The sequence below is a fragment of the Chlamydotis macqueenii genome, chromosome 2 (genome assembly GCF_036417535.1).
Source record: "Chlamydotis macqueenii isolate bChlMac1 chromosome 2, bChlMac1.mat, whole genome shotgun sequence".
In the NCBI taxonomy this organism is placed as follows: domain Eukaryota; kingdom Metazoa; phylum Chordata; class Aves; order Otidiformes; family Otididae; genus Chlamydotis; species Chlamydotis macqueenii.
Genome location: NC_141557.1, coordinates 121206345 through 121278433, shown reverse-complemented (window position 1 = coordinate 121278433; position 72089 = coordinate 121206345). Strand labels below are relative to the sequence as shown.

The 72089-nt window shown below is 39.1% G+C and overlaps 1 protein-coding gene across 1 annotated transcript; it reads left to right on the top strand.

The window, feature by feature from the left end:
* Nucleotides 1–35103: 35103 nt before the first annotated feature.
* Nucleotides 35104–67785, top strand: ALKAL1 (ALK and LTK ligand 1). Its single transcript, XM_086740271.1, has 4 exons — nt 35104–35446; nt 61354–61407; nt 65248–65328; nt 67721–67785. Exons 1-4 carry the CDS (start codon nt 35104–35106, stop codon nt 67783–67785), a joined length of 543 nt encoding a protein of 180 aa, XP_086596397.1.
* The last annotated feature ends 4304 nt before the right edge of the window (nt 67786–72089 follow it).

Below are 72089 nucleotides of genomic sequence, written 5' to 3'. Positions count from 1 at the left end.
AAGAAAACACATTTCTAGTTCTTAGCTGACTAAGAACAGGTTCAGAATGTGTTTCAGAAAGTACCAATAATAACAGATCCATAATTCAACAGCAGATTAATAATTCAAGATAAATTAACTGAGGCAGAGTATTTCAAAGTTAACTTATTAATCTTGTTTAAAATGTCATAATTACATTGGCATATTATCAATCTTTAGTCCATTTTTTTCTATCATATATATTTTCCCCCTTTCATCTCTGTCCTAACGTTTCAGGTTGACAAGGCAAACAAATAACATGCTGAAGATGCTGGTTGTAACAGGCACCTGCACAGATAGTATCAAAGGGCCAGGGGATGTCAGTGGCTTAGCTGCTTACAGCATGGGTACTGTAATGCACAGGGGGTTTGCACACTTGGCCCACGACTGGGCTTAGCGCTCAGCTGCAGGTGAAGGATCTGGGTCTTAGGGCACCCCTGGTGAAATGGTCCCTGCACCCACTTCCCAGGCGCGCACTCTAATTGCAAGGCAATCCATGGGAAACAAGCGGATGTTTGGAAGGAAAAGAGGTTACAAACTGCATTTTTAAAGCCATAAAAACATGATTGTGTGTGCTGAGCATGCTCCTAGGCTGCTGTTGCGCAGCTGTTGAAGAGCAAGGTATGCAAGAACCAGGTTCTGCTTCCCAGAAGGGCTTAGAAAGATGGTGGCACCCAGTTGTTTCAATGCTTCATCTCAGAAAAAGCACGAAGAAGCCCAGTGGATCCATATGTTCTTTTTAAAGAGTTTGGGCTGTTTCCTAAGCTGTATAAGATGATGGAGGAGGAAAGTCACACCTCTCTCCTGCCTGCCCAGTGCTTTTTCTTGAGTAGGCTTAAGAAGTTCACTGAGGAATTAAGGAGTTTTAGCCTTTCTTACAGATTATCCAGTAGAAATTTATACCATGCAACAAAATGCCTTTTCTAGTCTATTGCATAATCTGTCAGCATACAGATGGGTACCAAGGGGAATTACCTTTTCTTCTGTGATAAGCTTCTATTTTAAAAGTGATTTACAATTCCCAGACAGAAAATCAGAGCAAAAGAGCTGTAAAATTTATTATTGTGATATTGTTATATCACTTTTCTCTATGGATCTCCGAGTATTTAGTAAGTAAAAGAGAGAAAATCCATCTTCTGTGGGTAGTACATCACCTACACAGTGATGGCAATCTTTCATTTCACTTTGGCTTGCATAAACAGGGAGATACCATTTCTATGGGAAGACCTCAATCCCTTTCCTCTTATAGTGACAGATACTTCATTTGGAGCTTTCTAGAGAGAGCACTGTTCTTTTAGTCTGGTTTTTGTTTGTTTGTTTTTTTTTTTTCACCATACAGAAGAACGGGGTCACTAAGGTATGACTTTTTGTTCAAATCTGGTACCCAAGTGTATTGTTTGTAGATGGACATGTACTGAAAGAGTTGTACTTGGGACTGACATCTAATACAGTTTGGACAGGGAAGGGAGGGGATTTTGAGACGCCTAGTTTTCAGATGAACCCTTTCAGTCTGCCTCTTTGTGAAGCTAGAGTCAGATTTGCTGAACTAAGACAAAGCAACACTAAGAAGAGTTTCAGATCTGTGAAAGTGCTTATACTTTTACAGTAAAATTCCCCCTTTTTCTAACTGCTGATGTCAGAATATTTCAAGTAAATACATCCTCCAAAAATAATGCCTCCAGCTGAATTTACTGCCTTGCTTTATCTTTGCTTTCAAGTTAAATAACACAAGATGAAAATCAAGAGTACTTTTCTTCCTGTTCCTTTCTCAGTCTGAATGTTTCAAAAGTCTTAAGGGAAACTCTCCAAGGACTCTAACAGGCAATTTCAGTAATGCAGCAATGTTATAGATTCTTGGCTTTTCTGCAAGGTGGACTGTGATTTAAGAGATAGATCTTTTTTTTTTTTTTTTTTTATTTGTCTTAGTCTTCTATTAAGGAGTTTCTGCCTTCCTGGAAAAATGCTTATTTCTATCATTGATTGATGTCTTCAGTGAATCACAGTTTGAAACTTGGTTCAAGGGTTAGGTAATTTTAGTGATATGATTTAATATTTCCAGACAATAACTTTTGCCTTTAGAATCTAAGATAACAATATATTTCAGAAGATGGTGCAGGCTTTGTTGTTGTACCAGCCATAACCAAAGCCAAGCCTGGAGCAATGGTCAGGACAATTCTCTTGCAGGAAAAAAAAACAATAAAAAGGCAGAAAGCTTCTCCTGGGCTCTTACTATGCCATTAGCCCTCAGAAGACCAGTACAGTCACTAGTCTTCCCCAAAGATGAGTGTTACTTAAGGGAAGTGAAAGTTTGAGGAAAATTTGATAACAGTCTTAAATTACATTAAAGATAAATGTGGAAGAATAAACATACTCATCCTGTTTTAAGTGGGACTAAGGATAATGGGTTTAAGTTATAGTAAGTGACAATAAACTATATGGGAAGAAAAATTTCTTATAGCATTGAAGCAGTTTGCTTATAGAGACGGGATGCTCTCCTGCCACTGTGGGCTCTTCAGAATAGACTGGGCGAGGATCTGTGAGAAGTGCTAGTGGTGTGTTCTGGAGAAGGGTGACAGACTAGATGCTATGTGATAGTCACTTCCAGTTCCACATTCCTATGAGAAGAGGGCGATTGAGAACTGAAAGTGGAAAGAGTAACACTGATCTCCTCTAAAAACAGACAGTGGAGAGTATGCTTCCCATGGTGCCAGTGCTGGACCATCAACCCATACAGAAGGCAAGTAGGAGAACAGCAATACGACCTGTAATGAAGAACGATGGGGAAGGCAGTGCCATTTCTCTGTTGTGCCTGTAAGCTCACTCTGCTTTCATCTTTGCTAATGGAAGAGGAAGCATTTACTAGCTGCAGGCTACCTCCAGAGGAGACGCTGACACCATTCCCTCTCATGCAGTGTGGTGCCTGCAGGCATCAGACTCTGAGAGCTCAGCAACTGCTTTGGGCTTTCAGCAGTTACTACTTAGGCTGAGCATACAAGAACTGCACTTAAATAAAGTCTCTCAGTGTGCTATTCAAACAATTCTACCTCATTTTGCAGATAAAGAAAATGGGTCACAGAGTGGTTGAGTGGCAGTTGAAGATCACATAAAAGTAGCCAGGTACTCAGAGCTCCCTGTCAACATTAGATAGGAGTTTGCTCAGTAGTTCTCAGCTGAATGAAACGTTGTCATTCCTACTGCTAAATGGATAGCACCTTATTCCCTGGAGATTCCCAAAGGAAAACTTTGAGACTTCTTCAAGTTTGAGCATACCTCATATGGGTCAATGAATTTCAGCCCAAATAATCTCAGAACAGTAAAAAGAGCTCTAGTAACGTTCCAAAAAGGGATGCTCAGTCTGGACCACAAGTCACGCAACGGTATACAGCTACAGGATCTTGCATGTGCCATCTTCTTTTTTACCCTCTTTTTTACCCTCAAACTAACAAATTCAGCATACCTTCAGTGATACGTAGCTTCTACTTAACAAAACCCACTGATCTGACCTCCTTATTCCATGTTCTGCGTCTCAGTCTGGTGGGTGACAAGCCAGAATGACACCAAAGGAAAACAGAAACACTGGAAATAAACACTTTAGTTGAAGCATTTTCAGTTTCATATCACCACGAATAAGTCTAGGGACCAGTAAATCACTCACAACCACAGGACCAAGGAAGAACATGACAACAGTGAAAGGCTGTAACCATCCCAGAGTGCAGCAACTAACAGAAACAGTAACCATTTCAAAGCCTTGAACAAAAAATTATGTAAAAATCATCAAATCATCAGCAAGTGAAAGAAAGTCTAACTACATAGCTAATATTCCAAGCTTGTATTACAAGTCTTTTCTAAATCACACAAACATAGAATCATAGAATAGTTTGGGTTGGAAGGGACCTTTAAAGGTCATCTAGTCCAATCCCCCTGCAAGGAGCAGGGACATCTCCAATCAGATCAGGTTGCTTAGAGCCCCATCCAACCTTAAAAGAATTTTATCTTGAGAATGTATTTACTCTATAAGGATCTGCAGTATAAGAGAGAGTATAGCCTTGGAGTAAGAATGTCATAAAGAATATTCTGTTGGTAGAAATTCAATAGAAAAGTTTTTATATAGTAACCACTTTTCATCATCAAATAGATATTGCTACACTTATTCATTTATCTGTGAGATATTAGAGTGGTGGCCACCTTCTTTAGTGACAGAGATAAAGAAGTTAAGTAGAACTTTCTTTACATATTCTTTGAAGGATAATTACAGCAGTAGCTATTTTTCTGGTTGTAATACCAGGTTAAAAATAAATCAGCAGTTTCCAAAACTGCATTCAGTTACAAGAGGTTCAAAATGCCTGTTGAGTTATGAGACTGAATTTTCTTTCTTTCTTTCTTTGTTATTATCTGTCTTACACACAGTCCCTCTGACTGACAGATGACATATTTCTACTCCTTGTCAGTCAATATGAGTGTTTTTTTCTGTGCTTGTTTTTGTCCGTGGCAGCTATTTTTCATTCAATACACCAGTTGTGCTTCTCATCTCTGGCCAAGGTGACTCTGGCCTAGAAAAGGAGGATGAACACAGGTAGTAATAATTGTGTGTGTGTGTACATATACATATATATATATGAGTTTTGTGCCTAGTGGGGAATGAAAAATTTAACAAATTACATTAGTGGCTTCATGGGACTGAGTTCAGCAATGGTACAAAGTAATCAAATCCAATGGAGTCATACAGATTTAATGCAAAGAAGGAAAGTATTTGATTCATTGGTTCGTCATGATAACAGGTGGAGAATTGTTTATTAATACTGTTCTGATTTTGATTTCATTAATGACACCATAAAAGTAAAGCTGAAAAGGTGCCCATACTTTTTTTCAAATACAAGTCTAAGTTTTATCTCCTGAGACAAACAGATTAAATAGGAATTCTGAAGACTCTGGAACTGTTTAAATAATTTCCAACTCCTTTTGCTCAAGTGGACATCTTTGTTGCCATTTCAATTATCAAATCAGTGTAAACCCATTTTCCAACCTCATAGAAACATGTTCACTTGTTGTGTCATGTCAAGGATCACATTGGCTAAAATGTTATAGGGGTTAATCTAGACAGAGACTCTGTCTAAACTTAATCATATTACTAAACAAAATGCTGATGTAATAGGATTCTTTTGAGATATATTTAAACCAGCAAAGGAACCACCATAAAATCAGAGAAAATATCTGATCTTATTTTAATGAGTACTGAGTACATGGGAGTGATGTTGCTGTAATTTTGAGAGAATACATTTGTGCATAAATATTTCACAACCAGGTTTCTACCCTTGTATAATCCATTGGTCCCTCAGTGCCTTGTTCCATATCCACCTTTGGGATTTACATTAACTGTGGTGCACTTCAACCAGTAAAACATGCAATTTAGGATGAATGTCACCTTTAAGCTAGAGCTGCATTAAAAGCTTTTGATGAAATTAAAAACCAAGAGGTTTACAGAAAAGTTTCACTCTGTGAATCCAGCCTGAATATGAAGTTTTAATTGCCATAAATCCCATTTTTCCCTTGGGTGTTACTGCAGACCCCTTCCTTTACAAGGTGGATTGAACCTTTATCTCTTTGGGTACTAGCTGCTTGTGATATCTCTGTGCTTCGCAGTCAGTGAAACAGGTAGTTAAATGGGTGTAAAGCCTTTCTTGGTCTTGAATTTTATCTGTCTCTACTGACTATGACAGATAACTGCTGAGAAGATCTGCCACAGGTCCCTTTAGAAAGAAATGTGGCAAAAGAAGTGAGTCAGAGGGAATGAGAGGGTTGTGAAGCTTATTTTCCCAGCATCTCTTTCCTGAAATGAAGATCATCTGACTTGACCATCTCTTGATCAAACTGAGACAGAGTTCAGAATAAAGCGGATCGGGGTTGTTGTGTTTCAAAGGGAATACACGTATTGCCTACTAGGGAGCTACTTTTTCTCTCAATGTCCTATTTAGGGCACTTGGCTTCCCAAATGAATGTTGGTATGTGAGCCATGTAAACCATTTTTTTTTTCCTTGCCATCAAGTTGTATATCTCTAAGGTCTATGTCTGTGCCATTACTGTTTTGTCCACCTTTTATCTCTTTGCAGTGGCTCATACTCTTAATTACTTCGTTAACTCTAGCTATAATAATTTCAAAATTTAGTTGAAGCTCGTGATGATTTATTTTTCTCAGCTGAGCATCTTGCCTTGCTAGTTTGCACTTCATTACATTTACGCTTTCTGAACTTTGTAGGTTAGAACTGTGCAGTGTTTTAATAGAAAGTACTTTGACTGTGTAGCCCCTATTTATATACCCATGTTTATTCTTCTAAGATTTAATTGCAGTTTACTGAGAGATTTTGTTCTATTTTAATACTTATGTTTCACAAAATAACTTCTTTTTCTAATCAGCATCATAGCAAGTTAGCCAGAAAACAGGAGAGAAAGGTATTATGTATCTGTCGTGATTCAATTAATCTGTTATCATTAAGATAACTATTCCAGAATGGAGTTACAAATAATGGATGAAATATTAAAGTGCATTTGTTGCTTTATGGCGTATTGACTTTGATTTTTTACTTTACCATAGTCTTGCCTTTGACATGAATAGATTTAAACCTAGCCTCAAGTCTTCTGCGGACTTTCTGCTAGTTATGTCAGTGAATGGGACACACCAGAGAGAAGGAATTTTTAAAAAGCTACCAGAGGAGCCAAACCACCTATAGTTACCAGGGTCAGCATCCACTGCAACTTTGTGAGACCTGGAAATGATCCTGACTGGTGACCAGACAAGTGGTGATAGCACTGGCTTCAGTTAGTATCACCTCTCCCTCCAACCCTTCCCAGTGAATTTGGTAGCAGGCTATAACTCTCATATACTAATGCAACCAACTCAAATGCAATCTCTGTTATAAAACAGAGACGAAAATCAATGGACAGAGGAGGTCTGATCTTTGAAACCCATGGAATGATTTGCTTTTCTAAAGGGAGATATCAACTAAGTACTGAAATACATTTCTAACAGTGACAAACTACTCTGGGTTTATTTTCTTTTTTAAAGGTCTGCATATTATTCATGGGACCTCATTAGTTGGGAGACTGTTCCTAATGCATATATAATTCGTATAATTACTGAACTGCTATTGTGTTCTTTCTGTTGATCTCTCACTAAATCGAGAAAGGTATGGTGAGAGCAACAGATGGTTTGACACCTGGGCTCAACAAATAATCTTAGTTTACTATTATTTATTAGAATGGATTGAGTCTAAGTGCATTATGAAATATGCTTATTATAGATCACAGCATGGAATTAAATATCTAATAATGTTTTCTTACTTTTCCAAGAATTTAAAGTAAAAAAGTGTGTTTTCAGCCTCTTAATGACTTCTGCTCCTTTCAGACTTATGTTAGAGGACAGCAACGAATCTGGCTCTGTGACCTAGAAGTCACTGCAACTATAAAAATTCTTCTGAAGCCAGTTAGATATTTCAGAGGTACTCTAACAGATGGAAAAAAAAAAAAGAGAGATTCTTATGTTTCTGAAATGAAAAAGTCATTCAGATTTAAGGTAATCAGTAATGACTCTAGATTTATACAGAAGTGAATGAGAAACCAATGGAACTCATAAATAAACAGCAGTAAGGTTGTTCTGGCAACTCTTCTGGCACTGACTGGAGACTCAAGAAATCATCGAGGCAGTCTGTTGCTGGATTTCAGGAGTGAACTCATTTCTAAAAAGGTCAAAGCGAAATTGTTAACAGCTATCAAGGCTCACATGAAAAAAGATGTTCTGCTTGGGCAAAACTTCCTACTGCCTTGTCTTGGTGGCATTAAATCCTATGTCATAAATTACGTTGTTTATGGATGTCGTGCACTGAGTCAGCTGTGGAAGTCTTGGGCCACAGTTGAGTTAAGATTTTACACTGGAACAAAATCTAGTGACATACATGCCAAAAAAATGATCTATTATTCTGGACTCTAGACTGATACTTTAGACTCAAAGTAGAAAACAAATCTTATACCAAATCAAACACAGATTTATATATGAAGAGAAACAAGGCAATATACATACACTAATTTTTAAAAGCTTCCTAGCTGATTAGTTATGTAAGATAAAGCAGGATAGCAGAGAAAATTCAATTTGTTTTCTTCATCTCTTCTGTTTCACATTGTCTTTTCCATTGTCTTCTCCTTTTGTATAGTATTGAAAGGAGAATAATATTGCATGGGATGTTATTGGTATCAACTACCAAACAGGTGCATCAGAGGAGTGAGGTGTTACAAAGGATGTTGGCTGCAAGTTCTGTATTTTGGGTTTAGGTTTTGCTCAATTCAGCTGTCTATCTTGTGTTGGAGGCATCCTAAGGAGAAAGATACAACAGTTTTCAATTTTCCTGTTGTCTTACATGGGCTTTTTGTACCATGGTAATTAGTAGTTCTGCAGAGCATACCCAGGCTAGACTAGCTTACATGGGAAATAATATTAGATTATGTCTGTTTCTACTTAAAAACAGAGTTAGGGAGGTCCCATTTGAAGTTATTCAGTTCTGTATGACATTTTCTACCTTCACATGTAACTGTCACAGCTTGAATTTCATGATTTGGAATGTATGAGCGAAAGAATACAATGGGGTTGGTCTTAGTTTCTCTGACCTGGGGAGATCCTATGAGTAACTTCTAACATTTGGTGTATTTTATCATGTGCAATTTATGTGAGTGTAAATTTAATGCAAGGCAATTCTGCTATATTCACTGTTGTAACCAGATCTGGAGTCAGCCAAAGTCTGCCTGCACGTTTCCTAACATTGATAAAGCTAAACATTTTGAAGATAACCTAGAATGACATCACCTTTAAACAGACAAATATCAGTTAGGTTAAGACCAAAGTAAAAGGACTTTTAAACACATCTTTCTGTCTTTGCTTTCTATCCTTGAGAGAGGTGACTTATCTCCAGTCAAACTACTTTCAGTGATTTTCTGTACCACAAAGCTCTGTTCAGTCAACAAGCTCTGAGTACTAGTTAGAGCTGGGTATCCCTTACTGTGTCTGTCCCAGCTGGCCCTCTACAGGGCTATACAACTACCGTTGGCCATATAGAAGGCATTATCTCCTCTGCATAAAAATACAAAAGTTTTTTCCATAATTAATGATCAAAATATCATCTACACTTAAAACTTCAGGAAGATCAGATTTAAACTGAGGATAACCTTAATGCCAATATCATTGTTGGGAGCTCTGCAGAGACTGATAAAAATGTGACCTGCCCCACCTGGTGCTGTATCAGTTCTTCTACAATCTCTCTTTAGTGGGAGCATTTCGGGGAATTCTACCTCATCTTCTTTGCATGCTTTCAGACAGCATTGTGAAACCAAAGAGTACAACAAATCATAGTTACCCAAACCTGCCCATGTAATGTGCTACTGGCCTATGGCGATTACTTTCAAAGAAAAAACAAAAAGAAATCCTTGTGTAGATTATTTCATTAGCTCACACCATTTCTAGTTCACATTGCTATATCAGTCTCTCTGATTCGTCTTCTAAATTGGTTCATTCGGTTCTAAGTCCAGCCTCCTCTCCAGCATCCTTCCTAGCCAATTAAGGATACTTGCCTTAACTTCCACTGCAGTGTTATCCCCATCCTTGTTCTCTGCTGCTGTTGGCAATATTCCTGGCTTTGTCTGTGGTCTCTATCTGGCTGCAATATCTTCCTTCTTCTTTGCATCTTGTGTTCAGACTGCATCCAACTTTTGCTATCTCTTCCCATGTAGAGTGTTTAGAATTCCTCTTGATATTTCTGTCCCAGCCTTTTCAAATCCTCTTAATGGCTCTGTTCTCTCCTTTACAATGATGAGCCAGGCAAGACAATTAACACTTCCAAGGTTTAGATTAAGGAATCAACGCAGAGTATGGAGTGGAGGCAGGACCAAGATACGTTAAAGCAAGAGGCGGGAATTCAACAGATCATAGAGCTGCCTCAGCTAGAGCAGTGCTAGAGAAAGCATGAGAATGAGGGGAAATGAATGTCACATTTAGGGGGAAGCATTAGCAGTTATCTTCTGTGGTCAGAGTTAAGTTTAAGTATCATGCTGTATGTAGGTCTTCCAATCCCCTTCTACTGTGGTATGATGAAAGTCTGCAATGGTGTGTTATTAATGGCGCTATAGGTTGCACAGACTGATTTTAAACCCCGGAGCATTTCAGAGAAAATGAAAAATCTCCAGCCACCATTTTATTAAATGTGTCAGGTAAATACCAACAGACTAAACACGTTTGTTTGTGTTTCCCTCTTCTCTTTTTAGGACAAATGGAAACCAAGTTTTATTGAACGGGAACCTAATTTTTAGGTATACCTGTTTTATATTTCAAGGTAAGGATGGAGGGAATCAAGTTCAAAAAGGTATTTGCTACCAGGTGTAACATACAAAAAAAAAATATATATAACTTTTGTTAGAGGAATAATATAAAGTTTTCACTGGTAAAAGTAGCAGTGTAAACAGATGTATTTAGTTGTATTTTACATGGGTTGATCCAAACCATCAATGTAAAGGTAGGCTGACTTTTTTTCTGAATATACTGTCCAAATATAGAAAAAAAAGGTGATGCTTCTGTGTTCTAAAAAGCTATTCACAACTGTTTGAATTGTATACACATTTGTGTATGTTTTAAGACACATTTATTTGTGTAATTAGTGACTTTTGATGGATGCTTTTTCTGAGGACTCCTTTAAACTCATATTAACTTTCATCATCCAAAACACACTGTGGCAAGGAAGAGCATAGCTCAAATATGTCATGCATGGTGTATGGTTGGCTTTGACCTTCTAGAAGCATTTGATGCTCACTGGTTTCTTGTAATAGAAGACAAAATGAACAATTCCACGTCTCCGTCTGTGGCATTCCTGAATTTGTAGTCCTCTGGTATAATGTCCCATAATTTTTTTCTTATTAAAGTTCTTTTTTGATCCTCATGGTAAGAGTCCCTCCATGTCTTTGACCAACCTGGTTGTTCACCTCTAAATATTTTTTTTAAGTTTTACTTTGTCCTTTCTGAAATGAGAAAACCAGAATACACACATGGTGTAAGTAAACTGAAGATTCATAGGTGGCAGAACAGTAATTCGTGCTCTATAGGTTTCTTATCTACTCCTTTCTACTAATTCCTAAAAATTGGTTTGGGTTTTCTCTGACTGCTTCTGTGCTCTGAATTGCAGTTTCATGAAGCTATTATTCACGGCTCCAACATCTTACTCCTGAGTGTTAATTGTCAGCTCAGAACTTTATTTTATAAGCTAGAATTATTTTTCCCTATGTGAATCATCATCCATTTATTTACATTGAACTTCATCTGCCATTCTTCATCCAGTCATGTAGCCCCTCTGCAGTTCTTCACAGTTAGCCCTCATCTTTGCCATTTTAGATAACTTAGTATAAATTAACCCAGATTTCCAGCTCACATACAACAGGAATAATAATGTTGCTTCTCTTTCCAAGAAGAAATGTGAATGTAGTGATAATGGAGGAAGAAGCAACGTTAAAGTTTCCTATACAATGCATATGCCTGTTGACAAACACTTACGATGTTCTGCATCTTCACAGCAGCCATTTGTAGGCCGCCTTGGGACTCTGACCTCACTCAGAAATATTTCACTGTAAGTGAGCATCTCCTATAGTGTCATCTTCACAGTCTTTGAAAGTGGTGATGTGGGACTTCATAGACCTTGGATCAGTTTCTGTTGCTCCTATGGGCATAAGTAAACAAGCCATTTCATCTTTTGGTTCCTCAGTGTCTCAACTGTAAAATAGAGATAGCAATGTTTCCACCTTTTTTTTTTTGCCTGTCTTGTCTATTTATATTGAGAAACCATTCACACAAGGTTTTGTTACCTGCAAAAGGATCTAGTACAAAAGAGCTCCTGCCTCACATAGGGAGTTCTTAATGCAACTAGAAAAAATAATAATCCTTACTGGAAAACACAGTTTTCTTGTATAGGTGTACATTCACTGAATTAGGGAAAGTGGGAACATACAAACCTTTTAACAAAAAAGAACCAGGCATATTCTGCTTTCTGTAACATCTCTGGCTTCTAGATGAGCACGTGAGTGCAAATGCTGAAATAGCATGAGCAAGTGTTTTGGTGATATTTCTGCTCTGAATGAAAAACCCACTCTATCAGCTGATGCATTATTGAGGCATGTAGAGAAAATTACCATCTACGTGTTTGTAATAATACAGTAGAAGCTTGGTGGGTGAGGAATGCCCGTTCATCCCTACCGTGATCTGTCTTAAAACCCCAGGATGTTCCCACCCTGAGACACTGTAACTGAAATTAGTAAATAGTTGTCCTCACATATTTATTGGTCAGTGTTAATCAGCAGCTGAGATCTGGAGAACCTAGTCCTTTGAGTAGAGGAGACTTTTGCGACTAGGGAAAATGTGCTGGATACAAATTCAGTCAGTGGTACTAGGAATTAAGTGGAAATTAAAATCTGACAGGGGTCTGAAGCCGTCACTATTTCCACTAGGAAGTTAGGAGCTTAGCTCAAGGCCGGAAAGAGGGTATTTCTTATGGTGCTCATATCCTGTAGTTAGGAAAACCTTCATGCAATCCGAATGGTGGTTGGCAAGAGAAGGGGGGGATGAAAGGAGAAAATGAGTTAGTGGCTTGGGAAGTTTTTAGGGAAGGAGAGGAGTGGGCTCAGCCTCTGTTCCTGTGAATTTTCAGCTATACAGTTTGGAGCAGCTGAAAAATTTCAAAATATTTTATAGCCTGGAGTTAGGGCATTCTCTTCAGAGCTGTGATCTGAATGGTTCTCAGGCAGAAAAGGAAGTTAGCCTTGATTTTCTCCATTCTAGGTAAATTTGTAACTGCTGTGCTAGTGATTTAAAATGTGCTGCCACTGTTGCTTCTCCTTTGAGGGGAGTGTGTGTATAAATACTGTTCTGAGAGTTGCCTCAGCAAGGGAAATCTTAATTTCTTAATCTTGCTGATGCTTTGGTACAGTGCTGATGCCTGGCTGAGCATCAAATATTTAGAAGACTCTACGGAAACAGAAGTCCCTTCAGACTATAGGTGGAACTATGATTTTAAGTGGAACCATGATTATAAGGTGGAACCATGACAGATAAGTGTAATATCTTGAGCATCTACAGTTTGGACATAGGTATTTAAAGCAGGAGTTAAATGCCTAAGTCCTTTAATGGATCTATGGTGATTAGTCAATTAAAAGACTCCCAAAGACTCGAGAAATGGCTGGGAAGGGTCCATTTTCATTTAAGACAGTGGAAAGTACATAACTGAGATGGCCATGGAAGTAGTTAAAACACAGTAAGTAGTTAACTCCTTTACCAAAACTATAAGATGGTTTGATATGGACTGAAATATGCTGGGGAAGGCACAGGGTCAGAGATAAGGTTTGACCTGAAGTCACCTTATGTCTTGGCAAGCTGTGCAAGTGTTGGAAGAGAAAATTTTGAATGTGTTGCATATTTCACCATTTGCATACTCAGACCCTTCAAGGAGCTGGCTGATCTTTGTGAGGAGTGGACATGAATGTTTGCATGTTCTGAGTCACTCAAAAAAATACATCCGTACTGCTGAGAGCTATGGAGGACTCAAGCATCTGGATCAGAAAAAGACTAAAAGTGACTTGGTGAAGATTTGCTTTTCTCTTCTGTTACTTTCATGCTGTTGATGGTACAGCAATCCTAGGTGATTTCTGGTTTGCTCACAGAAAGTGAAAGGAGAAATTCTGAATATATCTCATATACCAGCTGAGGAGATTCTTTGCATGACCAGTAACACAAAACCATTTATAAGACAATTTGCCATTCTCATCTCCCAAAGTTTATTGTCCATCAACTCTGCTTTTGAGTGTACCTTTCCAAAGAGAGCAGTGACTGCCTGCTGAGTCACCCTTGGTAGCTGCCCATTAAGCATGAGACGTGTGAGAAAGCAGAGAGGTAAGGCTGCAGAGAAGAGATGTCTACAAACCATGTAATATATACTAGCGAAGGAAGTACACCCATCCACATGCCTCCTGAGAAGGGATAAAGATCTGGGAAGCCTGGGAAGGCTTCAGTTCTGTAGGCAAACTTTTTCAGTAGGAAACCAGGACCTGGAACTGGTTTCAAAATAGGCATTAAAAGAGATTTCCTTAATCCAAGGACTACTTGATATCGGCACTTATGAAAGTATGGGAATGTTCTGATTAAAAGCACAATAATAATAACAGTAACTCCAGGATTTACAGAAGGATCTTCCTGAATACCTCCACATATCCTGACACCTGACTTTTGTTCTTCAATTTTTACTCTTGCAGGAAACTGAGTGATCACTGCCATCTATTGGCAACAAATAAGCTAACATTACTGTCTCACTAGGATAATGCACTAGAAATTACATAATTTACCTGAAATTGGACATACTGCACTGTTAAAGACAATGGTGTATCTTCTCAGCCTACTGAGTCTCATCATTATTTTTTTTTAATGACAATATTACACCATATGAAATGTGCACCCTTTACACTAACTTTTCTTTATATTACTTAGATGTTTTTGTCTGTTACAATACAGCTCTCCATTTGTGTGATTCATATGAGACTGCACTCATGTTTTCAACAAAAAAAAAACATCTGGCTGGGAGAGCTCCAGGGGATTAACAAATTGGTATTCCCAAGTATGAGATAACTTGGTTGCCTGAGGGATAAATTCCTTGCTCATGGCACAAATCTTGTGAGAAGTACCACCGTGAGATCTTCTCAATGAAAGCCACTGATTGCCACATTTTTGTTTATCATTAGCATATTGGCCTTGATAGAAAAGAACATGGAAAAGAATATGTGTGGCAGTAGTACCTATTTAAAAGTGTAAAGGAGAATTGCCCCTACCAGCACCTATGAAATTAATCAAAGGCAAAGCAAAATAAGTGGCTAACCTCTTATTAATGTCTAAAACATTTATCTCCAATGTCTGAATAGCCTTTAATAAGGGCACTAGGAGTACAGAAGTAACAATGTAACAATGAACTAAGCCATTTTCTTCAACATCTTTATTTTGATTGTTCAGTGTTTAGAAGATCTGCATATCTACACATAAATAATTCATAACTAACCTTAAGCACATTTTCAATGGCTCCGTGTCACTAATTTTATTAGACGTTGTAGCTATTTATGTTAAAAAGACGAAAGCATATAGTTGCCGTGAGTGATACCATAATTGCAGCTGTGCTATAACTAACACAAGAATAAAGTCTTTATACTTCAATTAGAATCATAGAATCATGGAAAAGTTAGGGTTGGAAGGGACCTTTAAAGGACATCTAGTCCAACCCCCCTGCAAAAAGCAGGGACACCTTCAACTAGATCGGGTTGTTCAGAGTCCCGTCCAACCCGGCCTTGAATATTTCCAGGGATGGGGAATCTACCACCTCTCTGGGCAACCTGTTCCAGTGCTTCACCACACTCAGTGTAAAAAATTTTTTCCTTATATCCAGTCTGAATCTACCTCCTTCTATTTTAAAACCATTACCCCTTGTCCTATCACAACAGGCCCTGCTAAAGAGTTTCATCCTATCTTTCCTATAAGTCCCCTTTAGGTACTGAAAGGCCGCTATAAGGTCTCCCCAGAGCCTCCTCTTCTCCAGGCTGAACAGCCCCAACTCTCTCAGCCTGTACTCATAGGAGAGGTTCTTCAGCCCTCTGATCATCTTCATGGTCCTCCTCTGGATTCTCTCCAACAGGTCCATGTCCTTCTTATGTGGGGCTCCAGAGCTGGACACGGCATTCCAAGTGGGGTCTCACCAGAGCAGAGTAGAGGGGCAGAATCACCTCCCTCAACCTGCTGGCCACACTTCTTTTGATGCAGCCCAGAATACAGTTGGCATTCTGGGCTGCAAGTGCACATTGCCAGCTCGTGTTGAGCTCCTCATCCACCAGTACCCCCAAGTCCTTCTCCTCAGGGCTGCTCTTGATCCATTCTCTGCCCAGCCTGTATTTGTGCCTGGGATTGCCCCGACCCATGTGCAGGACCTCGCACTTTGCCTTGTTGAGCTTCATGAGGTTTGCATGGGCCTACCTCTCCAGCCTGTCAAGGTCCCTATGGATGGTATCCCTTCCCTCCAGCGTATCTGTTCTGGTTTTATTTAGTGAGGGGGGGGCTACGGTGGTAGCTTCTGTAGGAAACTGCTAGAAGTTGTTCCCCCTTGCATAGTAGACTCGGCTGGGCCTAGGCTGAACCAGGCTGAGCCAATTGGTAGCAGAATGTTCCATGATAACGCCTCTGCGATAATGTGTTTAAGAAAGGGAAAACAGGAAAAAAAAAGAAGAGAAGATGTGAAGAAGCTGAGTGGGGGCAGAGAGGGGGAGGCACGAGCCTTGTGGATCTTGCAGGCCTCACCCTCTGGCCTCCTGCCGGGTGGCCATCTGGACCCGAGTCGGCCCAGCCCGGCTGCAAGAAGTGGAGAGGGGATGAGAAGTGAATGAGATGTAAAAAGATCCTGAGAGGTGTCTGCCAGCCTGTTGTGAAGAATTTTTTCTTGTGAGAGGAACAGCTGCAGACACCAAGGTCAGTGAAGAAGGAGGGGGAGGAGTAATGCTGCTCCTGGCCAGAATTCCCCTGCAGCCCGTGGTGCAGCCCATGATGAAGCAGGCTGTCTCCCTGCAGCCCATGGAGGTCCATGGAGGAGCAGAGATACACCTGCAGCCCATGGAGGCCCACAGAGGAGCAGAGATCCACCTGCAGCCCTTGGAGGACCCCACGCTGGGGCAGGTGGATGCCTGAAGGAGGCTGTGGCCTGTGGAGGGCCCACTGGGGAAGCAATTCTGGAGGGACTGCACCCCATGGAAGAAATGACCTATATTGGAGCAGTTTCACAAAGGACTGTGGTGCATGGATGGGACCCCACGAAAGAGCAGGAGAGGAATGCGAGGAGTTCTTCCCCTGATGATGAAGCAGCGGCATGAAACAACGTGTGATGAGCTGACTGTGACCCCCATTCCCTCTTCCCCCCTGTGCCACTCAGGGTGGGGGGAAGCTAGTAGAGATAATGTTAAGCCTGGGAAGAGGGAGGGGTGGAGGGAGGTTATCTTGTTCTCTAATTATCCTGCTGGTTTTAGTAATAAATGTATAATTTTCCCCAAGTCAAGTCTGTTTTGCCCATAATGGTAACTTTAAGGATTTCTTCCTGTCCTTATCTCAAACCTCAAGCCTTTTTTTTTCTTGTATTATCTCCCCCTATTCCCTTGAAGGGTGAGGGGAGTGAGAGAGAGACTGCATAGTCTGGTGCCGACTGGGGCTAAACTACAACAGTGTCGACCGCACCACACAGCTTGGTGTTGTCAGCAAGCTTGCTGAGGGTGCACTCTATCCCACTGTCCATGTCACCAACAAAGATGTTAAACAGAGCTGGTCCCAATACCACCTCTGAGGAACACCACTTGTCACTGGTCTCCACCTGGACGTTGAGCCATTGATCACCACTCTCTGAGTGCGGCCATCCAGCCAATTCCTTATCTACCGAGTGGTCCATGCATCAAACCCATATCTCTCTAGTGTAGAGACAAGGATGTTGTGTGGGACAGTGTCAAATTCTTCACACAAGTCCAAGTAGATGACATCAGTTGCTTGTCCCTTGTCCACCGATGCTGTAACCCTGTCATAGAAGGCCACCAAATTGGTCAGGCACGATTTGCCCTTAGTGAAGCCGTGCTGGCTGTCACCAATCACTTCCTTGCTTTCCATGTGCCTTAGCATGGTTTCCAGGAGAATCTGCTCCATGACCTTGGCAGGCACAGAGGTGAGACTGACTGGCCTGTAGTTCCCTGGGTCTTCTTTGTTACATTATTTGTTAAATTATTCATTATTTGGACACTAGCTTAAGGAATTAGGCATAACAAATTTGGAAGAAATATTTTTTCCATTTTTTTAAGTGAATGGCTTATAAACCTTCTTAAACACATTGAGAGAAGTTAGATCCTCTTAAAAATTAACTGATGTATAGTTTTAGAAGCCTCCAATTTAATCCATGATACTGGTGTTGTGAATTATAGATTGGGATTTTAATTACTTGAACTGACATCTTTTTTTTTTTCTGCAAATAATCACTGTGTAATCTATATTCACCAAGTAAGATGAAAACTGTATTCTATGTAAAAGCAGAATATTGATTCAAATAGCCTAGAATCTAATTTTTTAGTCATTAAAATTAACATTTCCCAGGTTCTTGGAGCAGTAAACAAAACTTTGGAAACTTGACATCCCCCCACCCCTCTCCCCACAAAAAAAAAAAAGTTGGACCAATCATGAGAAATAAAATGTGCTGATTTACAGTTCAAAAAACTAAATGGATTAAAAAAAAAAGTTTCTGGCAGTATTAAGCAACTATATGCCATAGGAACATATAGGAAATTGCTAGGGAATATTTATTTTATTCTTTGTTATATAGGCAAGTCTCTTCCAAAAAAACTAACAGGGTGCTTCCATGCATTTGAGGCATGTTTGACTCTTTTTTGTGTCCAGGTAGAGGCGTACTAAGCTCCTATCCTGGCCCTGGGAACAGCTGTCAGACTGGGGCCGCTTCTGAGAGCTATGGGCTTAGCAGGGCTTGCGCATCCACAGCGGCAAAATGAGTGCAAGAGATTATGTCATGTTCATAGTTGAGCAGAGCAAGAGATTTTGGCATCATCTTGCAACCGGCCTCAGCTGTCCCCTGAAACTGCTACGCACTTACATCAGGAAACTGCTCGGCACAGACCAAGGATTTCAGAGTTGTACACCGTAGAAGTACAAGGGAAGCAAAGCTGCCTGACAAGATTTATGAATGTTTGTTTGAATTTTGTAAGAGAATATTTTCATAAAGTTGTAATCCTTTTATCTCAAAAGGATTGCTGCTTATATTAGTGTTAACAAAATCAAGAGTGGAAGGCAACAGAGGCCTGGCAGCGTTAAGAAGATCAAAGCACACTGGCATTGATAGTTTTATTTATGCTGTAGGTTTATTGTATTAAATTATTTAGGTACTTTAGAAGAGAAGAAACATTTCACTATAAATACAAGAAATATTATATTGCTAACTTTAGTTTAAACATTTTTTTTTTTGGGAGAATGTCTTTCATTTGCTATTATCCAATAAATAAGATTTGAAAAATTATTTCTTTAAAAAAAAGGAAAATGTTATGTTTTCCTGTACTTCTTTAAGGCTTAGGGAAATTAGTGGTTTCCACTTCCAAGACAACCAAATCTTGCAATGAGGAGGCTTCCTGCTTCTTTTATACTTCACTTTTTTTCTTGTTATAATGTCTTATATACAAGGGGAGGAAACCAGTTTTTAAAAAGCATTGACTGTGGCTTTGTATTATTTCTCCTTCTGGTCACTCAGCTGTGCTTTCAAGATACCTGGGTGTCTCTGCCACCATCTTCCCTCTCTCCTCTACTCTGTACATCAACCAGACAAAACTGAGAAGTTTGGTCCAGCCAGCCAGGACTGCCTCCCTCAATACACTTTCAACCAGATGAAAGCAACATCCGCAGCAGATTCGTGTGGCTCCATGGGCCACCTCCATCAGCAGCTTCCAAGACAGAGAGTTTGCTCCTCTCTCTGAAGCGATGATGCCCATACTAGGCAGAGACCACAGTGTTTCTGCCTTTGCTATTGTTTTCCTTAATCTTTCCCTTAATTTGCCCTTTGGATTAAACAACCAGGATCAGAAAGTCCTCAGAAAGAGCTCAAAATCCTCTCAGCTCATGTTTTATCTTTTTTCTGAAGACGGCCAAACTGAGTATTTTTTTTCTTACAAAGAATAAGAGCAGGAGAAATGTAAGAACAAATATTGCTGACACAGAAGCCTTACTCAAAGTACATATATGTCTGTAAATATATTAGTTATATTTATTTCTTCTTACCTTCCTATTTTCTTCATACTTAACAAAGATTTTAAAAGCATTTAGTGATGACTGTTTAATGTAGAACTAAAAAAGCTACACTCTCTCAGTTTAAGCCCGTTCCTGGGCTCATATTTAATTGTAATAATGTGCAGTGACAATGTCATGGCATTTCCTTTAATCAGCCGGGCTCCCTGATATTAGGTTCCCTGATTTTGGCCTCTAGTTGCCTGCTTAGACACTTCATGGCAGAGGATAGCAACAATTCATCACAGCCAGCTGGAAAAAGGATTTAGTTTCTCACAAGAAATAGCATTTAAAAATAGGTGTACATATACATAGAAATACATATATATTAGCTTTTTTTTTACATATATATAGACACATGCACACGTGTACATCTTTCCTCCTGAATCAGGATGAAAATTCAGAAACTTGACACGTTTAATGGGAATGAGATTCCTCTAATGTCTCTCTTGATTTGCCAGCTGCCAAACTCCTTTCCTTCCCACCTCTCTGATTGCTTTCCTGGATGCTCAGCTGCCCAGCTGCCGCTCTGGCTTGTTGGCTGCCCGAGCAACCAGCTGCTCTGACAGGGAAGCGGAGAATCCCAGGGAGCCAGCAACCTGCCCACCGCACTGCCGGCCAATTGGCTAGTGCCTTGTCAAGGCAGGCTGCCTAGAAATGTGTATTGTTTCTGTTGAATTTTTTGATGGACTCCTGCAGAATCCATATGTCCTGTTTAATCAGTACTCTCTGATGGAGCAGTATTCCTTCAGGGACAAAAGCTAACGAGCTTCAGAGTTTCCATGATATGTAGAAGGGCTCTTCTCAAATATGTCCTTTAGCTACAACTGCATTAATGCAAGCTCAACATACTTTCAAGGCATGCAGATGTATCAGAACAGTATTCAAATAGGGCTCAGGAAAAATGAAAAGAGAACCATGGAGGTACCAGAAGCTGAGGACAGTGAAAGGCATTCAGGTATTACAAAAAGGGAGCAAGCAGGGCATTTCAGAAGGATAGGAATGGTCTAAGAGAATGGGGGGAATTTTTTGGGAATTCCTGACTAGCCAATATCTTCAAGTTTTAGATATTAGAAATCTATGAATGTATCATGTTTCAGAAATTCTTAGAGACAATTTATAAAAGCTCAGGACAGTTTTATGAATAGATATTAGCTAAAGAACATAATCTGTGGTTACACAACAGCAAAGCAAAGTTCATGATCTTTCATCTACCTCAGTAACAAGACAAATGTCAATATAATGCCCCATGCCAGTGAAAATGTTTTGCTTTAGGATTTTTTTTCAGCTAGCAAATAGCATAAAATCCAACAAACATACCAAACAAAATCTATTTAAGACAATTTGTGTTTGAGAAGAGTGTATGAAATGTAACAGACTTATATGTATATGTTGCAGGTATGTATTTTGTGACATTTTGACAATGGTCTTTCTCCATAAATTATTATATTTAAAGCAGTATTTCTTTTCTAAATGCCCCTCCCTCAGTTTGTAAAATTCTGAAGGTTTTTTTTCACTTCCCTTTTCTATTCTTCAACTCCAATTTAACTTCTCATGTGGAAAGACCCCTTAATTTTCTAAGAAAATAAGGGGAATATAATATTTAGACCAATACCTATATCCCTCAACTTCTTCCTCTCCGTATACCATAGACAAACTTTTTACATTTTCTAATTTCCTTTCCTACCCCAGCTCACTATCCCTTTCTTCTTCTCTACCTAGTCAATTCCACTTCCTTCATTTCTTCTTCATTTACTTCATTTTCTTCACATTATAGAAAATGCGTGGAGTACAACTTCCTTCCTTCAGCCTATTCAGGATTTTCTCTGTCTTTCCATTTCTTTCTCCTTGCCCTTCAGATTTCACTCTGACAAAATTCTTCCTTCCTTTTAACATTCAAGTTTTTTATTTCTTCTTAATTACCTCCTCCTACTCTGCCTTGACTCAGACTTTCTTTTCCTCCTCTCTTAACCCTTCCGTGCCTTGCATCTTTCCTCCTCCCTGCATCACTGCTTCTGCACTCACTCAACAGTCCTTTCAACGATTCTTCTACCTCCTCCACTCAGCTTGTTATCTTTCCTGCTTAAATTTTCTCCTTGACTCATTTAGTGTTGTTATTGTTAATAATAATAGTAGAAAAGGCGTTTTCCACAGAGAGCAAAAGAGAAAGTCTCTGCCAATGAAGTTGACAATATAAAAACAAGTTACAGAGACAAAGGTGAGGTGAACAGGACTGAAAAAGGCAATAGCACCTAATGGGACAATGAAGTCCGTGTTGTGTACTTCTCCATCATTTTGTTGTTGAAGTAATCTTCTACTGGAGGAAAATTGAGCTAGGGATTAAAGTACCGGTGAAGCTCATTTCAGATAGGTAGCTGCTTCGGATAACTGAGTGGGAGTGCTTTGACTGTGTCACTGGAGCCGTTTGTCAAAGACATTATATTCTTCTTTCTTTTCCAGCATTGTCTGCAGTATTTATTCTTCTGCCCTACAGAGCTCACATTGTGTCATACAGAAGAAAAAGGGGAGTTAGGTTTGTTTTTTTTTTTTAATCTGAGTTACTCTCCAAATATTTAGTAGGGCTTACATCCAAACAAGTTAAATCTGCTCAAATCAGATTTAGTAAAGGTCCATATGTTGCAGGCTGGCAGTGTGAGAGGCTATCCCTCTTAGTCTTCCTCCTCAAACAGCTAAGGGACTTTGTCTGGGCCAAGAAGATCTGCTTATCTTAGATCCACTAGCTTTAGTAACACATTTTTTTCACAGTGTTTTATAAACCCTCTGAAGAATCATGTCTAGTATCTGAAATCTATTTTATATTTTTTTAATTTAGAAGTGGAGGGAAGAAAGGCCTTGGGAAATACAGCCTTTGTCTAGCCTTCAGCCGGGTTTTGCATGTCTTGGTGCTGCCTAGCAGTTTAGTGTCACAGCTGCTGCAGGAGCCTTGTGCAGTTTGCTCAGCAACATATTCAAATTCTTGCAACGATAATCAAACGAGAATTGTGGAGGAGGGAAAACAGAAAATGAGGCAGGAGATGAAGCAGTAACTAACACAGTACTGGGCCGACCTCCTGCTGAGTCAATTCTCTCTTGACCTCCTAGGAGGGAGGCCAGAAGAGCAGAGCATCCCTTGTAAAGATTTTTAGTTCCTTTTGCTGCCCAGCAGCTTCACTTGGATAAGAAATTTGAAAACAAAGAAAAGACAGGGGCAACCAAGAGGTCTTGTAACATCCAGAAATATTTCTGTGGCTTCATAGCAAATTGCTCCAGGGGTTGGAGACCTGGGCTTTCTGGTGTGAGTGGGGCTGAACTTATCATAGAATGGTTTGGGTTGGAAGGGACATTTAAAGATCATCTAGTCCAACCCCCCTGCCAGGAGCAGGGACATCGCCAACCAGATCAGGTTGCTCAGAGCCTCATCCAGCCTGGCTTTGAATGTTTCTAGGGATGGGGCATCCACCACCTCTCCGGGCAACCTGTTCCAGCGTTCTACCACCCTCATTGACTACTGTTGTGACAGCTAACGCTCTCCTGTAGGGTCTCTCATATGTAGACATGTCTCCATGTAGAATTAAAACACTTTGCACACCTTGGCATGTCTCCTCCAGTGAAAGACTGCTTAGAAACAACTAGACTCAAGGAAAGCTTTGTGGATACCTCTCCTCAGTTCTAAATTCTAAGAGTTTTGGGGAGTCAAACTGCCTTTCTTATCTAGATGAAAATCTCAGTGCCTCTGCTTCAGCTTAGCAGGTTCTCCCGTAAGGGCAGTGTATCTCCACTACTGCCTACTGAGCTCCTTCAAAAAGTCAATTGTTCAGAGAGCAGAGGAGTCAACAGAGATAGATGTCCTGTAGATTTGAATGGTGTGGTTAGAATCTTTTATACCTGTGAGGCTTCAAGCTCCAAGTGAATGAGTGTATGATTGCTATGTCTGGTAGAAAAGAGTAATCCTATGCAGATGTCTTCCCCATAGCAGAAGTATTAATGAATTGCTCCCTCTGCCTTGGCTTTTATGTTCAGAGAAATACAAGGATATATTTATCTGTTATTACACATCTGTCAACATGGCTGAAATGGCCAGCATACTCAAATGCTGTTAGGAGGGGCAGAGGGTATCTCACTCATCTGCAGCCATATATTGGTTAACACTGTAAGTCAGCATTGCCTCTAGAAGATGCAGTCCTGCCTCTCCCTTGCTACCAGCTCCTCACCGGCATCTCCATGCTATCCACTTCTTCACATCTGCAAGAGGAGTTGTGTGCTATATAGTGGGCTGCATGGGGAAATGAGCCATGAGGAACTAATTTCAGCTTGAATCTGTATCTTGACCCAGCTCAGTGTGCAACCACCTGAACTCGTGTGCCAGCTCAAGGGCAGAAATTTAGTGGCTAGAGGCATGCAGCATATGGCATTGATCTTTTTGGCAGTCATTTCAAATTACATTGGTTTAAATTGCGCATGAAGCTACAGACAAATAACATAATTGGGTGAAAATTCACTGCCTCAAGAAAACAGAGGCAAAGAAAGATTTTAACAAGGTATAATAAATGTTCACATTTCTTTCCACTTATGAATAGTGGAGTAGGGTTGAGAGGCAAAACTGAGCAGTGGGTAAATCACTGCAGGTAGACTTTGTATACTGTTCTCTTTGTTCTTCAGGTCAGGCATATAACTGTCGCAGCAATTCTGGTAAAAACACTTCTCTAACTGGGTATCTATCATCCAAAAAGCAGTCACCAGCCTAAACCAATAAATACCCTTCCCCAGTCTACCTTCGGATGTTCCTTTAGACAGGGCAAGCCTCTCCTGTCTCTGTGCCTTTAATTCATCATCTGAGAATCAGATGCCCTGGCCGCTTGCCAGCGCCTGCATTATGCTGTCTGTCAGGGCAGGGTCAGCAGCTTCCCCGAGTCTGGGAAGGGGCCAAGGGGTCCAAGCAGCGGAGCGAGCATCTTCAGGGCTGTGTTAACAACCTCTAGTGCAGCGTCATGGTGTGCCTTGTAGTAATCCTGTCAGTGATTGTGAAGGTTTGATAGATTTTTTTTTTCTGCTCCATTTGGTCCTCTCTATATCAGCAGAGTTTCTTTTTTTTTTTTTTTTTTTTTATTACAGGATCCCCAATTTTAATGGAGAGATGACACTGATGTAAGGTGGGTTACCTGAACTGAGGAGTCTCTTCAGTGGTGCACAGAATGGGATCCAGTAGAAGCTATCAAACAAGCACAGCTTAGCTCCCATAGGGTCACACTGCCAGGATTTGTGGCAATAGATGCAATAATTCAGAGCAAGGAATGCACAACCTCAGCACAACTGCCAGTTTTAATACTGGTTTCAACTAAACTGAAAATAATCTCCCACAACAATACAGCATGGAATTAACACAGCTTGACTTTCTGTCAGTCAGTCCTTATTCCCTTAAAAATATCCAAGTCGATTTGAAAAAAGAACCCCACAGAAAGAACACAAAAAAGACAAAATACCATCACCACCAATAAAAAACAAACATTATTAAAATTGAAACATAAGAAAATACAAAAAATGTTACTTACCATGTTTATTAAACTTTCATAGCTGAAGTTCCAAGAAACAAATGTTTAGCAGAAATTTTGTGTGTGTTTAGTATGGTTTCTTCTTCTTTTTCTTGGTTACAAATAACTTAGTACATGGCTTAAAAATACAAGGGACAAGCAAAAACTGCAAGAATGAACATGCTTGGTATTTTAGCTGCAGTGTCATGTGTCATTTTAAATTAAAAGAGAAAGAACAGCATGGAGGATGGATGGCTGAAAAGAGGAAGGCAGGATCAACTAATGTGTACCAAGGAGAAACTGAGGCATCTGAAGGAATAGGTAAGGTGAATATTTCAGATTTAGGAGTAAAATTGCAAAGAGTTAGAAAGATCTAATTCCTTTTTTTTTTTATATACAATTTTGGAGCTGATTTCTCCAATGATCCAATCTTGCCATACAGGAGAAGGGAAAACAAAATGAAATGCTTGTTCTTTTCAAACTTATCTGAAAAGCACATTTAGACAATATGTAATTTATAAGTGCCACTCATGGTCATCAAAAGCTTCAGTTGGGACCAAGGATATAGTAAGGTCTTTAAAAGGATTTCAAATCTGATGTTAATTAAATTAGATTTTTTTTTTTTGTATATAAGGCATTGACACAATTCACCATAAGGTGAATTTCTCTGACATTGCCTATAGATTTTTACAAATTAACTTTTATTAAAGGATGCACATCTTAAAAAATAGACAAAAGCTACTATCAAATATCCCTTCAAATTGTTATTTGATTTTGGAGAATTCATAAGAAAGCTGTGAGAAAAAAAAAAAGAGAAAGCCATTGGTCCCACTGCCTCTGTTAGCAGAATGGTGTGCACCTAGAACAAGTCGGTTAGAAATAACCAGCAGCCTTATCCAAGTGAATTTGCAAGTTACAGGATCACTGCTCACCCATTCCATTTCCATTGCTTTAACCCTATGTTGTCACTAGTCACCTGACGAAAACAGGGACCATTCCTTAGTGTCATAGTTCAGCCCTGATTGGGACCAGACTACGCAGTCTCTCTTTCAACGCCCCCCCCCCCCCCCCCCACCTCCAGTGGGACAGAAGGGAGAATTGGTAAAAAAACCAAAAAAACCCAGCAAAAATGCGTGGATTGAGATGGAACAAAAAATAAATTTAACAACAGTAACAGAAGAAAACAAAACAGCAATGGAAAACAAATACAGTAAAATTGCTTATGACAAATCTCCACACCTAGTTCTTTCCAAGTACCAGGAGGCTCCCCTCAGCACCCTCCTCACTTATATACTGAGCATGTCAGATGGGATGGAATAGCCCTTTGGCTAATTTGGGTAAATTAACCCCAGCTGTTAGCTAATTGGTTAACTATCCTAGCTAGGTGCCCCAGCCATAGGGGCCACCAGCTCCAATTCTCTTCCCAGCTCAGGTGAATATTAACGCTATCCTAGCCAGAACCAGGATACTTAGGCAGCTTTTTGATGTCTCATTTGCTTCAGGAGGAGGAGAGGAGGAAATAATTGTGATTTTTTTCCCTTCCCTTGAGCTACTGGAGACTTTTACAGCTGGAGACAGTATGTCAAAAAGATCCACAATTAATTCATAAAATTCTCAGCTGCTTAGCTAGTGTATCATAATCACAGGCTCAGATATAAATCAATCACCAGGACTGGAGTCATTGTGAAGTTTTTGCTCTAGGTCAGGTAGGCAGAAGCATTCTGACATTCATAGCAAGGGGATGACCTGCTTCCTCCAGTCTCTTTATTTAAAAAATTCTCTACTCCTGTAAGGTCTTAAGGCTTTGGCATTGTTCTTGATTTTTTTTCCCTGATGTTCCTTCAGACATTATAAATTTGTCTTTTGGCCTGTTGCAGGCATTTTAAATTTGCTCTAGACTATTTAAAAAATATTGTGTCATTTGAAGTCTGTAAGGGCATGTGGAGTGCATGTTTCATACTCTGTTTGAAGTAGGCCTCTATTGTACTCTTACTGGTAATTTCAGGTTTATAGGCTGAATAACCATTATAGTCTTTTCCAAATTCATGTTCCTAAATGGACGAGTTCCCCAACATCAAATTTCTGTTTTCTGAGTAGATATTTTTAGGCTAAGCTCAAGGTTGTCTCTGATAAGCTTGAGTCTTTTACTTTAACATATTTTTTTCCAAACTTAACAGCAAATTCCTTATTTGTCCCAGTTTTCATTATTCTTCCTGAGTTGTGAATTAGTGATCGAAGTACAAGATCTGAGCAGCAGTCTCATCAGTGAGAAACAGTATTACCTGAAATTCTTCTTTCTGGACATCAACATCATTGCTTTGGCCTATTATGACTTTTTTTTTTTTTTTTTTTCAGAGCAACGGTTTTTCAGGTAGGAATCCACTCTCATATGGCTTCACTCTCTGCATCTGGCTGCATCCTGATTGAGTACACCCTCTTGCTCCCAGCACCCATATTGGCCTGCAACAGAAACCAGTTTTCTTCATCACTTGCCAGTCTAAAAATTGATTCCTGTTGAAAATCTCTTCCCAAATGAACACTGATGTGTGTGCTACTCGACTAAATGAGGATATTCCACCAACAAAGCTTCTCAGTGAACCAGTTGTTAATCCACTGAATTCAGGCCAAGTTAACTTCCGAAGTTCTGAACTGTCACATGGCGCAAAGTCAAATGCTTCTTAGAAATCTCTTGCACTGACATCATCAATGTGCAGCAGGTCTGGAAATTTTGCCAGCCTACTGAGAAATCAGACAAGAAATCAGAGGTTATCCACAAGAGACCACTGTGGAAATCTATCCTCGATGTAATACATCATCAGAAAACATCTTTGCTGCAGGGAATGAGATTGAATGTCTGAACTTCCACTCTGGAGGTGGCATGAACCTGAGCTGGCTGACTTTCCCATTTGGGGTGGTCTCTACAGTTCATTTTTTTCTAAACCTTTTCAAGCCTCCTTTTTCATCACTGACAGCACATTTCCATCAAAATTTTCTTTCTTTTAACGATCATTAGCTCAGCAGAGGGAGTCAGTGAGCTCTAGACTCAGGCCACTCTGACGCAGCACACCTGCAGTGACTCTCCATCTGCTGTGAAGGCTGCCATTGAACCTTTGCCTCCAAAAATCCCCAGGTCCAGGTTCCCCTGATTGAAGGCTCTCATTGTAAGAGAAAATGAAACATTTTTTTTTCTGAATCAGAGCCTCCAGGATTTGAATGTAAGGTCTTCTGCTTGATATTGTCCTAGCTGCCAAGCTCTGAAAATGCCACTCCATTTTTGGTTTTGTTGAAAGGAAATGGATCTGTCTGTTTAGATGATGGTCCTCATCCTAGCCAGACAGAGGTCTACAAGGAACCCATGCCACGTGCACAGTGATTCTGGTTACCAGTCAGCTTTTTGGTGGTATCAGTAAGTTCCTGTCTGCTGTCATGAAAAGTACATGGTAAAGATGTCTTCTGTGTCAGGCAAGAGATTTATTTTTGACCCACTGCATCTGTGAATTAATTCTTTTAACAGCTGTAATGACAGGTGTAATAAGCTGTCATTACCTTAGAAACAGAACTTTGTCTTCTGCAGTACATCGACACAGCTGAGAATCCAGGATTAGGTTCAAAAGAGAAAGACTCAAACCAGTGGGAATATTTGGTACCTATTTTTGATTTGATGACGGGGTAAGGTACGAGCAGGTGCCTGCTGCAGGACTCTTCGGGGAGGGGTGTCTGTAACTTCCTTCTTAAATATAATTCTGGTCAAAATCAGAAGCTGACAATAAATCAACAACTGTTGGAGATTTTCTAAGACAAACATCAGTCTTCAGAGTCATGGTAATACAAAAAATTGTTCTCAAGTCATCCATGTTACAACATTTGTGAAGGAGTGCAAGCAGTTGAAAAGGGTCCTTTGGTCAGACTGGTTATTGCTCGGCCCCTGAGACCTGTCCTCAGTAGACCACTCTTAGGTCCTCCAAAATCTGTTGGGGTTTTAATGTCTTTCAATTTATCTTTTTTGGAAAGTTTGCAGAAGGTCTTCTCCAGGGAACAATTTAAAAGGCAAGTAATGTTGATGTTCATGTCTTGCTCTTAAGTTCCCAACGCCAAATGGCCTAAGAGAGAAGCTATGTGGATTAAATTCTTGTGAAATAACATCTATACACTCAGAATATACTTTTGAATGCGATAGTTTATCTCATATGCCTCCTTCAGCTGAACAGTCACAGCTGCAGACAGTCAGTCAGATGATGCAGGAACAAAACCTTCACTACTGAAACTGTTTTGGAAAAAATAAAAGGAAGAAGAAGGTCTTATTTCACAGTTCTACCAGACTCTGGCCCTCCCAGCTTTCTCCCCATCTTCTCTTTGCTTCCTGCTGACCAATTTACAGGTCAGTTTTTGAGTTTTAGCTTGAAATATCTCAGTCAGAAGCTGCTTCATGTTTCCAGCTGAGCCTTCCAGAGCACAGGAAAGCCACAGGTCCTTTAAAAATGACTCATTATGTCTTAATTGCAGTTGCAAAACGCACTCCAAACCCAAACAGTAGTGACTTCAGGGTAGAATTTCTTAATGATAATGATAGCAATGGTCATTATATCTCTGTAGTAAAAAAAAATGTTTAGATGTGTTTGTAATAATAAAACTAATCTGCTATTTTTTAATTGGAAAGATGATGACCTTTATTTTATGGAATAAATATTTGAAGCCACTACCTAAAATCCACTTAAGAACATCCCACAATTCTCTGCTGTACTATTTCTAAAAAAATGCTGAAAAAATAGCATCAAGTTATGAGATGCACTGAGTTTCAAGTTATGATATATATGTATGGCACACTGATTCTCACACCTCTTTTAGTAATACTGTTTTACTTCTTTAACTGTATGGCCTTCCACTGTCAGCCAGTTCATCTGCATGTCCTGTGCCTTAAAAGCTGCCTGCAAAAAATCTGTAGATTTATAGAAATAAAGGACTGAAAAAAGTATTCAAAGATCATTCGATCAAGTCCTCTGCACTGAAGCAGGATCCAGTATATTTATATCTGCCTCAACAGGCATATATATACGGCTGTTTAAAAACTCTGATTTTAAGGAAATACTGTGATCTGAAAACCAGCTGGAATCCTCTGTTTCTTATCAGAATTTACAGCAGCCGTCTATAAATTACTGCCTTGGCTAATACATTCATATTTTTGAGGTAATTTTTCACTTCCTCACCTCTCCTTTAGTAACAACCCTGCATTAAATCCCAGCTCAACAAAGTCAACAGGAAAATTCCCATGGACTTCAACAGAACCAGGCTTTCCCTCTGTTTTTCTTCTTGATTTAGATGAGTGGCCATGGAAATCTTTGGCTGACAGATTTATTTAGAAACAGTGAGACACCTAAATTTTAAATCTTTGCATTAGCCTGTCTTTTATTTAAGCGTGTGCTTTGGGAATACATTTAGATAATTTTTATCTTTCAGTGTAAATCCTGAGGTAAAATGTCACTACTAAACCAACATTTACCAATTGTTCATTTAATGGATTTGGGTTGAAGTGTTGAGCTTGACGGGAAAAATTAAAAGTTAGGTTTCTTACTGAGCCCTGATGACATAGGTACAGTTGGCTCTGCCTTGGGCAATGGAAAGCACTAGATCATCTCTCCAACTCCCTGTCAGCACTATGATACTTTGATTTAACTAGTTTGCTTTTAACTTCAATCAGACATAGATTGTGGCTAAGACAGATCAGAAAATAGAAAGAACATGCCACAGGAAACAAATGCGATGCACTTGTTTAAATCCATTGGCTACAAGAAGCAAATAACCAGACTTGTTTAGGCTCACTAGGAACAGGTTTTCAGCTCCTAAATAAGATACTGAGCACAGTCTTAAGATGCTCTCTTTGATGTAAATCTCATGCTGAGGTTCTTTCTCCAAATAATGGTGAGGAGGCACATTAGAGCTACTAACAAAAGGGCCAATGTAACTGTGACCTGAGAATGGGTTTTCAACCTGCCAGTATTGCCTGGGATTAGCAAAACAGTCATCTTTTTCTGGTTGCTTTTTGATTGCCGCTCTTTCAAATGCTCTCTGAAGAATTCAAATATCAAAACAATTTAAAAAGAGACAAGGCTTTGCACAATCATAGAAAACAAATCTTTTTTTTAATTATTTTTTTTAAATAAGTCTTTAAGGCTCTTGGGCATAGAAAGAAACTGAAAAAGCTACTTAAATCTTGTGATTTAGATGTGCTGTGGCTGTAATTGGTTCTTTTCATTTTAAGGCTTGCTCCAACTCCCACAGCAGTGAATGGGAATCACTGCAGTAACTTCAGGGCCTGATAGATCTGCCTCTCAAGCTGCTCTGCGGGGACACCCACTCTCTTGTTTCCTTGACTTCTTGTTTATTCTTTTGAAAATTAAAAAAAAAAAAAAGAAAAACAATCCTGGTAATAAATGAAGCGGACAACCTGCCAGTTTCATTTAATTTAAAATAGTCATTAAAAAAAGAGTTTATTGCCCTCTGGATGGGTATAGTGTCAATGCAAGGAAAGAAGGATGCAGCTCTTCTGAAGGAGTGAAGCAAGTGAGAGTAGAGATAAAGAAGGGTAAAACTGGGTGGCTCACATTGTTAAAGCTGGGTTCCGTATGGAGCTTTAAAACCCGAAATCCTCATCATGTAAGTTAAAGAATAATATTTAGTGGTCTTAGTACTTGTAACAGTATTTGTACCTTAGAAATCCACTGAATGTAAGTGACATATTTTACCATCTTTGCTCAAGGGGTCACAAACTTTCCCAAACTGGCAGCTCTAGGATGTTGTTTATCAAGATTGCATAGTCTGTTACCACTATTTGCAGGCAGACATCTTTGATCTTTTTTTGGGGGGATGCAGGGGACAGAAGAGAGGCTATTTCCTTGCCTTTTGCGATATTGCCTTTAATCTTGTGAGTATTCTGCTACCTGCTTCGAATAGACAGCCAATAAAGACTTTGACTTTTTTTTTTTTAATGAGCAGAAAAATTATTCAGTTTCAACAGTGCCACATAGATTTCCTTCCCATGTGACCCACTCCCAGGCCTACAAGAAGATGTAAACCTAATCCATCACTAGTTATGAGGGTGAGCAGAGGAGCTTTAGTCAAGCTAATATTTTGGTCATTTCTAGAGAATTCAGTCCCATTTTGCAGTGGCAATATGTGTCTCTGAGGACAAAACAAAAGCAAACAAACAAAAAGCAGATGGAGAGAACACTTGGGATTTGTTTTGGAGTTGGTAAATTAATACGCTGCTTTATTTCTCAGCTTATCACTGCTCTCTTTTCCTCTTCACTCAACCTGTCAGCTTAACCAAACCAAACTCCCATTACATGCCCCAATAAAGAGGTAAAAGCAGGAAATCATGTATTCAGAAAGAGATCTCACTTTCCTTCTATGACCCTGGGAACCCACAGGTCAGACCAGTTTATCTAGTGCAGTACACTGATATCCAAGAAAAAATTGTGTGATAAAACCCTTTGTAACCCTTCATTAGTTAAATTTGGTTTGATTCCCAGTCTCTGTGGTATTGCCCCGCTGCAAAGGTGAGCGAGGATGGCACAAGAGCAGGAGGATGTGGGGAAGAAGCTGGCTTCCCGTCACCAGCGAAGACGCAGCCCCTGTGAGATACAGCCCAGAGTGTGCTCTGCCTGAGACAACCAGAACCAGGTATGAACAACGGAGTTTTGGGAAAGGGGCAGAGCTTGTAGGGAAACATCATGTGTCAGATAGATGCAAAATGGTTTAAATCTCTTTCAAATCTAAATTCTCCATTTTCACATGTTTAAGGATATCTCAAATCCTTTTTCTTTTTCTCTTACTCTTATTAAGTAAGTGTCTCAGTGGTACCTGCTGACAAAGAGTTGTACTTGCAAATTCTGTCATAATGCAAAATATTCCTGGTATAAATTTAAAAATGTGTATCGCTTTTCAGTCTACACCCAGATAATCTATAGGCAATGCTCTCTGAAGGCTTAGATCTCATTCTCTAATTATTTACTTACATATCTACGGCAAGTTGCCATAAAAAAAACTTGGAGGCAAGTTTTTTAACCTGTCGGTTTCATGGTTTCATTAGGTCAGTACCTTTTTTTGCTACCTTTTTATTAAGTCTCACTGATAAAAATTTAAAAAGCTGTTTTGGAAAAACAAACTTTTACAAGGACTCTAGTTTGTGAATTCATCCGCCAAAGACAGTCTACCACTTCCCTTGCCATCAAAACAGAACCAAATTTATACGCACTTCAGACTTAGTTCACGGCTTCTTTGTTCAATAAAAAAAAAGGGGGTGGGGGGACACACCAGTTCTCTTGCTGTATTCCCAAGGGAATTCCGCTAAGTTAAAGCACATTTTAATCTCTTGAGCCGGCAGCTTTATTAGTAAGCGTTTCCCAATCTTCAGGGAAATCTAATTTCGCAAATAGATCAGAGCTACTTCAAACGCAGCTCTCAGTTGCCATCCACCGGGAGACGAACGGGGAGGAGGAAGTTTGTCAGGAAAGACCTTCTCTGAGCCCAAGAGTGATTACCAGAGGTGTCTCCATCAACTGCCACCCACCTAAAGTCGATAGCACTCAAATGAGTACGCCGGTGCGGACTATATAAGACAAGCGCATGGCCCTGGAGGGCGCATCCCCCTTCTCCGGGCTCAGCACCGACCGCCCCGCTCCGTGCCCGGCGGAGCCTCCGCGGGGACAGGGGTTCTCCGCCGACGGCAGCGGAGCTCCCTCCCCGGCCCGCACCCGCGCAGCGAGACCTGCCTCCGCTTGAAGGTAAGCGGTCAGCCGCCGGCCCTTCGGAGGGGACCTTGGGTGCCGAGCGAGGGGGTGTCACTGCCCCCGGCAGCGGAGCACAGGTCGTTCCCCGGGTACTCCCCGGGTTTGCCCTGGAAGAAGGGCTCTAGAGCCCGGAGCCGTCGGGGAGAGCCGGCTGCCGGGCGGCCGCGATTCGCTCCTTCGCCCGAAGATCTGCAAAGGGAGGCCAAGTACGAAACAGTTTGTAAATAACAGAATTTGCCTCCCTCCCCCCTAATCCTAACCGATTGCTATAATTAGAATAGCTTACTTAGGGGCATTAAGAGCCGCTCGCGGAGCCGCAGCCCGCTGTCATCGTTTTTGCCCTTTCCACCCGGATCTGCGGCAGCTCCCGATGTAACCCCTCGCTGAACTCCGGTCGGTCGCCCACCCCTGCGCTCCTGTCCCTAACCTCACCGTGGGCACAGTCCGGCCGGGCGGGCTGGCCTCCGGAGGGGATGGTGCGGGGGTGGGGGGCCACTCCGCTCCGCCGGCAACCGCAGGCGCGGGAACGCCGCGGGCCAAGGGAACCCAAGCAAATCCCCCGCAAAGCCCTGCACCGCAAATATGTGCGGCGGGGTTAATACCCTTCCCCTAATCCGTGTCCATAAATGCTCACTCCGGGCGGCGGCCAGCCGGTGGCGGCCCGTCGGGTCTCCGCACCGCGCAGCCACCGCGGGGCTGCGTCCGGCCCGGGCGTGCGGAAGCGGCGGACAGGCGGGCGGGCAGGCGCGCACCGCCTCCGCGCCCGCGGGGGTGCCCCCCGGGCCATGGGGGGCGGGCGGGAGGGGTGCGGGACGGGCCGGGCGCTGACAGTCTTCGCTGTCTGCCTCCTCCCAGCGCCGCAGAGATGCGAGGGGCGAAGAAACGCCAGGCGCTGCCCGCCATCGTGCTCCTGCTGCTGGCCTCGGCCCCGCCGCCGCCAGCCGCCGAGTGCAGGGACGTCCCCGCCGCCGAGGCCGAGCGGGGGGCGCTCCTCGACCTCCTCCTCCAAGCCCTGGACGGCGGCCGCCCGCTGCCGCCCCGCCCGCCGCGACGGGACCGGCTGATCTCTCGGCGATACAGCGGCGCCGGCGCCCCGCCGCCCGACCCCCTCCCCATCGCCGCCGCCCCCCGGCCACCCCCGGCCGTTCCTGCCGTCGCTGCCGCTCCGCCACCGCCGCCCCGACTCTTCGCCGCCGTCCGTCACGGAGGTAAGAACCGCCGCGCCGCCCCGCGCAGAGAGCCCGGGGATGCAGCCGCCTGCGCGTCCCGTCCCCGAGCCCAGAGCGGAGCGGGGACGGTGCAGGGAGGTCCCCACCTCCGACGTGGCAGCCTCCCACAGCGGGGTTTCTGCCTTTGCTGTGGTCGAGCCCCGCTCCCCTGCGGGATCCGGCGTCCCAGGGGACGTGGAGGGGGCAGCAGCGTGATGCCCCGGCCCTGCTGCCCGGCAGGAGTTCAGCTATGGGGAGTACTCGGGACGGGAGGGAGGAGAGGGTCACTCGGGGTTCAGCAGCTTCTGCTGGGAGGTCAGTTGTGGCCACAGCTGATCTACAGCCGCTCACTACAGCCCCCACTTCCCTGTGTTACAGCGCAGCTAGCCCCGAGGGAGCCCCGTTTCTCCCCAAACTTAGGACTGCTCCTCTGATTTGCACCAAGAGGAGAAATGACAGATCTGAGAGACAGATGTCGTTCCTTTTAAACTTCCACTTCACCTCGGCTGGTTCCCGTGTGATGCATTTTTCTAGGTTTGCTGGGGGAGGTGTGGGGGATCCAGGCTGGGCTGGGCATGGGGACTTGTTTCACCTTCCGGAGGATGCTCAGGCCGGGGCCAGGAGCCATCTCTCCGTCGCTGGCACAGGTCAGGCCTGGCCGTGACAAGCGAGGGCAGTTCAGGGCCAAGCACAGCTGCCTGGTGAATATTCACAGATCGTGCTTGGCCAGGAGACCGGGCAGCAGATCGCCTCTGCTGCAACTGGTTTTGATGCAGAACCACGCAAAGCGTTTCCTACCGGAGTGGAGATAACCGAGGGGTTTGTGTGGGTTAGTTAGGGTGGGGCAGTTCTGCGAGAAGATTATAGTGACTGTCTCTCGGCTGTAGCCCAATAACATTTTTCTCTTGTTGCCTGCAAGAGACCCTACCGGAGAGAAACCAAGATGAGGGGAACTAGGGAAGTTTGGTTTCGTAGGGATTTGTGTCCCTGGAGAGCACCCTTGTGGCTGATGGCTGGTAACAGGTGAAGTCGAGATGCAGCCCTCTCCACGTCACACTGGTAGAGTTGCTCTTCTCTGTCCAGTGGTCTATTTTAAAGGAAATAAAACTCCTCATTTTGGAAAATCTTGGAAGCTGAGTGACAAGTTCGGAAATCAGTAGGAACTGATTGGTAGGGCAGGCAGTTGCGCAGTGCAATTGCTGCACAGCCTAAGGAAACTAGACTTAAAAAAAAGACAAATCAAGCAGAAAGTAATTAAAGTCCTGGCATTCAAAGCTTCTGCTGAGGGTGATCCACCCTAGTGGTCCATCCGCAGGGGGTTGTGGTGTCTCAATGAGCTTCCAGATATTCTTGCTTTTTCAGAGTCTGTGGTGGTTAAGGGAAAGCCAGCCCAAAACAGATTGCCACTGATTTGTATGCTGACTAAAAAAGATGCTGCTGGTTATCAACAGGACTGGTCATGAGTGATTACTTAGTGTGGCTTGAATTTTCTGTGTGCTGTGAGCAAATGCTCAGTGTACACTTTTCCAGGGGGGGAAAAAAAATAAAAAAGGCCTTTTCAAAGCAGAATATGTGAAGTCTTCCATATGTCTTCATTTCAAGAGAATGAAGGATAGAAAAGTGCAAACTTGAGGCCAATAGTTACTAGTATCAGGTGGCTTGAGGAAAAAGTCCATTGTGGATAACAGTATCTCCCATTTGAGATGTTTAGTCTTAACTAAATAATTACATTGAGCTATAGAATATAAAGCATAAACATTTCATAATATTTATATAACTTTGAAGGGGAATTTTCTTTAATTCATCTCTATTATATGTAGTAAGGCTTTGGTTTTTTTTTATTAATTGTTAGTTTTAATAACTATATTGGATACAAAAGAAGTGGAACTGCTGAACATACTTAGAGAAGTTCTCCAGTTGTCCCTGGTGTAGATGCAGGGTCCTATGGGCAGCCACAAAGGCAGCTTTCTCTCCAGTGTAGAAAGGGCAGATCTATAGTTTAATAGTCAAGTTTTCATAGTCGTTCCGATTTTTTATAACAAACAGCAAGGATGCAAATTAGCACCTGTTGTGATGGTGCATGTTTGTTTTTTGGGACAGAGAACTGTGACAAGGCTTTTCTTACAAGTCATCAACCCTTTTCTTCTAACTCCTGTCACCAGCACAGGAACTGCAGCTTTTTGCTCATCTCCCCATCAGTCAGGAAAGGTGGTGTATTCAGCTCAGCAGTCAGCCAAGCATTTAAAAATGGAGTTGTATATTTGGATTGTCTGTTCTTGCTGAAAATCAAACCCAAGTGTCTGATGTAAAAGGAAATTGGACAGGCCAGTTGCTTCTTTTGTTTGAAACAAAAAGCATCCAGAACAGTGCCGTATGCAGAACGGAACATGCAAGAAGCATCAGTTCTGTGTGTTTTCTCTTTTTTCTCTTCTTTTCTGAGGATGCTACTCCATATTATCAAGCTGAATAGCAGGTGGGCTGAAACTTGCTTCCCCTCCCATTCTTGTCTCTTTCCCTCACTCTGAGGACTCATTTCAGCTTTAGTCTAACCAATTCAAGTCACAGAGCCGCACCTCCCCACACATCTTTTTTTTTAACTTTATTTCATTGTGTGGTCCTGGTTAGCTGTTTGCATAGTGAGGAGAGCTGGCCTGGCGTGCCACCAGGTGAATTTTAGGAACAGCATAAGGCAAGTGGCTGGGATACATAACCAGGGGCAAGAGTTGAGAGGGGATGGGAGCTCCTCCTTACTGCGATGGGGACCTTCTTTAGCTCACGCCATAACGGAAAAGCACAGCATCATAGGGTGCCTTCAGTGAAGCTGGAAAAAGAAAGATGAGACACTAACTGTCAGACATCTTGCATGTACCACTCAGTTATGGATACACAAATAAGATGTAAAAGCGAGAGTGGTTGGTCTGTCGTGCCCCATCTGGAGGTGACTTGCACGTGATTCAAGGGCATGTCTTGGGCTAGACCTGTGTCATGGCAATAACAGCTGTGCTCTACTTCAGGTGGGTTCCTTGTGGGGCAAAGGGGCATGACAGCCTGGGCAGCCACTACCGACAGCACTGAAATAGGATGGACACTCAAACCTGTCCTCCCAAGGCAGTGAGCTGCTGTGATCTCCTGCCTGAAAATAACTCTTTAGGTCTTTTTTTCCCCTTGTTAGTCAGGGATATATTCCGTGTCGTGTGCTTGTTGGCCACATGAAGAGGTGTGTCCTGTATCTTGTAGGACCCAGGAGGAAACCCACATACACAATAAAGACACCAGTTTCACCACCACTTAGCTGTCCTATCTTCCTAGCTCTTTTATCCCTACATATTCAAAAGTCTTATCTCACACGGATCTGTCCCTGTTTTTCTTGGTGACCTAATTAATGAGAGTGAGCACTTACTCTGAAGAGTATATTCAGAAAAAATAATATATTCCAACTAATCAAAAAGCAATCTTCATCTTTTGCTAGGATTTCTGGTAGGATGTCACTAAAAATACAAGTTGTTCCTTTGAATTATTATAACTAGTGGGATTACATTTTCTGTCACAACATCCTTTACTTGCCTGATTTCCATGAAATTTCTATGCTTGAGTGTGGGATTTTTTTTCACTAAGTGTTTCATAAAGTTTTTAATCTTAGTTATGAAAGCTCCTCAATGGGCTATCTTTTTCATAACTATCTCCTGTTTCTGATGCATAACTGCAATCAGTTTTTTTTTTTTTAATGAAGAACCCAAATATATATTTTCACAAACAGGATTTAGCATCAGATTCTTTTTGAATGTCAGATTAGGGGAACTAAAATAGTTCATAATTCTTCTCAGATTTTCTTTGTTACCTTTATCCAAACATTTTCTGCAGAAGCAAAGTAGCTTCCATCTAATTAGATTTAAAGAAATATTGTGAAATAAAAAAGTTTGCATTAACTATTCTTTCCTTACATATTCTCCATCACAGTGGAGAAATGAGATGTCTAACCTTACAAGGGATAGGTGCTGAAATTTGTGTTTGTGCTGGGAGACCAGCAAGACATTTTAAAACATTTTGATTAGTTATTTTTCAAGCATGAAGGAATGAAGATAAATATTGCTCTCAGTTTACCAGTGTGTTCAAATTAGCCTCCTGAGCATATCTACTTCAGATTTGGAATAACATATCGGAGAAGAGAATTTGGCCCTCTAACTATTTAAACTTTGAGGTTAAACTTAGGAGTTCAGCTTTAAGCCAAAATTTCTTATACATCAGCAGAAGAAAACTGTAAGTTGTCCCATGACGTGGTGCTAATTTAACTATTATTCATAATGAGTTAGATTTGAAAGATATGTTTAAGGTTTATTTTAGTTTACAGTTGAATCAAAAACATGTAACCTTATGTAAGGCATAAGAAAAGTTGTGTTCTTTTTACTCACTTAAAATAATCTTCTGTAAGTCTAGTGATAGTTCCAGCTGGAAGTCTCTAATTCTGCAAGACCTGCTGTGCCTAATACTAAACTACTTCAGTGAATGTAATTACAGATCTGGAATAAAAAAGGAGGCCATTGAGGAATGTAAACCTTGTCTCTAGGAAATTAAAATGTATGGTACAGCATAACACAGGGTTCTTTGTAATACTTATGTCTTGTCCAATTATTATTTCTATCAATAAAATAAGGGTTTTCTTAAATACATTGTGTTAACAGCAATTGCTGGGCGTTCAGGAGGCTTAAAAGAAGATGAGGGTTAATAAAAATGACATTCTTCAAAATGACATATTTACTACAACAGACATTCCCTCAGAAATTCGCAAAAAGTGGATGAAATTGCTTTATCTAACTGTCATATTAAAAAAATCAAAATAGATTTTGTTCTCTTATAGTAATTGTTCCTGATTTCATATCCAAAGTTTTAAAATAAATTATTTTTACAGTGAAATTGGTGGGTAGGCTTTTCTGGAACAGAACTAGGCAAATATATTCTCCTTTCAGAGGCTTAATGCAATCCATATTCCAAATGGTTAAGGAACTTATTTTTTCTTTATTTTTATTGAGATGGACTTGATAGGCAAATAAATTGTAACTCTGCATATTCAAGATCTGGTAGTTAAAAGAAAATATATTCTGATAAGTTAACAAACTGAATGAATCATCAGATATTATTCTTCTCAGTAGAACACCTACATGGCAGTCTCCATGGGAGCGTGCCACTCGCTTGGGTGCTGGAAGCAGTAGAGGTGCCACAGGACAATGTGTTGCTGAGGCCAGTGGTTACTGAGGCAGAATCAGAGGGGATGCAAATACCTCACCACACCGTGATGCAGAAATATGAACAGTCCCAATGAGTTCAGTGGAAGTAACCATCATCTCTGCTTGTATCAAGATAGTGTCAGTTCTACCCCCAAAATACAAGTAGATGGGGTTTTTGTTACATAGTATTTCATTTGAGTGAGGAGGAAGAATTGCTTTTCATTAAATTTATTGACAGTATTTTGGTCTCAAAGCCATCCTCAAATTTTCCTTGATAAAATCTCCTAAACAAGTCGATATTGGCCACTAATGACTCATTACTTACTGTTTCCTGTAATAAATACATAGTTCTGCACACCAATAGGTTTAATTCTGACAAGTGCATATTTGCAACTATATTTGTGTTCATAAGCATTATATGCTTTTTCCACCATTTTTACTATTTTTAATGCAATGAGCCTGGACTTTACTGCCTTTCATTCAGATCAGCTGTGATTTATCATCAACATTTCATTCCAGAAAATGTTACTTTTGTATTAATTCCCCAAATGATCTCAGGGATGTCCGTGACCTCAGTGCCTCTAGTTTACATGCTGGCTTTCTTAGTTTTTAATTTGATTATGTCCCAAACGCCGCAGAGAATGCGTATTCCTTCAACCTTCAGTTCCATTCAGGTGCTTGGATCTACCATTGTGCCCACCTCCTTCATGGTTATGATGCCTTTACGATCTGTCACCCTGCTGCTACATTTCTTTCCTTGGCTGCTTGGGTTTTGAGGTGTATTGTGCCTTGTAATAGCGATATTCTGTGTTTGGCAAACATGACTGCTAGGCAGTAGAGCTAGGCCACAGAAGACATTTGAAATCTAGGATAAGCCAGAAATCTTCCTCATCTCAGTGGAGAATGTCAAGCCCATGGACCAACCCTGACAGCTGATGAGTGAGTGAGCAAAGACAAAACATAGTTGTTATGTACATGGAGGTTTAAAATATAATGAAGTCTATCGAAGTAGTCCTTCAGATAAAATTATGACACTGGCTCTCCAAGGGGCTCTACTCTTCATTAATCACAGTGCAGACTGACGCCAAGAGCAAGATAGGATGTCAGCATATGGAAAATCTTTTTTTTTTTGTTGAGCTATTGCATATGAAAAGTCGGTGACTTTTTCTTTATTCAATGCGAAGAGATCTTCTGGTTTTTGTTTTAGGTCTATTTCATATTTTAATAAAAATTGTATTTAGCATTACAAGAGACACGATTACTAATGTGTACAGTTCTAACCCCAGGAAAGTGAATGTCAGAATTTTCACTAAATTACACTAGGATTGGGCCTGAAGTACACAAAGACTCCTCCAATATGCAGGGAAGAGAAAAACAAATAAAATAGAAGTTTAATTTCAAAGTAGATCCAAGTGCATAACTGTAAGTCAGGAACTATAGCATGCATTTGGAATTAGTCAAGCTTGGCCCTGAGCCTGTGAACAAACTGAGGAGTCGATATATTTTGTATTTTTTTTCAAATCATGTAGACACAATTTGATTTTTCAATCAAGAAAGAATGGTGGGTCTCTGTGTTTTGCTGGTTTGTTATTTCAGGTGTTAATCTGCTAGGGAAATCCTTTGAGAGGTGGGAGAATGGTAGTGCAAACGTGTAAGGCTTTGCAATACATTTATTGTTTGGTAGACGGGCTTCAGCCTTGAAAATACACTGCTTCATGTCTGGAGATGACTTTGATTTTTAAATATGTATGTATTACAGGGAGAAAGATTTAAAAATATGAGAAGTGTAACTATACGTACATACATATATATATATAGACACACATACGCACCCTTTAATTAATGGATTTGGGGGCAATTTGAGGGAGAAGGATGCGGTACTTCACACCTACACATGATATGAAAATCACAAAGGTGGCGTATAAATGTAGACTGTATTTTCTGAAGTGCTTGAAGCTGCATAAAAGTCATTGCATAGTAGGAGTCGTTGTGCAAAACTATAAGCAAAACCTCATCATCAATGAGGAAGATGCACCAGCTAGGAAAATAGCCACCGGGACGCTACAGAGAGAAAGGGGAGCTTGGTTCCATGTCTGAAGCACATGTCCACTTTGGGATTGTTTTCTTCTTAAAGAGGATCTCTCCAAGTGACCTGAAAGTAGTTTACAGAAGGGGAGAAATATCCTCCTTATTAATATTTACTGGTTTTCAAGAAGATTAAAGTTTTCAGTGGTATTTATCTAGTAACTTTTCACTAAAGTGAAAAAAACATCCTTAAACGTGAGCAACTCTTTATTTTGTGAGTTTTGTTTTAAAACATAGCAAATCATTGCACTTTAATACCCATAGTAAATGTATTTTCAGTAAAAGCTTTCAGCTGATATTGCATTGAAAAAGAAAAATTTTTGAAAAAAAATGTTGCTTACATTTGGTTTTGATGATGAGGGAGAACTTTAAAGCAGACTGTTAGAAAAGAATATAATGTACGCACACATGAGCAGTGTTACATGGAAAGAGATACTTTTTTTTTTGTTGGAAAAAAATGTATTCTCTGGTACATTTTTTCATTTGTTGGAAAAAAATGTATTCTCTGGTACATTTTTTCATTTGTTTTGACACTTAAGCAATCGCATGTACTCCCTGCCCATGAAACCGCAACTGAAACTTAACTCTGGTGAAGAAAATATGTCAAAACAAAACTTGCAAAATGACTAGAAATGAGGAAAAGATACATGATGGAAAGCATTTTGCTGGAAAGAGTGCAGCTGATCTCCTGAGTTACCCTCAGTTGATGATTAGGCTTTTCTATTCAATTTAAGGATGGATGCTTCATTTTGTCATTTGTGAATTAGAGGTTCCTACTTTAATGGAAGTCCTACAGGCTATTCATTTGTGTTTTGGGCATTTTTAATGTTGGTCAATTGGAAAACAGTTGCTCCAGTGAAGGAATTGATTGAATATCGATTACATACTGAGGGTGCAACTCTTTATCTGTAGGGTATAAACAAAATTTAACACATGAAGGATCCAAGCATTTGGTTGGTTAGTGGCCGTTTTTATATTATCCTATGTTTCATTATGTCTGCTGGGCAAAAAACCATTGATGTCCTATGCTCCACTGATTTTACTAAAATGGTGCATAAAAATCTGGTTTTTTTAATACAGTCTTAAACACCAATGGAAAATACTGTTTGGAGTTATAAATTATTGCTACTTTTTAATCCTAATATTTTGTTTTTAAAAATACAATTTAAAGGGTTATACAATAAAATAAAAACCACTTATCATTAAGGCACAACTTTGCATACTAAGAATATTTAAACTTTTTTTTTGTAAGGTTTTTTTTTCAAAGTCTGTTAGGTTTTTCTTTGTCAATTCAAGTAAATTGCATTTTAGTACATGTTCTCTTACTACATGATTTGAAATCTGTGTCTTTGGCTTGAAGAAAAACATTTAAGGTTCCATCAGTAAAGCATCTTTTTGTATTATGTTACCCTTATGATATCAAGCTGTATGTGATGTGTTTCAGTAGAAGCATTAGGAAGTGCATCCTCATCAGTATATGTGGCAGTACTGGATATATGCACTAGATTAGTAAAACCCTTAAATCCTATTGGATTAAAATAGCTGAAGAGCTAGCTGAGATGTTATTACTGTAATCATGATAGAGTAATTACTTCTTCCTTGTCCCTTAATGGCACAGGATGCCTAACACATGAGAGACTTCTATTTTGTCACTGACATTTAAATTTAGGAAATTTAGGCAAAATGTTTTCAGAACTCATCTTTTACACAACGGACAAATACTTATAGCCAAAGTATACCAATATGAGGATTTCTTGTCTCCAGAGAAATCTTCTGGGTCAAGAGACTATCTAGAGTAGGCTAATCACTTTCATTTTGTACTGTGTGCCTAAAGTTTGAATGGACCTGTTGGTCAGTACTAATTTAGCAAGATACCCCATACAATTTCTGCTTCCCATTATTATATGATCAAATTCCAAGTTTGCATGTAAAGTTAACATACAGAGATTTCCCTCCTCTGTTCAGTAACAAGCCGCTTTTCCAGATGTCAGTCAATTTTCAGACTTTCAGAAAAGGGATTACTGCAAAAGAAATCACTTGTGTGGATAAGACCTGCACAAGTACAGCAAATTTAACAACTAGATGTACTGCTCATGAACAGAATAACTCTACATCACCTGCGTGGTGGAGTCACTCCATGTGTACGTTTGTGATTCAGCTGCCAGGGACTATAGACAATCCCTTATCTAAAGTGGAGTCAGGGCTTTCAAAATCCTTAATGTGGGTCCAAACTTCACATTCATACTGAAGTCCACTGACCCAGAACTGAGCAGGACCTCCAGAAAAGCTTTGCTTCTCCTTCTTTACTTTTGTCTGGGATAGCTGTTCCTTTCCTGTCAGAGCAGGGAGTGAAACAAAGAGTAAATCTGAAGATTAAATAACATTAACAAGATAACTGTTATCTTACAATAGATATAAAACCTCTTGAATATTGAGGGCAACAGTTCCTTTTCTCTGCAGTTGCACTCTCCATCTCAGAGTACCAGAATATTATAACAGTGAGAGTAGTATTAAAAAGCAGAGAAACATTAAACTTGCTCAGTCCCAGGATACAGAAAGCGTTTTCTGGTTTTTATGTAAGGCCAGCACTTTCTGTTCAGTGCATTTTGGCCCACTGAAATATGTAGTTTGCATGCATTTTACACCTGCTTACGATCCTCAAAGATAAGACCTCCACTGTCAGTATGTCTAAATAGCTGACTACATTTAGTGCATTTATATGTAACACTAAAATAAAATATTTTGATCCCAGTTATCATGTGTAAGATGTCTCCATATATAACTGCGATAAGGTAGAATGACTTTAAGCCTTAGTATAAACATGGCATATGTTCACTGGGAACACCTTTAAGATAGCAGTTTAGAATAAAGTACTTATAAGGGAAAAACTGTGGATTATTAATCTATTATGATAGTTCTGAATCTGCTCTAATTCAGAATGAAATAGAAACATTTCTAAAATAAGCACAGGAAATGTAAAGTACAGTTAAACATTACCATTTACACAGCAATCAACCTGGAGCCTATTCATATTTCAAAAAGAGCAGGGTCTAATTAAGCTCTGGCAAACTCAATTCTACTTCTTTTCACTCCGATAGAGTTTGCCTGTTTGTCAGTGCTGAGTTTGGCTTGTATGCAGTTAAGCACATGTCATCAGCTTTCATTCAGATGATTCAACTAGTTCATATATTGCTTTTGATGTATTGCAGCTGTTCTTGTGTTTAATTTATGCAAATATTCTAGAATCTACATTTATTAGCAGCCATGATAGCTAAAACAGAATACTTGCATACAGTGCTGCAGAATTGCAAGAAGTGAATCTCCTCTTCATATTTATCAATGTGTAGTCTCTATATCTCATTCTAAGAGTGGTTCTGCCTTCAGAGAGCTCTCCAATGACTTTTTAAGCATAATTTGGGGTCTCTGGATTCAGCTGAAATGTCTGCCTTGGTAGTTTATTGATTTCAAATAGTCGACAGATGAATGAATGGAAATTGTTATCAGTTACAGAAAAAAAATATGAATAGGAAAAGATAGCTTCAGTAAATTAGTGCTTGAATAGTTTGACCAGTCTTACCTATGTATGTCATTATTTTTAGTGAATTATCCTTTTATAGTTTAATGAACAATTAGTATTGTAATATGTCTTTCCTCTTGGAAAGAGTGAAATACATATTCACAGTTTTGCATTCAAAATAGCGAGCGTTTCATAATGCCATACATTTTCCCATTTGAATTGCTCGAGGCATATCCTAACCTGTTTATTAGAATCTCTTAGGAAAAAAAAAAAAGAGAGCTCTTTTCTGTAAAATCATACATCAGATCTGGAATTGTTTTGAGATTTTTTTCCTTTTCAAAATAGATATGTATTTCAGTGTTTTCCATGTTCACATCTCAGACAGAGGAGAAAAGAGGAAAAAGGATGCTTTTGAATTATGCACATAGTGCTTATCTGTATGTGTTGTGCTGTTCAAGAGGCTCACAATGCAAAGTATAGTTGCTAAGTTCTTTTTTACGTTTCTTTTTCAAGTGTTAAATTTTTCAGAATATATTAATCTAGATCTATATGCATTCCAGTTCTGTTTCCTAGAGCTATCGCTAATAGTAATAGCAGAAAAGTGATCGTATGCACTACATTCGGCTTATTTCTTGATCTCACAGCATTTTCTGATAGAAATATGGATTTACGAAGAGGAAAAAAAAAGAAATCCATGCTTCTTAATATTCTTTTGCTAAGCATGTATAAAGGTTTCCACAGGCAAGGATTAACTAGTACAAATATGCTCTCTGAGCAGCTACTGAAGAATTACTAATAAACATAATTATAGCTGAGTTCAAGATATTCAACCTTGTAAATAGATCCTGTTATAATTTCATTACAGTTGGCTGAAGCCCTGCCAATGTTTCAACCTCTTTGTTCAAGTCTTAATGAATTATTGGAAAGTGACTGATTAGAAAGCATTGAATCAGAAGGGGCTGCTGCATTCTGAGTAGTACTCTCTTTGATGTTGTTTACCCCCCAAGATGACTCACTTCCTTGGCTAAAAACCTTGGTAGCTTTGGGCCTACTTTGCTGGGCCATTATATCCCAGTGCCTGTCTGGAAATCAAATGTGGTAGGTAGCTCTTTAGTGAATGTTAAAAGTGTTCATTGAAGCTCACACCTTAGAATAGGATTCTGCCCAGAAGTAGGGCACAACTGTATTGTAGCTAAAGGGGATACAATGAAAGAAGTGGGATGCCTTCGTAGAAGTTTAGTTTCTCTTTAGACTAGACACTTTCCATATTTACTCCCCTACTTTTTCTTTCTCTTTGATGGATCTGCTTGCTTCCTGCTTCCAGTTACTTCTGAACTTAATGCCTCTTCAGCTGTCCAAGGCAGAGACTACACTGTGTTGTGAAAATATCTGTTTGTCACACTCAGACCACTGCACGTTGCTGAGTAAGAGCTTGGGCCTACACTATGTATCAGCATATACTTCAGCTTTCTCATCTGGAGAGCTCCAGATTTTAGATAATGAAGCACGAAGACAGGCATAAGGGACTAGGATGTGAGTGCATTGGGTCTTAAGACTGGAGCCACATCCTTGACTAATTCCTTGACAATGTAAACATATTCAAAGAGTTGGATGAAGTTTGAGTAACTGGTGCTGTCTTCACCATGGCTTAGCTATGTTCCGCAGCTTCTCACAGCATACTTATGGGGCAGTACCTCTGTGAAGATTCACATTTTCCAGCAGATCAGTTCCACGCTAGGACTTTGCCTAAAGTAAATTCAAATAAGAGCAGTGCTAACCTACAATGGCAATGGTCAAGGCAATGGTAAACAAACACTCTAATCAATCTGTGTGGTTTTTTTTAAAGTTGAACCTGTCTTTGGGGTACCCCTTAACACAGCCTCTGCTCTCTTAGGGTGGAGAGGTGGGGTTAAAAAGTTGGCTTGTTTAGATTGAGTGTCTTTTCTTTAAGGATGACCTTGAAATATGATTAAATTCTTAAGCATGCCCTGCACAGGTAAGAGTGATCTGTAATTTAAGGGTTCAGAGCTTTTGAGATGTCTCATTGGTAAAGCGCGTTGGACAGATCCTCAGTCTTCTGAATTACTGCAGAAGGAGCACCATATCAGATAATGTTTTCACTTTAGTTACAATAGTTTCTGGATTATTTAAAAATAACGAGATAGCTTTAATTTAAAGAGGCAAGTGTGCAAGCTGAGAATATTTGAAGCATGGTAGTGAGGGCTGTAGCCGGGCCTCTTACTCTTTCACGTAAGAAGATGGTGAAGGTTCAGAGGGTGCAAAGGAGGAGGAAATAGAATGAAAGCTGTTTTTGCCAAACAGGTGAAGACTTATTCATGCTGGGAGAATCTCCAGCTGGGAAAATCCACTGTGGTTATAGCCTTTGTGCCACCAGAATAGAAAAAAAGGGTTGGCTCAGAGAAGAGAATCTGGCTCAAAGAACTTAAAATAAATATCAGATGTCAGAGCTGTGACTTAATTGTTTAGCTAAATAGATCATGTGAATTACACACAGATTGAGAACCTGGTTTTGCTTCTATTGAAATCAAGGAGAATGGAATCAGGCCATACTCTCCTTCCAGTGTCTTTCAGCCCTCAAAACTGTGTTACCTGAGCCTACAACAGCTCCTAGAATAATTTCTTGTACCAGTCAGGAATCCAGAAATCTGCTGGTACACAACTGCTTTATGTTTTATTACTGTAGAAATGAACTAAGACTCTTAAGCAGAATGCATTTCCTTAGTTGCTGTTGTTTTTTATTTCAAAATTTGATGTTCAAACAATGGCTTCTGCGACTCTAAACATGGAAATTTGAACTCCAGATTCAGATGATTTCAAAGAGATCCCTTGAGATGTACATGTATTTTCCTCCTTTTAATGTATTCTCAGACTACAGCTCTGACAATCTCTATGCCCCAACTCAAAGAGATTAGCTTATAAATATCCCCTTGAGAAACTAGTTCTGAAAGCCTTATAACTTTATAGCAAAAATTTATTTTTTTCTTCCATAATGAAGAAGATAATAATAAGAGATGTTTGTTACCTTTATGAATAAAAACAAATAAAATATTTTATTCTCTTATTGTTACACTATCGCATGTTTCCTTTAGCATTTAAAAATTCTCTATTAAATAAAAAAACCCCATGTTTAATCATGAAGGCTTTCAGGAGTGAGGAAACTATCAGAAGAAAGACAGTGACAGCTGAAAACTTGAAAGGATTGTTTAGCTGTAACCAAAAATAAATTACCTGGAGCTGACTGACAATCTTACATTTAGGAAGAAGGGGAAGATTTTGGGAGAAGACTTCACAGGTGGAATTGAAAGTACACTTCCATTATCTGGCTAAGAACCTTCACATAGTTCTACTGACAGAGTGAAATATCGGTATACAGGTGACAGAAAGAAAAATGTTTGGGAAGATCTACAGCCAATTTGCAGACTGACATGTATTTCTGCAAATTCCGGCTGGATGATGAATGACTGTTGGTACAGCATGTAACTGATGATGTTATAAATGAATGGAGCACAGAGAAATTACTTAGTGTCGTATTTCTGGACATACTCTGAAGATACTGTGGGAAATATTCTGATGTAGACAGGACAGTTTTTAGGTGCTGGTTTCTGCATACACACTGCAGAAGGCATCAGAGGTTGGCAAGCACCTGTGTCCCCTGGCCAGCCAAGGTTCAGCCTCTCCAAGCTAATAATGACAATAACACCATTACCACAGTCTTTTAACCATCAACAAGGTGTGATTTCTTTTTCCAAGAAATTAAAGTACAGTGCCTGAGCACTTAGTGAGCAATTACTTTCCCTTCACAAATGATGCATTAAGCTAAGAAAAATCAAAGTTGGGGAGGTGAGGGGAAACATCGTATTAGCAGTGATGAAAACCCTGAATAGTTCGCAGCAGTCAAAACTATCCTCCCCATCTACCATCCACCTATCCTGAGATTTCAGACGTGATTAAATGCTGCTTCTGTAGCTCAAGTGAGTTAGCTCCCTTCAGCCTTAGGTTATTGCCCTTCCCACAGTTCAGTGCTCAGGCTCAAAGGAGCCAACTCTAGGGATAATCCATTGCCCTTAAGAAAGTGTTGAACTGGAGGCTGGCAACCCTTTTCAGGCTGTAAATAGTCATTGCTCTGTTGAGGTAGGAAGGTCTCCCCGGAATTACTGTTTATGCCATTAGTTGTCTTCATAGCAACGATTTCTGCTAACTATTCCTGTCACTCCACTTGCAGCTCAGCAGAGACCAGCCAAGGCCAAGAGCAGTGCAGGGTGGGGAGAAGGCAAAGTGCAATGGCTGGGCAAGAGTAGGGCATGAGCAGAGAAGAGTAGGGGCAGCGTCTAGCCGGGTCGTTTCCGTGGATGCGAATAGGTCTTTATCACCCTCCCGTGACTGCAAGTCAACCTTTTCTGCTGCTAAGACTACTGGAGGGACTTAGTTAAAAATAGTTTTCCTCCATAGCTTCTGAAGAATTGACCTAGGTATAGGTGAAGGTAGGAATGATAACTAAGTGTTCTTCTCCTGTGCCTTGTATCCTGTGTAGGTGCTCCAAGTGATACAAGATGAACGCTAAATGCTTCCATGCCTGTCTCCTACTTTTGTTCTCTTACTTCTGGATGTGTTTTCCAGCCTCCTCCCTTGTACTGTCACAAGTTCTTTCACTTTTGTATGGTACAGTAATGTGGATCACAGGGGATGGGAAACTGAGATGACAACATGAGCAGTTGTGGTGTCTCAAAGATGATCCTGTAAGTTCAAGTTTGAAAGTTGGGTTACAAAGGAAAGAATTTCTGTATCCTCCCCAAGTAGCAGCATAATAGAGTGAAAAAGAGCAAACTCAACTAAAATTTGTATCTATTTACTTTTTTTTTCTCTCTTCCTGTTTTGATTTTCTGAAAGTTTCTGTTGAAGGACTGATTTTACCTGAAGCATAAAAACAAACAAGAGGCAAAAGTTTGTCTCAGAGGACTTTTGTCATTTCACTTCCCTTTGCTTGCATGAAAGAAGTCAGATCTCCCACAAATTGTGCTTGGGAGAGACTGTGTTGGCAAGAGTGCCATGATACTAGCTGTAATAGCACAGGAGCTTTGACCTGCGCACTCTGCTTTCATTATTGTCCTGTGAGATGGCATGGGGAGGTACAAGGGTTACAGGACTAAAGTTCTCACTTTCCTAAAAAAGAGAAGAAACTTCACTTTCATTAGTTTTCTGCTACAGATGAACGGAGAGGAAACTGCAGCAGTGAAGAAAGTTTAGAATTTTAATTTTCCTTGGTGGAATGGAGTATGAGGTGCAGTTTCTCATTCAATGAACATATAACACCTTCTGAGGCAGCATCACAGTTATACTCCTGGCATTTTGAAAAGAGAACCTTGAAAAAAGTGAGCTGTTTTTAAAGTTATCTGTCTAATGGTCTACACTGAAGTTTAATTACTTCTTGTAAAAACAGCAGTTTTACAATCGAAACATTCAAAAAGGAGCTAGATAATGGCCATTCTTTTCATAAGAACTAGCTGAATCAGTAAGATGGTACTTACAGATTTACTCTGTGCTAGAAATGTGGCAAGGAGCTTGAGATATTTAATTTCTAATCCTATTTACCCCTTTGTGTTGTAGTAATAAATAAATTGAATTAATTAAGAAACTAACTCAATTTTATGATTTACATTCAACAAAGAATGAGGGAGTTAGAAGTAAAATACTATAGCAAACAAACCTATTTCTTCTCAGGGTAAAAGAACATGTTTTCCAGGGCTCATCATCATATATTTACAAACTTGCATAGTCTTTATTTATTTATGCAAAGCACTCTGTGGGAGTGGGAGTTGTAGGGATTCCAGGAGAAGTTCCTCCAGCTTAGGTGCTCATAGGCCATGACCTCATGGGGATAATAGCACATAAAACATAAATGAGATAGCTATTTGTTGTATTAAAGCTAGTATTTCACACTTAGAATTGTATGACTGGAACTTATTTGATTTATTAAATCCAGCCATCTGCTATTTCAGGCAACACATCCTAGAATCTTGTTCATAACCTTTTCAAAGAATTGGAATGTGCCTAGCTAATGTAAGACTTGTCTTGCCCGTTTATCAGTTGGCAGAGATAGATAAATAAATATCCCTTTCTTCTTGAAGAAAGTTCCAAGTCAACTTAGCCTTACTTTTTTGAGTTACTATTTGTATTACAGTATGTACAGAGTCTTCCATACTATTTATAACAGCATTACTAAAGCTTACTGCCCTATTGCTCAAATACAGGCTATACATCCAACAGAAATCAAGTGTCTGAAGTTAGCCATCTGTTTTCTTGATACTTACCTGAAAGTCTCTGTAACAACTATACAGCTGAAAAATATTTGAGTCCAAAACCCCTTCTGTAATTCCCTTGCAATTACATTAACGAGATGTTGATGAGTGAGGGGGACTATGCAGCCATCAGTGTGAGTGGAATTTGACCCTGGTCTCTATTAAAAGGCAGCGTGTTGAATTATTTCAAGACTATTTTTAGAAATCTTAATTTTTAAAAAAAATATTCCATTGCAAACAAAGGAGGGAAAAATAGAAATTTGAAATACTTCAAATCTACACCAAACTGTAGTTCACAGATGTCAATTCATCAAACATGTTACGAGAACATGTAACCTTGTAGTGCTACAGACAAAACCAAGGCATTCTGAATTAGGAAAGCAGTATGCCTTTGCTCTTTATATGTTTTTAAATATGTTTATTTTCTCACTTTACTGCAGTTTGGTGAAGGTGTCCTTATCTGTTTTTATTGTCAGTTTTAGGAATCCCTTGTACAATGCTTTGTGTATTTTTTAAAACATTCAGCATTTGCAATACTACAGTTTTGGTAGAACCAAATAGATTGCAGTTACTCCCTTGTGAATGCCCTGTGAATATTAATCTCTCTGGGTTTAAGGGAGCAACTGACATAGCTAAAGCTTACAAGGGTAAGAGAGATATGACAGGTGAGTAGAGACTCTGGGATGAGAGTGAGTGGTTGGCACTACATGTGATGGATTGGCAGAGGGAAGAGAGGAAACTAATAGAAATTGCGACTAAATGCCAGACTGAGTTTTTAGAAGCTGGTGCTTCCTTTTATGCTCGACTTTAGCACATTTAAGATTTATGCTTATTTTTTTTTAAATGTAATGCTCTTGCCAGTGGTGACTGACATGGTAAACTTTATCAGCTGTAATGAAAGCAGACCCTGTTAGGCTTTCCTTTGGGGTCATGCTATTGTACTTCTAAACTGACTGATGTCACAGCCCACTTTGTTGCTCAACTTGCTGATGAATGTTACAAAATAAACCCTTTTAATTTTATACATGTAACACCAGATATTGTATTGATAACTAAAATTGGGAGAATTTGAGGATATATCAATTACTCAGCATTTACAAAGGAGTGTTATTTGCCATGCTCACATCAGAAAAATATTACTGGAATTAATATTAGGGAAAGTAAACATTCAGTCACTAGTTTAAGTATCCTTAGAAGCATCGTTTCAAACCTGGACAAGTAAATAAGCATGGAAGCATTGATTTGACATGGGAGCAGAACTAGCATTTCAGTACTTGGCTAATGAGGTACAGTCATCTATCACGATGTGCATTGCAAATATTGTCTACAAATAAAGTTGAAATACAGAACAAAGATTTTATGGACAGCAAATAAATCCAAAGAGATTAGGATACTGTTTATGTCTGCTCTTGGAGAAGCAGAAGATAAATTGACCAAGTAATTCATTATGAATTCTTAATTGCACTCTGTTAAGCTCTAGAGTACACTTTGCATTGTGAGCTGAAAGGGCTCCCATTAGATGGAGTAAATGGGAAGCCTAGTAAACTCCACTCTCAGAGCAGAAAGGTATGCATGAGTACATTCAGCATATTCTACATTCAGTAGATGGCAGTGGTATGCAGTTGTAGATTAATTTAGGATTTTCTCTTAAGGAGACTCTCTTATCTCTGTGAATCCAAATAATGTTGATTTGAGGCTTTTTTCCCCAGAAAATACCGAGATACCAGATAATTTTTCACCCACTAAAGCAGACAGTGATAGAAAATGAAAAAAAAATTTGCTAATTTATAGTAATCTTAATTACATAGCACTTGGAAGAATCTGCTAAGTTTTGAATTTCAAAGAGCAGTATTACATACAGAAAGAAATGTGTGTGTCTGGAGCATTGAGTCATTTTCCATCTATGCCGTGTGGAACTTAGTATGTACACATCAAAGTCTCAAAATAAAAGTATTTAGTAAGTGGGAACTGTGTGTATTTCTTAACAGAAGTAGTAACACAGTGACGTCTTGGAATACTGTGCACAGAAATAGATATTTTCCTTGTCTAAGGGAATGAACTGCAGATCTACTGGAAGAAAGGGGTATGTGTATGTGTGTATAAGCAAACAAATTACTAAGGCAATTAGAAATTATTGTAAAGCCTTTAGTTATGGAAAATGGGAAGAAAAGAAGAAAACAAAAGCAGAAAGACAGTTTTTGTGTAGAAGCCACAGATGAAGAGGCTAAAATAATTAAATTACATCATTTAAGTAGATATTTTCTCATATGGCAGTTATTTCTAACATAAATAGTAGAAAATGTTTAATGATTTATGATTGTTAATGATGGAAGAAGTTGCCCTCTGTTGCACAAAGCAATGTTTTTTCTTACCTCCCTATGGGAAACTGCAAAAAAAAAAAAAAAAAAAAAAAAAAAGCATTAAATACATCAGTCTGTGAACTGAATTGTAACATAAGCACAAATTTGTCCTAAGGATTTTGAGTGCTCTTGGACAGACCCCAGAATCAACTGGTGGTCCTCGAGTAGGGAATACAAATATCACACGTTTTCAACAAGAACTGCATACTCTCTTTCTCTGCTGTATCAGACACCAGATGAGGGTCCAGAGAAACATTTAGATTTATATTAATATGGCTATTGTTTGCAGAACAAAAAGTAATACCATTCTGGTAGCAATGAAATAGCAGCATTAAAAACCAGCATTTCCAGCATAGTCAAAGCTTCTGGAAATCCTGTTTTGCGTGTAAGAACTTTGTCCGTCCATGGGCCCAAAAGTAAGAGTTTTGTGCAATCTGGTCACAGCCGAAGTATAATAATGAAAGTAGGAAATTAATGCTAATTGATTCAACTCTACTTAACGCCATCTGCTGCTGAGGGCTGTGTTAGGAGCCGTTCTCCTGAGCACCGTGAAACCACAGTGTAGGAATTACACTAGCCATGGAGTGGGATTGACTCCCTGTGACAGCTACCCACAGTGGTGACCACATATTTCTGTCTATGTGCAGCAGGAATATCTGGATCAGGTCTCTAGGTGCATCAGGTCTCTTCTTCCTGTCTATTTTCATCTCTGTTGCTTAAAGTTCTTCTGACACCTTATCAATTTCTTCATGAGTTTACATTTGAAAGATTTTACTTTCACTTTTATCATCATACAGTTTATTTTTCCATAAACTAAATCCATCTTAATATTGCTGAATGTATGCAAACCTACTGCTACTGGTGTTTCACCTTGGTATTGCTGTGGGAGGCAAGAATTGCCATCTTTAGGAACTATGGAGAGTTTCTAGTAAAGAAAAGCTCCATCCAAATAAATGGGACTTGTCTATTTTAACAAGTACTTGAGACAGTTTTGCTGACAGTGTTCCAATATTTGTAGAAGCGTGATATTTCAACCACTGCAAGATTTATTCCTCTACTATGAACAAATAAAGCCTTTGTTTAAATTGAAGCTTTGGAGAGTCCTGTCCTTCTAAATGTCCCTTTTAATTAAAACTTTATTAAAACATACTGTGTTGTGAACAGGTTCATAACATGAAATGGTCTTTTTTTTAAAAAAAATAATAATTACATGCTACTTTCATGCCAAAACAACATTTTTAGAAGCCTTCATGTGAGTTTATATTAGAAGAGTCAGTTGCTTCTCACTGCTGACAATTTTCTTCTGCCATTTTGCAGGCAGAAAGAAGGATAAAACAATAAAACATTTGTTTTCTAAATGCAATAGTTATAAAATAACTAAACAAAATATGTGGGAATTAAGTTTTTAATAAGATTGTATGGGTGATGGTTGTGCAAAATCTAGATTAATCTGTATTAGACTAGGAACAATTGATTACAAGGTTGGTAATGCAAGATATTCTGAAATGTTTTGCTTTGTATTAAAATAAATTTGGCTTGAAAAGGATTATAAATTAAAAGAAAATATGATTAGGAAACGAGAATAAAAAGCAAAGAAAGAAGGGTAATTTTAAAGCATTACCCTTTCTGAAGAACAGACAATTGCATTAACTCAAAATGGCTTTACCAGAATGAATAAAAAACAGATCAGGGTCATATAACCATTATACGATCTAATAAGACGTATTACCATTTCTATTGGCTATACCTTTGGAGGATGTATTATATTGTAAAAAAAAAATTTTGTGATGTTAGAATCATTTGAACTACCTGACTCTGTTAAGTAACTTCTTGAAGTCCAGAACAACATAAAAATGAGAAAAGCCTGTTACTCCATCATGTGACATGTCGTTTCAAGGAATGTTGTACAAAATAACAGTGGATATTTTGAATTAACAATGGATATTCTGGAAAATGAATTATTATTAAACCTGACTAAGGATACTAAGATTTAAATACTGTAATTGAAGTGTGTTGTGGAGAGCACTTTAGCACCTGCATGTAAATCTGACATACCGTTTAGATGGCAGAGAAAGGTATAGTGATAACTAATGTCATTTCTGTTTTTATGTTTTGTTGGATATGCTCACTTTTTCCTGAAACTTGGGAGATGTTTTCGATCAATGGTTTAAGAGCTGATTTTTTTTTTAATTTTTTTTTTTGTGTGAGGAAAAATTGCTTTGCATGAATATTCTTACAAAAAGAGAAGATTATGATTCTTGATGAAGACTTTTTTTTTTTCTTACATAGAAAGATTAAGGGACTTGTCCAACAAAACAGAGCCTGAGCTCTGATACTTCACTGCCTGCCTACAGTACAGCCTGCAGTGAGACATTGTAGAACCTCCTGGTGTAGACCCAGACTAGGCCAAGATCAGGAGTAATTTTTGCTGTCTGATTTACACTGCTTCTCTCAATAAGTTAAAATAAGCAAAGGCTGCCTGTGGGGAGCATAAACGAATTGAGATCTTGATTTTTTTCTTCCAAGGTGATATCACCTGAGGATGTGGAGCCTTCATGCCCCAAACCAACAAACTTTTGTGTGGATTGGGCTTATTTCAGTGCTGTGAGCATAGCTGTTCTTGATATTTACACTATAGCAGGACATGAATTTTCTGTGCATGGGTATGGCAGCATGATGCTGAATACAGTGCAAACACAGGGTAAAAATCAGCACCTGCTGTCATAGCTTTGGAATCTGAACAGACAAAACAGAGAGATTTGAAGACACAGAAAAAATGAAAAGCCTTATCCGAAGTGATTCAATGATGTCTTACATTGCAGATTGAGCATGTGCCTTAGCCCAGGGCTCTTGCCTATTTAGTCTTCTACCTCTGTGTAATTGTGTCCAAATTAGTGAAAAAATTAAACATTCCTGTCAGCTACCAGGTGCTGAATAATGACTGAAAAGTGAGCAGAATAATTTTCTAAGGAATTAGCTTAACAACAGTAGTTTAAATCAGCTTTGGAAAGTTTACAACAAAATGTAGGAGTGGGGAGCCGGAGCAGCTGTTGCTCACCGCTCCTTAGCTCAGGTCTTGCTAGCTCTCTTCCCATCATCCCATGGGATAAAACTCAGGTAGATCCAGTCATCTTTTACCTGAAGCCACAGGACCTTCTATTAAGTGTCACAACTTGATAAAATTAACAGTATGGGTGGTTTAGAACCAAATTTGCAGTATAAACTTAACCGTTCTGTCTGTGAAGCAGAGCTGGAAAACCCTCTAAATTTGTCTTGTCCCTAGATTTTTACCATGAATATTCTTACTATTTCAGATAGAAGATCCAGTAGCAAATCTGTTCTAGCACCATTTAATAGTTGTCCATGCCATTGCTGTCTGTGGAGGGGGTATAGGATGGGCAGCATTTTGCCTCAGATGAGTAATTATCTAAGGATATATATAGAGGTCCTAATGTAAATAAGAAAGAAATCCTTGAACTAAGATTATTTATGATTATAAACTGGTATTATGCCCAGGATGAACCCAGGGTCAATAGCACGAGTGCCTTTTCACTCAGATGTACTCTCTCTGGTGAGCAGTGCAGATTTGGCAAGCCTGAGTACAAGAATGCCACAGTCCAAATATTCTCCCAGCTGATTAAAAACAATCAGTTACTATATCCCATGGGATATATACTGCCTGTATTTTACTAGTTTATGTAACATGCTTTTGAGGCAAGAATGGATTGAATAAACTCTATCCGCTCAATATTTCGTGTTCATGTGGGTTTCACACTTAAAGCATTTTATTCTTTCATTTTCCTGTTTCTTTTGTGTTTTTGCCCAGTGTGACTATGAAGTGTTTTGATTTTAGTAATGGTTTGCCAATCTATCTTATTATATTACCTGTTGCTGCTTTTTCTTTCTGAAATCAGTATGTCAAAAGAATTTAACTTGCATTGTGAGGATGTGAGTGCATATTGTGAGAATGGATATTAAGCTATCTGTCTTAATGGGTGATAGATGTCACATGAAATATGACTGGAGTAACTGAAAGCTTGTTAGAAGCCAGGAAAAGCTAGTTTAGAGGTTTTATTTTGATGATTTTTCACTGTTTTATAAAAGCATCCTGTATGGACTTGACATCCTGCTTCTGGCTACAGTGATCTGCTCAGGAGTCAGTGATACATATTCTATTCCAAAAAGATGCTTATCAGTTTGATTGAGTTACCAAGTCCTTTGAGACCTCAGGTTCACAGTTGTGTCCAGCTAGGAGGGCTTGGGTACGCTGCTGGAAGACAGAAGAAAATTACTCTGCTTGTGTTGGGCAATTCATCGTTCAGGCGGAGTTGCCCTAGCCATTAGAGCCAATGGACAAAAGTGTTCCAGTAACCTGTGCTGCCTATGATTTTTATACAAATGAGCTTAGGTTGTCTTTGTGGAGGGGTAGGGGCTCACTAATTGCATTTTACCAAGCAAATGCACTGTATTATTAAGAAAATGAACATATGAAGAAAGCTGAGACATGGGCACATGTTGAAAAGCTGATTGCTGCCCGGAGGGACAGCAGCCACAGCAGGGGGGGAGCCGGCATGCAGTCAAGATCATTCAGCCACTTTCCAACACACTACTGACCTAATTTTCCCCATTGGGACAGGCATAACTGGGCTGGTATAAACCTTGGGCTGATGCGGGTTACTTGTGAGAAGCAGACCCTGCAGCGGTCCCTCTCAGGCTTCGTGACACAGCTACAGCTGCAATTTTAGCCTTGCGATACCTAGCTCCTTGCCTGAGCATCAAAATCTTTATCCTCTTTCACCTTCTTGTGAATTTAGGGACAGGGGTTTGGCTATATAATGTATTATGAACTTTTCCTAAATAATTTTATAGGGCAAAAGGCAGTTACTGTTCCTGTAGTTAATTCTACAGACTTAGAAAGGACTTGGGTCTAAATGTTCTTTGTCAAAGCAAGAATGGCCTGTTCTTAGCTCGGCCTTTACCAGGCTTTGGTTATTCCTCAGTACTGGTCCACTTGAGGCATTTCATTTAAAACTCACACGGATTGTTTCACTATTTTAGTTTTTCATATACTTCATTCTGAGTAATTTTAAACTATCTGACATTTCTTGTCAGTAAAATTCTAAGTTTAATGGAGAAGGGGTGATATTTCATTTGCAATAAAGAAACAAGTTAGTTAAAACTGTGATTTTCAAGGAATCTTAAGTAAATCAGGTGCCCTAACTTTGTTGAGTTGCAGTAAGACTTGGGCATTTTACCTTAAAATTCCAGCCTAAAAATACACTCATGTGACCTCTGAGAAACTGCCTAAAGCCAGTGGTAAGAATTTATTTTGGCAGATAACCACCAACTTCCTGTAGTATGAAAGGAAACTTACTGTATTCTGAGCTAAATATTAATTCAGACTGGGAATTGAAAAAAAAAAAAGTAGGAGAATACAAAGATTTAAAATTACATAAGTGGTACGAAAATATTTTTAGTGAATAAATGTGTTTAGCTGCAGGTCCTAAGGCTGAGAATTAATCATGTTCCCTGTATTGATGGTAAGAACGGCATTTCTTTTGAATTTAACCTAACATGCAGCTGTTATATACAGGTATTGTCTGCAGTAATAAATACAGTTACCCAAGAATTTTTAATATAGTTTTTCAGCAGAAAATTTATGAGTCTGCGGGGAAGTTTACTAGTTCTAAGGATATTTAGTTGCATCAAAAGTTTCTGCTGTAAGCCAGAGGCAGCATCCCACTGCAAAAAAAGAAAAAAAAATGAGTAGAATTTTTGTGTTAGCTCCAATTTCTGTTCTGCCCAATTCCTTTGGCTGTTCTGAGACTTGTATTTTCTCTTATACTTTTTGGAAAAAATACCATATATGGAAAGGGAATATTTTAAAACCCACAGCAATTTTCACAGGAGAGGAGTACTATTTTTTGACTAATAGTGCAATGAAAATATGCATGGCCCACATCTATCTTAGCTGGTCTGTAGGACACTTTTCTGTTCAGGTACCTTTTATTTCAAACCCCAAAGTACAGTATTCCCTTTGTATTTATCTAGGTATTTTACATAATTTGTTCAAGTACTCAAATACTTTTTATAACTTATTTATATTATTTATATAAATATTTATAAAATTATAGCTCAACTTGGGCCTAAGATGTGTAGAAGTGATTGTCAGAAAATCTGATAGAGTGTGTTGTAGGATGACCATTTGATATTCATCTGTGAATTACTTGAAATATTTCACAGTATTTGCGTGCACATACATACACACAAAACTATGAAAATTAATTTCATAGTTAATTTGGGAAGCTATTTGGTCTCTTTACAGCAGACATCTTGGCATATTATGCTTTCAGAGCTTTTATTATACTTTCTATATGACATATATTTTTTTTTCTTCTCTCCTCAGAAATTTTTCCGAGAGATTCCAGTCTAAAAGACAAGTTCATCAAACATTTTACAGGTAAGGCAGATGCTTGCTTCTAGTTTACCTACATTTGCATATTCTAAGTAGCCACAAGGCTCACACCATTAGCTTTTCTGAGATTCTGCACCAAGTTTAACATTTGTGAAGTTAAATTTGCATTGTTTAGGACTAGAAGTTTTTTACAGAATTCTGATTACATTTAGGTTTGAGTCTCCCTTTGAATAATCTAGCCTAAAATAACTTTCAAAACATGGTAAGTTAAAACATTCAGGATTTAAAACCTATTGTTTCATTTCTATCATCCTATTGTTGCTTGGTGATTTGCAGCCACATTACGAGTTTAATAGTTGTAGGTACTGAATATACATGTCTGTATGCTATAGATACTGCACTGTATATCTACGTGCAGACAATGTGCAGTATGGTGTTGAAAATGTGATATGTGTGAGTACATTTTTAATTTTAAATATATGTATTTTCCCATAATTTCTGTCAGTTTTACTGTATCTATTTTCAAGTTCACTAATTTTAAAACTCACTGGACTGCGAATATTTTTCAGAATCAGGCCTGTGTGGCCGTGTAAGTTTTCACTATATCAGGGAAACACATTTTGTCTTCTGTCTCATGATGTATGCATCTGGATGGTTATTTTAACAAGGCAAACAAATAGAAAAATGAAGGATTAAACAGTGTCAATGAATCAGAAAGATCATTTGCTATTTCAAGTATGAAAGTTTAATATGATGACAGTCAAGTACTTGTGCTTGAAAAGTGAGATGGAGTTGTATAATGCACTTGCCTTTGGGACTCTTATTTTGTAACTACTAGGAAAAATATTGTACCCTCTGAATATATGCAAAAAGAGTTGCCAACAGCAAGATGCTTGCACTGATTCTTTACTCTCCTGTTCCAAACGTTCTGTAATTCAGAAAAGTGAGGGTCTCAGAGTACGAAACTGCAAAACTGTTGGTGATTTTCAACATTATTTGGATTAGTGAAACTAAAAACTGGAGAAATAATTGGCGATTGGAGCATGAAAAAGATAATTTGTAATAATTACGCGTTTCCTTTTTGCTGGAAATTTCAGATAGTCCTTGGCAAGAAAGGAAAGAATCTGTTGTCTCTCTTGTATGGGGGAAGTGTCCTCAGACCTTTAAGATAAGCACAACTTCAAGGATCTTTCTGCCAACTGCTAACTGCAGGAAATGTGCTACAGACAGCTGACCCTTCACTCTTACAGGAAATAAGAGTAATTATGAACCTTACCATTTTCAGTTCATATGAGAAAGAATTGAAAAGAACGTGCAAATTCCAACTATTCTATTTTATGTAGCACAAGAATACTGAAAATTCCTCTCCTGTGGAGGACAGACAAGAAAGATTTGCTTATATTAATACTTAATCCATTTCCTTTTCATTTTTGGAACTTTGGAAACTGCTCAGCTACCATAAAAAGCTCAACATAAGAATCTGGAGAAGCTAAATAATGACTACAGAACAAGTTTCATTACTCAAAAACAACAGTGAAAAACAACCATGAGTTTTATGGAAGATATTTTGAGAATACTAAATCACAGAAAAGAAAAAGAGCAAAAAATACTTGAGGGCCTGTTTCTGGAGCCATTCATTAAATTAATAGTGCTTTTCTACATGAGTAGTTGCTGTCAAAATTGCTGAAATTATTTGACTAACATTAGCTGGAGTGAATAAGGACAGCAACTTCATTCCAAAATTCTTGAAGTTTATTTCTTTGTTGGCTCAGAATATCTGCCTACATATTTTTCTTTTTTTTTTTTAAATTATGCTCTTAAGACCTTTAGTGATGGGTTTTTTTCTGCCTATTTTTTTTTTTTTCATTTCCACAGCTTTATTAGACCCTATAATCCACAGGCATTTTCTTAAAATACAACCTAACTTTGGTTTTCCCAATTCTGTTAAAATTGCAATCCTTTTTCTATCAACCTCAGTTAAGTAAACAGTTCTGATATACCCCTTCCGAGTTCAAGAGTTAGAACATCCTAAACTAATGAAGCTGTGAAAAAGAGGAAAGAGGGGGAAATCAACATTATCTTTACAGTTTATTATCTTTGCAGTTTCAGGGTTAAGAAAATTATTGTACACTTCTGTTATGCCAAGAATAGAAGACACATTTTAAAACCCAATAAGAACAGTATGTAATAATCCTCAACTACAGGAAAGATCACAAATAATCTTGAGAGTCATAAAGCTATCTATCAAGTCAACTTGAAAAGCCAGCTGACACAGAATGCTCTGTAAGGCACAAATAAAATTAACAACCTATTTTTCATGACAAGGAAGAGAGCTAGGAAACCATATATTATCTGAAGGGACATAGAATTTATTTAGTGACAAAAGCTGGTGTTATCTCCATATATCTTGGATAATTTCAGATTACATACTTTCTCTTGAGCCTAATTACTCACTCAGATAAAAAATGGCAACGGTCTTCCAGTTCAAAGTTGCAAAGGCTGCTTTGTCAGTTTATTGAAAAGCTTATTTGTGGCTGAAAAATCTCATGAAATCTACATATTACTGTAAAATATATCTAACGTTCAAATCTGTTCACTGTCATAAAGAGGAATCTTCTCTCAAGCTTGTGGTAGTTTGGCTCCACTATCCAGCCAGAATTGGCTTGGTATATTTTAGCAGGCTAGTAAGCCGCCTTTCAAGTTGTGAAATAAATGTTTGCCCAGAAATGCTTCCAATCTTCCTTTGACAGGAGAGTTAGCCAAAGCAGTGTGCTTCATATGGATCCTTTTGTAGCATTGCTTGAAATAAGCTATTCTTGTTCAGAGTTCCTATTTGTGCTGAATTTAGAGGATGCAAGTTGAATTTCATTTTGTTCGGTTAGTGTCAATTTATGTCAGTGTTTTCTGTCCAAATCACAGGAAACTCGTCCCCAGTGGTCAGTATTGCTAAGCAGGTTACATGGTGCAAATACTACATTTTTGCTCTCCTTCTCAACTTGGATGCCATCCGTAATACCTTCCTGGGACCATCAGCAATTATGGAAGGGCTCTTTGGCAACTTGTTATCTTTGAGCCCTGTTTTAGAAACCAGTAGCTATATATTCTTATCAAATACTAACACAAGCAGAGGACACTGTATATCCAGAGATGAGAGCACAGGCTGGAAGAACAAAGACACAGCACACTACACCCTGGTCACACAGGGATTTTCCTCATCCAAACACTGAAACATATACTGCCCTCTGCACGTCTGCACCCTTTCTTGCTAGGACTATTTTAACAGGAGATGAGGTTCCTAGACGTTATTCAGCTGTCCTTTTTTTTTTTTTCCTCAACATCCACATTATATATTAAGAACTTAATAAATCATCTATGTGCAAATTAGAAGCATTAGTACATGAAAGTACTTCATCTTTTCAGGGCTTAGAAACTCTTATTTGCTTAAAATGTTGCTTTTATTTATCTTTAGAAATAATATCTGCATTCCATCTACATTATTCCTTCTACATTAGACTACTGATGACTATGAGCAAAGTAAGTTCTGTTGTAGTTGCATCATTCTTTTTTTCACCATACAAGAAATTTTACTACTAATTTTTAATTACTGGAATTTCAAGGTTAAGCCAGTCCATCAATTCCAAGGGTCATTTTTCTGTTATTCAGATCATGAGCATAATAGCGCAGCAATAGTATTTCTTTCTGTTATTTCAATAGCATTGTTATACTTGTGTGGTACCATAATTGTTTAAGGTGTAGTAAAAGACTAAAGGTAATTTTAGTCCCCCAAAATTTAACTTAATTCTATGTGTTGACGTCATTCATTGAAGCTGCAAAGCTGCAAAGCAGCTGAACGCATGTGGTTGACTCCTGCTTACTTTCAAACAGGGCCAGTCACATTTTCATCAGAGTGTAGCAAGCACTTTCATCGACTGTACCACAACACAAGGGACTGCTCAACGCCAGCCTGTAAGTAGTAATTGAAGTACCTTTTAATGCTAGCTGTGATACTTGTTTAAAGCAACCTACTTCTACTAAGTGTTTGACGTGCTAGTCCTTTTTAACTGTTGCTCTTTAGTACTATACTATGAAATATACCCAGAGTCTTCTAATATAGAAAGATTTTCTATTAATGCACTTGCAGTCAGCTGCATACAATTGAGTTCCTTCAAAGTGAGACTAACATAAATTAAATGACAACTACAGTGAAAAACCAGTCGTGTGTGCCTATGTGGAGGGCAGATATGAAGCCATATTCTCCTTACTGCTCCCTTTAGCTCTACTTACTAACTTGTGCAATAAGTTAAAATCTGAACCATTTTCTGCCTTCTCTTAATGCTCAGTAGTATGGTTATATCTTGAGGTTTTCGTATATTTCAGTTTATGATGATAAAAATAAATTAATTCATAATTTTTGTTGTTGATACTTGCAGTTCATATTCCAGTATGAGATTCACAGAAGTTTTGCTTTGACATAGCCTGAATGTAATTTTGTCAGAGAGACTGAAAAATAAAACTGTCCTAAGATGTTAAATGGACAAAGCAACCCACCAAAGCAAGTAAACAAAATTGAAATCCCTTAAAAAGAAGTTACTTCAGCATTCTGTAGTGCAATGGAGTAGAAAATAAGCAGTATCATTTAATTAGAAAAGGTGAATCTTGTTACTGATGTGTAAGCACAAACTATGGACCAAGGTACTTTGGAAGTTTTTCAGGATTTAACATGAAAAAATAATGACACTTCTTGTCTGCATCATGTAGAAAGATGGTAAGCATTTCTTGTGAGCAGCTAAGATGCTCTTTTACCAAGCTCAACACCTCAGAGGATCTGGCTTTTGAAAGGTAGTGGAGCAGCCCTTGTCTCCTTCTGCCCTTACGCTTATGAGATGCTGGTCTGTTGAAATCCATGGCTGATCCTCAAAAGATAATCATATAGCTTTGTAAGCAGAGATATGAGTAGGCTAGACAGATATATGTTACATGCTACATAACAAAAATACCATGTGTGTTGCATATTGCATACCTTGATACATGACTCTAGAGTATATGAATATTATTTGGACTCCTTTGTATTGCCTGAGTGCTTCACTTTATTTATGAAGGAACACAGTGACAATATTTCTCTTCTAAATAAATAGGTTTTCTTTAAGTTAAAAGCAAGATTGTGGTTAGGACTGTGTGAAGAACTGATTTTTAAGTTCAACTATCAAAACGAAGTGTAAAATAAAAAACATTATTAAAATCAAAGCAATTTTTTTTTCTCCTTTACATCAACCAAACCCAAAGCAGACAATGAGTTTCATTCAAACTGAATGGTCTGCTGATTTAAAAAGGAGAGCTAAATCCTCAGAACTGTCTCCACCTTATCCAGCACTCAGGATTTAGAATAGCTGTCAAGGCTGATAGAATCATAGAATGGTTTGAATTGGAAGGAACGTTAAAGATCATCTAGTTCCAACCCCCCCTGCCATGGGCACAAACACCTTGCACTAGATCAGGTTACTCGAAGCCCTGTCCAACCTGACCTTGAACACTTCCAGGGATGGGGCATCTGCAACTTCTCTGGGCATCCTGATACTGATCATAGCTAAGATATTTTCCTGTCTCTTTAGAGAGGTTTGATATTTTCTTTCAGGGACACCTTAGCCACCATAGGGTGTCTCAGGATGAGTTACTTCCTCTGCTGTTGACATAGTTATATTCTATACAAACATCCTCTGAAGAACTGAACCCAGGTTAGGATTCAGTCTCTTGCTGTTAGGCACAATTTCTATTAGGTTTTATAAAATACTTATTGAACAAGAAAAGAGAAATGCACCTAAGTATTTCTTGTTACCAAATAGTTAGATCTTTTCATCAGAAAGGACAGCAGTGACTCAGGGGCCACTTGAACCAAGTGTTCATTTGAACCAAGGACACCAGGGAGAGAGATGGCAAGTAGGACACTAGTATCTCTGGTCTGATGATTCGGAGATGTATTTAGACACGGAAAATACAGATTTCCATCTATGTTAATACTAAGCCTGACCTCAAACTACCTCATAGTCTGCTAGTTAGAATAGCCTCCCAGTTAATGAGTTAAATTCCTTCAAGTGAAGTTGAGAGTTGAACCTGGTCTTCTGCATCTTAAGAGGAAACTACTTGGTAGAAAATTAATTGCTGCTATCATAGCAGCCTTGGCTAGGATAAGGTACAATCTAATTTTGCATCTTGCACACATAATTTCATGGATTTCCATCACAGAATGTTTTCACTGTGTACAGTGAAATTCTAGTACAAATTCTACATTTAATTTTATGCAATTTTTGAGGGTAGCTGGCAACTGAGATTCATTATTGCTGTGGGTAATTTTGTCTTACAGATTACAAAAGGTGTGCAAGGTTGCTAACAAGATTAGCAATGAGCCCTTTGTGTACACAGTCCTAGGATGTTTGCTATGTAAGTATCATTTTTCCCACTCATTTTCTTATTTGTTGAATGGTCTAGTGATTTACTTCACACTTGTACCTGTTAGTAGGTGTGCATACAGAAATGTGGTATTAACAGAGGGCATTGACATGCAGTTCTGGCATTGCTGTAAGGGCTGACTGGTTCCTCATGGAAATACATAGAAGCATAGATACCTCTGATAGACCCCACTGAAGGAATCTGGTTAGTGAAAGAAAAATGCATGAGGACTTCATCAACACATTTAGTTCAGGCTTTCAGAAGAATACTTTGTTGTTAATCCATGGAAGAAGCAGAATGTCTTGGTCTCAAGTCTGACAATGCAATCTTCATAGATACCCTGTCACTTTATTCATCTTTGGGATCACTCCTCATTCCCAGATCATCTCCTGAGAATTTCTCTAAGGTTAGTACCACTTCATGGTGATGGAAGTAAACTGAACATAAAGATGTGACAAAGCTAAAGGCTTCAAGCAACAGCCTGTGGAAGGATCCAGTCCATTCTTGCTTATGAATAGCATGTTAAATGTGTTAATTAAGCAGCATTGTCACTGAAAAGGAACATCTTCAAGTGAGCTGTTTTCTCCAGTTGTTTGAAAGTCAATAAGACAGTTACACTTCCAACAGTACTTTGAAAAACTGCACTGGTTGTTATTGACACATAAAATATTTAAAATCAGTGAATTTAATTTATTTAAATTTCTTCAAAGATGGTTTCCTTTCACTACCTCCTCCTGACAAATACCATAAGCTTCAATTCATACTAACCAAGAATAAGAAAGGAAGAGTAGCATATGAGTCAGTGTTAGCTGATTTGATTTCCAAGTGGAGGTGGGATTCATTTTGGTGACTGAGAAGATGCTTTGAAAGAATATGGCAATATTTCAGTGCTGAGAAGAAATGATGTCATTTCTTCTTTTCTTTTCTTTTCTTTTCTTTTCTTTTCTTTTCTTTTCTTTTCTTTTCTTTTCTTTTCTTTTCTTTTCTTTTCTTTTCTTTTCTTTTCTTTTCTTTTCTTTTCTTTTCTTTTCTTTTTTTCCTTTCTTTTCCTTTCTTTTCTTTTCTTTTCTTTCTTTTCTTTCTTTTTCAGTCTCTTTGGCCTCTTGCTTTCCAGATCTTGCAGATGGTTTCGAATATATCAGGGACACTGAAACAGAGACTGACTAGGGATCTCATCACTTTGCCAGGTTCTCTTTTTCATGACTAAGTGCAGGAATCGTTTTCTGAATGCACATTTTAATTTTTTTTTTGAGGTGTCTAAATTCCTATTTGTTTGTTAGTGTTCTCTTTCAAATCTCGACTTTCTAAAATGCCCTAGCACTTTCTCATTTTCTACACTTTCACCTATTTAGTCTCTGGTTTCCCTCATCTGTATTCCTTTACACCTTTGGCTTCACGGCTCAGGGCTTCCAGAAATACTTCTGAGTGTTTCAATACTTTTTTTCCTTTTCTCTCAAGAGCATGAGTCAAAGATCTGCCTCCATATCCATCATACAGAGGCATCTTATCCTATTTCCATCTTTGAAATACAAAAGAATCAGAAGTTGCTATGATCTACAAATCCAGTGTTCTAATTTGCCTGCCAAAAATACACTTAAAAAAATGACATGGGGAGAAGGGAGCGTTTAAATGGTAAGCAATGTTAGCAGCTCATGTGCACTGTGTTCACTTCAAGTTTTATCTAGGCTATTTTTCTCTCTACCTTGTTAAAAATAGAGAAAACATTATAGGAAAAAGTAGAGCTATGATCTGAGTGTTTCCCAGCTGCCTCTGTGCTCCCTCACCCTGCTCCTCCACTAAGTAAAGTGGCTGGTTTCCACTAGAGGTAAGACAGACTCATGTCTTCATGTGTACTCATATCTAGTATCTCTTTGGAATGGAAACATTTTCCTGAGCAGGAAGAGTGACAGAAATCACTCTCTTTTCCCTCCAAATAAACGGGGCAGCACAGGAGTTATGTGTGTTCATCCTTCAATAACAGTGCATTTCTAGCATGATTTTGTGATTGCTTCTACTCCATCTTTTGCCACAGAGGATCTGTCCTCTCTAGCTTAGAGAGCACAAGCTTATAGTTCCTGTTTGCTGTAAGGGAATTTGCCTTTGCTTTAACACCTGAGAGAGTCTTGGAGATTTGCAATTGCCTTGAAGAAGGAGGGTCTCCCACTTGAAGGATTAACAACTATTTTTAAGCGTTTCTCCTGCATATACTAGAATAGGCTGTGTTTTCCTCATAAAAAAAAGAACTGCAGTGCTATTATGCGAATGTTTTCCTCCCTCTCGTTTGAGTCCCCGGGTACTAAAAGGAGATGTAGTCTTTTCCTGTTAGAAATGAAGTTTTGCCTGGGAAAGCCAATCTTCCCGCAGGAGTTGGTAGCGCAGGCTGTACTGGGAGGTGTAGGGGAGGGGCCGCGGGCCGTTTCAGGACCACGGACAGGGCCAGGGAGGGGGCTCCGCAGCTGGTCTACAGGGCGCACGCTTGGTAGCAGTTACTGGTCGTTACGGCTTTTAGAGGGGGTTTTGTGTGTGTTTTGTTTTGTTTTGCTTTGGTTTGGTTTTTTTTTTTTCCTAATTCAGATCCTTGCAAATGGAAGTAAAGCATCTGATGAAACACAGAGTCTAGAAATGCACAAGACTATCTGCATGGCAAACTTAAACTTCTTTGAGAGATGCAGCAGCATGGACCACTATGTGTTAAACCTCTTAACATCAATGCTGAGGATTTGCCACAGCAAAACTCATTAGTGTTCACAGGAGGACAAGACCCACTGGCATTCTGGAGTTAATCTTAAGATTTTTGCAATCCACAGGGAACTGTGAATTATAAACAGAACTATACGAAGCATCTGCCTCTGTTATAAAATAACATGTCCTTTTCTCTTGCAGGCTTTCTACTAAGGAGAGAATTCTGATTTGCCAAGAAAGTGCCTTGAAATCTTCCAAGATGGAGAAGACATCTTTTACCTTTTTGATTTACAATGTTTTGCTACTAGATGCATTTTATTTTCATATATTTGTCAGACATTCCATATTTGTTTGAAACATTATTTTATTTTAATTTGTAAATTTGTTGCCTATAGTTCAGGCAAGGCAATTATTTAAATACATTGTATATAAAGAATACTAATAATGTACTGATTAAATGTTACAGCTGTATGCAGGGAGTTGGTAAAATTTTGCTATTTCTCTTGTTCCATTGTATTTACATCATTCTGCTCAGGCTCTTACTTTCATTATTTGCACTAACTTGAAATGCAGAAGTCTATGTAACTGAAATCTGAATAAGCTGTAAGTGGGGCAGTTTTACTTGCCATGGAAGATATTTTATATAATGAAGCTTTGTTAATATATACATATATATTATTGCGCGTCAGAAAAAAATTTGCTCAGAAATGCACCTTGCTTTCAGGAACATTTGTATGACTATTCTGGATTTTCATCAGTTACATTTGTACTGGCACTTATGGAAAGAGTTGCAAATAATGTAAATATAAAGACTGGAAAACTGCAATGCAGTTTTTGTGGAATAAAGAACATAAAAATAAACTTTTTTAGCAGGTATTATTTAAGTTTATTAAGAGGCTACTTATTTAATACCTAAATTTAATTTATCTAGTGAACTTGAAATAATTTTCCACTGAGAACTTCGGACTTGTGGGTTTAGTCTTTTACAGCATTTCATTTTCAAGTGATAAATTTTACTCAGATATTTATTTTTCAACTGAGTGGGGTGCAAACAAAAATGCATCCTGCACCCACTGTGAACAACGGAAACCTCCTGTGAGGATGAAGAGCAGGTAATAAAATAGCCTAGTAGAAGAGAAAATACTTTAAAGTATAATATCATGAAACCAAGGGGTACAATTAATGAATTTGGCAGGTTACACATCAAACTTAACTATTTGGGAAGAATCCAAAGCACAATTGCTGCATCTTTCTTATTTAAAATCAAATTGTGATTATAACATTTGCTACCCATTTTTCTCGGCTCTTTTATTGTAACCTTATATGATGGCTTTACAAAGAACCTAGTATGAAGTGAGGCTTTTATGGTCAGGCCTGGAGTAAATGACAACACACATTGATTACTGTGCCCAAATTGCAATTCTTGTGATTAACTAACTATTCAAACTAATCCCCTCAGATTAGATGTTGTCTTTGTCCTTTACCTCAGCGTGCGCTTCGTCGGCCCCTTAACTTCTACAGCCAGCGCTTTTCCCTGTACAGAATAGCAGGGAAGCTCTGCCCTGAGTTTCCTTGTCAAATGCAAAACAACTGCCTTATTA

Coding starts and splice junctions, on each gene's coding strand:
- ALKAL1 (XM_086740271.1), top strand. CDS start 35,104: ATGCGAGGGGCGAAGAAACGCCAGGCGCTGCCCGCCATCGTGCTCCTG. Junction 61,408..65,247: donor GTTCATCAAACATTTTACAG/GTAAGGCAGATG, acceptor ACTTTCAAACAG/GGCCAGTCACATTTTCATCA. Junction 65,329..67,720: donor GGACTGCTCAACGCCAGCCT/GTAAGTAGTAAT, acceptor TTTGTCTTACAG/ATTACAAAAGGTGTGCAAGG.